Source organism: Podarcis bocagei (genome assembly GCF_964188305.1).
Source record: "Podarcis bocagei genome assembly, chromosome: 1".
NCBI classification, from domain to species: Eukaryota; Metazoa; Chordata; class Lepidosauria; order Squamata; family Lacertidae; genus Podarcis; species Podarcis bocagei.
The window spans coordinates 96,695,271-96,750,669 of NC_138125.1; the positions used below are offsets into that span (position 1 = coordinate 96,695,271).

Genomic DNA, 55,399 nt, shown 5'->3' on the forward strand with positions numbered 1-55,399 from the left:
TGAGACTGCAGTAATGCCAACATTTAACAAAAGCTAACTATAACATCTGGAAATAGGGTTAAGTCAAAACAGCAATGTTTTGTGAGCTGTCTCATACCTGCAAAACCCATATGTTCTTTTTTTTAAAAAAAAAAATCTCCCAACCCTTTTGCAAAAGGTGTAAACTATTTGCAAGGGGGTGGAAAGAGGTACGTGCATTGCCCAAGTCACCATGCCAAAGCACTCTCTCTCCCCAACTCAGCTGCACAGAATGGACTAGCTGAGGCAGGGCATGTGTTCACATTCTGCTGCAGCTGGTTGTGTACAGCTATGCACAAATAAGAGCTAGGCCAGGGAGGAAAAATGTCTTGCCCTACAGCAAGGAATGGAATCACGACTGCAGCATACCAAGAAGACACGGTGCATTTCCCTGCTGACCTGGACAACTAGAGATCCTGTTCCTCTATCCCTTCCTCAGAGTGAGGGCAATGGGAGTCTTTGCTTGCCCTAAGTGACGTCATCACATAACCACACCTGATTACAGAGTCCTATGTAATTCCCATATTCATCACGTGTTCCCTAATTGGTTGAGATCAGGCAGTGAAGAAGCCTTTCAAAGATAGGGAAAAAAATGGCACCAAAGCAGCAAGTTGCAGAAAGAACTGTTGTGGGGAACAACATGGCAAAATGTGGTAGGTCCTCATTTCTCCTCAATCTTGACTATTTTCCTTCCCCCCAAAACAGCAATTTCACATTGAAAAGCAAACCTCGCAAGACTTCAGCATAGAGCTAGAACTTCCCAACCACCAACACTTTGATAGGAAGGAATTCTTCTCCACGTTTAACCTGCTTAGCTTTATTGCAGGTCCCATTTAAACTCGCTGAAAGTTGTGGAGCATTTGTCACATTACAGGTGTAAACAGAGAATTCCAGCTGCTCCCACTTTTTCTGACAGCTGCTCCCAGTTCACAAGGCAAGGCAACATTCTCCAAGGTGCCCAACTGGATGAGCCGGTTTTTCTGTCCACTTGGATCCTCCCTCTGCTGCGACTCTTCCTTAGGTGACCTCAACACAGCATCCTCTCTGAGTCATAAGGAGGACTGCGGATACCAGCCAAGCAAGACTGGCCTATTTGTAATGGAAAGCTACCTGCATGTCCAAGCCCTATCTGAGAGGACACCCACAAATCATTTTCACAATGATATGCCCTACCCCAGAGGGCACATAGTTGTGTCTAGGACACTGTTCCATTAAAACAACAACGACAACCCAAATGCATTCCCCACTAAAGCAACTCAACAGCACGTCTTATAAAGAACTGGCTTGAACAAGCCAGCACCACACAGTACTTTGCCCAAAGTAGCTCCTTGGAATCTGCAGTTTTATGGGGTTTTGGGGACTAATGTAGGCTAGGGTAGCTCAGCTGGTAGAGCATGAGAGTCTTAATCTCAGGGTTGTGGGTTCAGGTCCCAAGTTGGGCAAAATATTATTGCATTCCAAGATGTTGGACTAGATGACACTTGTGGTCCCTTCCAACTCTACAATTCATGATAAATCATTTTACTTTGCCCTTGGAGAGCAAGGGGACATCCAAAGTAGTATTTTTGCCACTCCTTTCAGCACACTCTTTAAAGTCTATTTTCATAGCTATAGACTAAGATGGCAGGAGGATTCAGCATCATAACAAATATAAAATCACATGGCTTTTCTGTAGTTTTGTAGAATATGTGTAACACTCCGCTGGTGAACTTTCACAGGCACCATCCACAAACCTTCAAGTGTTTCTCGTTTCTCAAAACCACACCAGTTTTGAGGCTCCTGTTTTTAAAATTTGCCATGTTCTAAATGCAGCCACATCAGAGAGACAGTCACCTGCAGCATCATGAATAAATAGAAGAGTTTGGATTTGATACCCCGCTTTATCACTACCCGAAGGAGTCTCAAAGCGGCTAACATTCTCCTTTCCCTTCCTCCCCCACCACAAACACTCTGTGAGGTGAGTGGGGCTGAGAGACTTCAGAGAAGTGTGACTAGCCCAAGGTCACCCAGCAGCTGCATGTGGAGGAGCGGAGACACGAACCCGGTTCACCAGATTACGAGTCCACCGCTCTTAATCACTACACCACACTGGCTGCAGCTTGTGGTTAGTTAGGAGAGAGCTTAACCACAATCCTGGATTTGGATGACAGGCTAAGCCAAACCTTGCCTTGCCATGGTATGGGAGTAAAAAAATAAAAAGGCTGCAAGCAACTGCAAGTGGGAGGCCACACATTCCCGTAGTCCTCCTGCGAAGCCATAGCTTGGTTTCTCATGATCTGACATGCGAACCAGGCTGCAGAGACCCTTGTAACTGCCCATTGCACTTTTTCTCTTTTAGCAACGTAGGAACAGGACTATATGCAAGCGCAGAAATAGCAACAGACAGCACAGGCTCTGCATTCATTAAATACTAATAAAGGTACTTTCCTTAATGGGCTCAGAATTTTCCCCAAACTATTTTCAAACATCTCTCAGTGCTGCAACATATGTCCTTCTCTTTGAGGCCCCGGAGGAGGAGGATAGAAAACATAATTGATTGATATAATTGATTCATGGAAAGCAATTCTATCAAGGTGCCCAAATCAGCTCATTGACTTTCCTTGACCACTGCACTGTAAGATCGGAGAATTCTCAGTGACAAGCTATAGGGTGGTGGTGGCGGCGGCGGGGGTGGGGAGCAATACTGTCCTACCATATTTGCAAGTCCAGGATCACTTGTCTTCTATCGACTTCTTTGGTATAGGCCTTTACTCCTTTGATTTTAGGGCACTGAAAGCAGAGAAGACACACAACAGTGTTATTTGCCACTGTGATGAGCAACATACTGAAAAAAGGTCCAATTGCTTTCGAAAACAAGAATGTTCAAATATCAGACTAGACCCATTTAAATCCCAGAGGAAACAGAACTTCGAACTTGGTTATAGCAGACAACTTGCCTTCTAAATCCTGTCCTGCTAACTTCTAAATCAGAATGGAACAAGGCATCCTAAACTGAACATCCCTCCCAGAGAAGAGGAATTCTGGTATTTAACAATGCTGCTAAAGAAAATTAAAGGCAGAGCCAAATATTTTGGTTAGACTGACACTAAGTTGTTACAGTCCTAACAAGGGCTGGCTATTTACACTTCTTGATATTTTTTAAAGCGCTAAAGAGCAGAAACTAAGCAGTTCACACACTTAGTATAAATGGAGGTGCAGGAAGAGAGGAGGAAATCTCTCACAAAGAGGTATATAGAAGTTACTTTGCTTTTAAGCACTATTCCTCCCCTTGCCCGAGCCACATATCCCAAAATCAATTAGCTTAGGTTTTCACAGCCAGTGCCGTCACCTTACCTTGTCTCCAAACTGGATTTTAGTGAATGTACATGTTTTCAAGTGCACGTTTTTAGCTCTGATTTTTGGTTCAAGGACTTCCTTAAATGTTTTTTCCATGATGCTCCCAAAGAATGGCCAGGCCTGTTCAAGAACCTAAATACCACACAAAGCAGAAAAAAAGAATAGAAGCTTTGCATCATACAATGGAGTCTGTACTGTGGTTCTGAGTATCTAAAGATAGCAAGCAGAGAGAGAGAGTTTGCTAGTTTCCTTTTTTAAAAATAAAATAAAATATCAGATTACAGCAGGAGCACTCAGTGAGGAGTGGAGTCCACTGCCATTTACTGCGAAGGAGAGAGGGAATGGCGAGGTGGTGAAGAGGCTGGCGGTGTGCAAATACATCATCACCACCACCACCATTTTCACCAACCGTTCCTGGATTCTAGAACAGAAGCAGGAAACGCATTCAGCACCAAGGATTGCACTGAAAACACATGAGGAGGACAGAGGGTCTCAAGTAAATGCAGTCCAAAACTTGAATAGCCCAGTGGCCAGTGATCATTCTTATGTAAACCTTATATAAACTGCCTGAAAAGTGGTATGCCCAACATGAGAATTTAACCCACCCACTCACTAGAGCAAATATATTTATTCACTGGACATTTATGTGCTGTGTTTTAGATCTAGCTTTAAAGAGAGTATATAAAGTCTATCCAGATCAAACTTGTCTTGATGTTGGTTCAGTGCCTCACCTTGTTCAGCCATTCCACCCGTTCAACATCAGGGAAGTGAACCTGGCAAGCAAGAATGAACAAAAAAGCAAGATGTGAGCTCATTTTTTGCAAAAATGAATTATAGACAGGGTGCAAGTAAGGACAACGGGATTATGAAAGACATTGATGAGAAACTATGGTGCACAGAACAACTTGTGAGGTTCTTTTCAATGTGAGATAGTCCACTGATGTGTGTGCGTTGGCAAACTTAGTAACGGGTTTCCAAGGAAGCTTGTTGCTTATTGCTACGCATTCAAGAGTACTGTTTTGGGCTCCCCTTTCCCAAAAGGGAAATTTAATTTCATTGAGTCAGTGGCCTTCAGAAGGCCTTCAGAAGACAGAGCAGTCAGCATTTAAGGCATTCTTGACAATACAGTCAAAAGAAGCAAGCACACAAGCAGGATCAAATTCTCAGTAACAGGAGGCCAGTCCTCCAGAGTCCAAATCCTAAACGGCTGCTTTTTTCCTTGCCATACATTTCAAGCACATCAGTTTCCTGCAAACTGTAACTTACTCCTCAAAGAGCTATAATCTCCAGCTCCTTTAACAAACTACAGTTCCCATGATTCCTTGGGGGAAGCCACGTGTTTTAATTATATAGCATGGATGTCTGTCTCTCTCACACCCATCCAGTTATGCTCTGCCTTGACTAATTTGAGCTCCCTTAGGGATGAAAGCAGTGCCTATTTTAGCTGCTTGACAAGCCAATTATTCTCCATCATGACCAGGGCAGTTTTTCTATGCTGCAGTAAGAGGACACGGCTCAAAACAAGACCAACGAAAGGATGCCTACAAACAATGGGAAGTTAGAGCATCACTTAAACTGCAGACCCCCTCATACACCAGAAGCTTTGGGGTTTTCACAAGATTATTTGTTCCACAAAAACTCCAACCTATGTAGAATTTACATAACTTTCCTGACTATGGTGCTTCAGGTTCTGTTCTGGGCTTCACTTGCTTTTGCACCATTCAGTTCATAGAGCTCAGCCAACTCAAACATTCATTGTGTGCCTGTGGAATAGACAGGACCTCTTCAGACTCAAGCTGGGACAATTCTGTTTTGAATACACCTCAGGGTAAAAAGATACCCTGATTGTGGAAGGCTAATATGTCAAGAACAAGAAGGGTTTAATCCTTGCATTATTATTGCTGTTTAAGCTGGTAGAGCATTCAAATACAGTGGAACCTTGGTTCTCAAACGCTTTGGCTCCCGAATGCCGAAAATCCGGAAATAAGTGTTCCGGTTTTTGAATGTTTTTTGGAAGCCGAATGTCCACTGCGGCTGTCGGCTATTGTTTCCGGGGTGCCTGCACCAATCAGAAGTTGTGCCTTGGTTTTTTAATGTTTCGGAAGTTTAACGGACTTCCGGAATGGATTATGTTCGAGAACCAAGGTACCACTGTACCTGAACGTTCAGTCTGACTATGCTATAGCCTGCTATTTATTAACATTTGAACTGGCTCCAAGAATGACAAATTCTCCATTTGAAGATCATCTCAGACACCGAATCTCTTGACTCCACGTTCCTCCCACTACTGTAAACTTTGCTTCTGTAGCACTGTCTGAACCAGCCACTAGTGACATGTAAAATTTGGTAGATACACACTGTTCATGGCCCAGATAGATGTGAATCTGAGACGATTACTGCTGTCCCAAAATATTCACAGCAAAAACTTAACCCTGTCTACTGAGAGGTAAGACCTATTGATGTCAACGGGGCTTAGGTAAAGGTAAAGGGACCCCTGACCATTAGGTTCAGTCATGACCGACTCTGGGGTTGCAGTACTCATGTCACCTTATTGGCCGAGGGAGCCAGCGTACAGCTTCTGGGTCATGTGGCCAGCATGACAAAGCCGCTTCTAGTGAACCAGAGCAGCGCACGGAAACACCGTTTACCTTCCCGCCGGAGCGGTCCCTATTTATCTACTTGCACTTTGATGCGCTTCCGAACTGCTAGGTTGGCAGGAGCTGGGACCGAGCAACGGGAGCTCACCCCATCATGGGGATTCAAACCGCTGACCTTCTGATTGGCAAATCCTAGGCTCTGTGGTTTAACCCACAGCGCCACCCACGTCCCTTTCCCTAGCACATTGGATTGCAGCCTCAGCAATCTGCTTCCACAGGTGCACTTGGGAAAAGTCTCACCTTAATTCAAATACAGTTTTATTAGAAAGGTAGAGCACATGCCATGCATGCCCAAAGTCCAAAGTTCAAGCCCAGCATTTTATTTTTTTTAGTTGAATAGTTGAAATGATCACGTCATGGGCAATAACTCTAGCTAAGCCTAGGGAACACTGCCATCTCTTAGAGTAGACAATACTGAGCTTGATAGACAGATCTGACATGATATAAAGGAGCTTCATTCTTATGAATTAATTTGCATCTTTTCTTTTAAGAGTGGAGGTTTCAAGCTAAGTCTAGTTCTTGCCATCTACAAATTAAAACATAAAAGCCCTCCGGCATGCTTTTCTACACATAAGCAGTTTGTTGTTGTTGTTGTTGTTTAGTCATTTAGTCATGTCCGACTCTTCGTGACCCCATGGACCAGAGCACGCCAGGCACTCCTGTCTTCCACTGCCTCTCGCAGTTTGGTCAAACTCATGCTGGTAGCTTCAAGAACACTGTCCAACCATCTCATCCTCTGTCGTCCCCTTCTCCTTGTGCCCTCAATCTTTCTCAACATCAGGGTCTTTTCCAAGGAGTCTTCTCTTCTCATGAGGTAGCCAAAGTATTGGAGCCTCAGCTTCACGATCTGTCCTTCCAGTGAGCACTCAGGGCTGATTTCCTTAAGAATGGATACGTTTGATCTTCTTGCAGTCCATGGGACTCTCAAGAGTCTCCTCCAGCACCACAGTTCAAAAGCATCAATTCTTCGGCGATCAGCCTTCTTTATGGTCCAGCTCTCACTTCCATACACCACTACTGGGAAAACCATAGCTCTAACTATACGGACCTTTGTTGGCAAGGTGATGTCTCTGCTTTTTAAGATGCTGTCTAGGTTTGTCATTGCTTTTCTCCCAAGAAGCAGGCATCTTTTAATTTCATGACTGCTGTCACCATCTGCAGTGATCATGGAGCCCAAGAAAGTAAAATCTCTCACTGCCTCCATTTCTTCCCCTTCTATTTGCCAGGTGGTGATGGGCCCAGTGGCCATGATCTTCGTTTTTTTGATGTTGAGGTTCAGACCATATTTTGCGCTCTCTTCTTTCACCCTCATTAAAAGGTTTTTCTAGAGGTCAACACACACAGGATTTTAAAATCACCTCATCTTCTACAGTAAATGGTATTAACACATTGGTGCTACTCTTATATGATAAAATGTGCAGCCTCACAGGTGCTAGAGATCAAACACTGCTGGCATTTTAGTAATAAAGGAGACCAATGCCACAGGAGCCAAGTGGCGTTGACCTCAACTGTCAAGCCTTTCTGCAGGAGTTAGCACTCTGATTCACCATGAATTGCAATTTTCATACTAATCAAAACTGCTCTTCTTCTCTATAAAATACCAGTTTATTACAGCTTTAATACACAACTGAGCTACATCTTACTTCAATGTTCTAAGAGAATAATGTCTACCTAGATTATTTGTGATAAAATATCAGTTTCTCTAAGGGAATAATGTTCTGAATGTGGATCCAATTTTATGATGTTTTAATTATTTGGTTGTATACTTCCATGGTGTTATTTTTTAAAAAATGAATTGGTAGTTTAAAAAAACTCTTATAAAATAGTTTGCCCTATATACCAGTGTCAGTGGAAATGTTTTATGAGAGCAAATAGTATTCCAACCTCTGGAAACAGCTTTTGTGAAGAGCCTGGATGCGTATCAGTAATCTGCAAAAATGAAGTCACCCCACCTTGTGCAAAGTCACCACTGAATACAACCTAAAGTTCTTCCTTGCCTATGATATGAATGTTATAGCCGACCTTCAGTTTTACAGGTGTAAATAGAAAGTGGAGCATTGCTGTCCAGTAAAAACAAAATGTTTTTCACCTTGACAGCTTCCTCTTTGTTACACAAGAGCAAATGCCACAATATGCAAATAACAGGGCTGGAACAATTGCAGGAAGCAAGATCAAATGGTACTGTCTGTATTGTATGTTGTATGCAATATTAATGCTTTATATTGGGTATACAATGTATTTATGTATGTCTGTTCCAACTGTAAGTTTGGAGACCTTTTAACTTCAAGCAACTAATGACTCTATAATAAAATAATAATAATAATAATAATAATAATAATAATAATAATAATAATAATAATAATAATAATAGTTGTTATTATTTCTCCCCCTGAGATATTGCCCTTCCCCCTCAAAGTGAGACACGTCTAATACTTACTTTGGTGTAAGTACCACACTGAATACTGCAGGTCCTACTTCTGAGTAAACATGCATAAGTTTGTATTACTGTATTAGGTAGGCTGTTGATACCTCCAAATGCAGTATCTTCTGGCGGATCAGGGTGAAACTTCCTGCAGAATCAGTACAGTACTGGGAATTATAAACCCAATAATTTAACAGTACAGTGGTACCTCGGGTTACATACGCTTCAGGTTACAGACTCTGCTAACCCAGAAATAGTACCTCGGTTTAAGAACTTTGCTTCAGGATGAGAACAGAAATCGAGCGGTGGCGGCACTGCGGCAGCAGGAGGCCCCATTAGCTAAAGTGGTCTTCAGGCTAAGAACAGTTTCAGGTTAAGAACGGACCTCCGGAACGAATTAACTACTTAACCTGAGGTAACACTGTAGAAAGTTATCGGGCAGAATAAAAAAATACATGCAATGCCATTTATTTTACTCTCAGCCTTAGCGTTCATAACCTGCCAAGCTGGTATATTAGTTGGATGCCTTTGACCAGGTCTTTATTCAGCCCTGTTGCAGTTAGGATTTGTAAAACTTGAATATTTGATTTGCACTTGTATATGCATGGCTCATGGCAGGGCAAGTCAAAAATAGGAAAGAACAAAAACCCCCAACACCAAATCCATGTACTGAAGCAAACCAGAAGTGGCAGCTGAATCCTGCTTTAACACTGGCAATGGGACAATGCCCCACACTGCACCCGAGAGTAGGAAGCTAGCTTGATTGGTGCAGGATACATAACATGGCAGACAAACAACTGTCCATTCCCTGTACCACTGCATCTGCTTCACTCTGCCTTGTGGCAGGGCTGACCCTGACTTGTGGGGCGCAGAAGATGGTCCACTTCTAGATTGTTTCACCTATTGACTCATTTGCTAGAGCATCACATAGGCATTCCATTCAGGTTGAGGATTTGACAGTATATTATATACAAAGTAATGGGAGCATCAAAAATAAGAGTTTCCTGAGAATTCCATCCCAATGACTGAAGCTAGCTAAACAACCAGCAGGTTCAAGAGTTTGATGTCAAGAATGAGGGCCCCTCCCATTGCAAGAAAGCAGTAAAAACTTAAAAACATGCATAATAAAACCTCACACACAGGGAAAGCCCGTTTGTTGTTGGCAAACCCAGCTCTAAACAGGCCCGACTGATGCAACCTTCTGCTGTTTACACCACCCAGACCAACACTTTCATCACAGTGACCTTGTGGTGGTGAATGTATCCTATGTCACTCCAAGCAGAAATGATCACACAGAGGCTATCTACCTATAAAGCACTTCCTTCTGAAAGTCTAATAATGTTCTCAATTATTTATAACTGCCAACACCTTTACCTCGAGTTACATACGCTTCAGGTTACATATGCTTCAGGCTACAGACTCTGCTAACCCAGAAATATTACCTCAGGTTAAGAACTTTGCTTCAGGATGAGAACAGAAATCGTGCTCCGGCGGTGCGGCGGCAGCAGGAGGCCCCATTAGCTAAAGTGGTGCTTCAGGTTAAGAACAGTTTCAGGTTAAGTACAGACCTCCGGAACGAATTAAGTACTTAACCCGAGGTACCACTGTACTACGTAAAATATTTTTTTCCGGTGAAGGAGGAAAAGCTGCTCTTGACCTTCTGCACATTATGTTGTACAGAAGTAAAAGAGAAACCTATGAAGCAATAGAAACTGGACAAGCAACATTCAAGGATGGGAAAATATTTCAGATACTTTAGGCATCCATCATGATAATACATTGGAAATTCCAGAGTACAATACCAAGGCCCGCTTCTGCTGGAGTGTGTGTGTGTGTGTGTTATTGACTGCAACATTGACACAGCTGCAGCAAATAGGGAGGTGGAGTAGATCCTTGTGGGGGAGTCAAGGATTAGTGATATTCCCAGGGTGGAAGAGGCTGAAACACAGACGAAGGCTAGGTTCACATTCTCATTTACTGTGCACTCCCAGAGTTGCCAGTGCTGGGTTTTTCATTCATGTTCACTCTCCAAAATGCATATGTATCCTTTGTTATAGGATACATCAAACAGTGTTTCACACAGATTAGAGTCCTTCAGTCATTCCTAATTCATCTCCAGCCAAGGTGTGAACACCTTTGCATAGGGTAAAAACATCCCTGTTCATCAATGTGCTGCCCCCCAGTCTATGTATAAGAACATAAGAAGAGACTGCTGGATCAGACCAATGTCTCTCCTAGTCCAGCATCCTGTTTTCACAGTGGCCAACCAGGTGCCTGTGGGAAGACCATATGCAGGATCTGAGCACTTTCCCCTCCTGTGGATTCCAGCAACTCGTATTCATAAGTATTGCTGCCTCCAACTGAAGAGGCAGAGCAATAGCCATCTGTCTACACCAGAGGTGCACAACCTGCAGCCATCTAGATGTTTCTGCACTACAACTCCCATCAGCCCCAACCAGCATAGCCAGTGATCAGGGATGTAGTCCAACAAACATCTGGAGGGCTGCAGGCTGTGTACCCCTGGTGTACACAAACAGAAATTAGTCAAAGCCATACTGATGTGAACAGCTGGGGGGGGGGGAGAGAAGAGCTGTGAAATGCGGGGAGGGGGACAACTTCACTGCTCTCTCAGGTGGTAATGTGAACACACCTTAAGCTGTTTGGAGAAAAGGCGGGATGCAAAAATGATGCAATGCATAAATAAATAAGCTGCCAGTGCTACAATACCACTCAAGGATTAAAGAAGGATACACTAATATAATATTTAGGAGTCACAAGGGCGCCCTGAAGACAGATTTTCTTGTGATCCAAGGTTCTCCAAGAATGTGGCTCAAAACAAACAAACAAATGTGGCTTCTGGTGGTTTCTGAGTGCCTTGAAGACAGTATTGAAAGAGATGTTTGGTGGAGAGAGGTGAACAATATCAAAGCTATGAGTGCAGATGGGACTTAAAGGAGGAGCAGCAATATCTACCTCCCTAGGTAAAAGATTGGGGGGAAATTGAGAGGAGACCCAGGGGTGAGAGCTGGAAGAGAAGCCTGCAACAAGGGAATGGTGTGGCTACATTTAATGCATGCAAGTTGAGCTTCTGTAGAATAGTATTTGGAAATAGCCCCCCACTCCTGTTTTGCATGCTGCCATTCTTTCTCTTGCTTAATTTTAAACTGTTGGATTAATTAGGTTAGCATATTTACACTGTTTTATACAATGCTCTTTGGGCTGATTTTTAAATATTTATTTACTGAGATCATGTTGATTTCAAGTTGCTCCTCCTCCTTTTTTATTGTTATACTTGCTCTTGTTCATCCTGCGAATGACTTTAGGCACAGTTTTGTGAGGAAGCAGCACAGAAACAAACAGATGATCAAAACTTATGATCAAATTGCCTCAGGGTCAAGTGTAGCAAATTGCACTTTTCCCTCTGCGTGTTACTGCTCTTGTAGAGCCAATTGCATTTCAAGCAGAGAACACTATATGAGTTTGACAGTGCAATCCTATTCCTCACAATGCAAACACTTGCTTCAGAGTAGGGGTTTCCCTCAGTACCTCAGCAAGAGAGGCGAGGTTTAAGTCCCCCCTCTGATCTCCTTCACTGTCAGTCCCAGCTGATGCAACTCTACATTTAAAACAGCAGCAGCAGGTTCAGAAACAAAAAATGGCACCCAGCTAAGTTTTAACCAGAATAGGCCCACTGAAGTTAATAGGCCCAACTTAATCATGTTCATCTGTTTCAATGGGTTTACTCTGAGTAAAGCTTAGCTATCACACAAATACCTATTAACCTCACATGAGAGCACAATAAATCTGAACTCCAAACTCTCCATCATCTCAGTTCACTGAACAGATGAACCACCACAGTTATTTTAGCCATCACTGTTACATCTAATGGCATATTAATGTCAGTGGCCTCACAAGCACATACATTTCAAGATACTGCCTGTTATCCAAGTGTTGGGCTGGGACTATTCAGATGCTGTACAAAACCTTTACCTTAATATAAAAGTGGGGGTGAGGCTGGGGGGCGGGAGGCAGAGGTCAGCTGTGTCCCCTTGTCAATAAACATCTTCTCTCTCACTGCTGTGATAAAACTAACACTGTCAAGCTCAGTTACATCTTTAGAGAACCTCTACAAATCATCAGAAGATGGGGAATCTGCACCTTCCAAATGCACTCCTGACCATTGGTCATGGTAGCTGAGACAGATTGGAAATGGGGAAACCAACAACATATTACCTTTTCACTATCAGGACAGCCAATCAGAAAAAGAAACAAGCACAGGGGAAACAACCGCAAACAACTTCAAGTGGCAGCCATGAGTTTTAAGTTTTCTTTCCTGATAACAGTTTTTGTTTTAACCGTTTCATAAGCTGCCTGGAGCCTGAAAAAGGCGGCACAGAAGTATATGAGGCTGCAATCCTACAAACAATTAACCAGAAGTATGTCCCACTGAATTCAATAGGGATTACTTCCCAGAAGAAGTTTACAGGATTGCATTATAAGTGACCTACAACATTTCAGAAGCATGCTTTTAAACATCAACCAGTGTGACCACAAAAGATTATCAAAAACCATTCAAAAACATTTAAAGGCTATTAACAGCAATTAAATATACATTACAAAACCAGATACTGAAAGCTAGACACCTATTTGGCTTTTAAGGCCTCATGGGGAAAGGATCTGTAAAGTTGTGATCCTAGTGACAAGAACATTCCACTCCAATCTTCGATTTCTACTGAGTATGGACCACAGCAGCACTCAATGCAGTAGCTTAGGGATATTAAAAAGTCACATTAATTACCAACATATTTTTAAAATTTATTTAACTACTGACAATAAGCTGGGGTGGCATCTCTTGGCTTAGTTACCACTTACCTCCAAAGTTTCAGACCAATCTTTCAACATGACACCACCAGAATGGAGAATTACCATTCAGAAAAAGTGATAAATTACAAGGGCGATTACTGCTTCTCCGTTTCAAAAACAGACAACCTGAAAGGGAATCTGCTTTGGCTCAAATATTGTTCCAGTTTCCCTCTGAAAAGCTCCTCACCGGTTTGGAAACTGAATATGAAGCAGTCTATAAATGCGTAAGACAAACCTCAGCGCAAACAAATAAACCTCAGCGCTGATAAATAAGGAGACGGGCACGATTTTTCCAGATTGCCATACGGGATCCAAAGCGGTCCCCCACAAGCGCCCCCAGGGCGCTCCTTCCCCCGCTCGCCCGCTTACCCAGGCCGGCAGCTGCTGCAAGGCGATGCCCTGGCTGATGGCTTGCTTCTCATCTTCGACGAGCCCGAAGGCTGCCAGCAGCCGGGAGCGCTTCTCGCGCCGGTTCCTCCGCCACCACATCCACAGCAGCAAGCCGATGAGCACCCAGCTCGAGCTGAGCCCCACGTAGCCGGCCAGGTACACGGGCGCCAGGCACAGCAGCGCGCGCGCCGCGAACGAGCCCAGGTGCCGGAGGACGGGCGACACAGACTTCGGCTCCCCCGACGCCGGCGCTCCGGCGCTCGGCTCAACGTCCGGCGGAGCCGGCATGGCAAGGAAGAAGAAGACGCAGAAGGAAAAGAAGAAGCGGAGCTGCTCCCAAGCGAAGGACCGGCGACGGCGTCGCTTTTCCCCGCCCGTCCAGCCAGGCGCTTCGACGGAGCTGCCGCTTCTCTAGCGCGCGGAGAGTTCCGAAGCGACGACCATCGCAGACGCCACTCAGCGGCTCCAAGGCTTCTCACAGCCCGAGCCACGCAGGTGTTGTTGTTGTGGCGCTTGGCCCCGCCCCCAGGCTTCTCTCAAGGGAGGGGATAGGGTGGGAGAGACCATGGGCGGAAGAGGCACCCACTGCTCTCTGCTGCCCTCTACAGTGCCTCTCGTTTCATGGCGAAGGAGGAAGCTACTATTGGTCCATCGAGCAAAAGGCCATCTACACCAGGGGTTGTCAACCTGGTCCCTACCGCCCACTAGTGGGCGTTTCAGGGCTCTAGGTTGGCGGTAGGGGGTTCTACCGCACAAGCTGAATCCTCCTTCCATCGAGCACAGGTGGGCGGTAAGGAAATATTACCATCAAGAAAGATGCATTAGTGGGCAGTAGGTATAAAAAGGTTGACTACCCCTGGTCTAGGGACGTGGGTGGCACTGTGGGTTAAACCACAGAGCCTAGGACTTGCCGATCAGAAGGTTGGCGGTTCGAATGCTCGTGACGGGGTGAGCTCCCGTTGCTCGGTCCCTGCTCCTGTCAACCTAGCAGTTCGAAAGCACGTCAAAGTGCAAGTAGATAAATAGGTACCACTCCGGCGGGAAGGTAAATGGCGTTTCTGTGCGCTGCTCTGGTTTGCCAGAAGCGGCTTAGTCATGCTGGCCACATGACCCGGAAGCTGTACACCGGCTCCCTCGGCCAATAAAGCGAGATGAGCGCCACAACCCCAGAGTCAGCCATGACTGGACCTAATGGTCAGGGGTCCCTTTACCTTTACCCCTGGTCTACACAGACTGGCAGTGGCTCTCCAGGAGTCTCAACCCAACCTAGGGATCAAGCCTGGGGTCTACCACTGAGCCAAGGCCGTTCCCTAAACGAACTTCGTCGTGGATTAAGCTTTGACATTTTTAAAATAAAGCCTGGTTCAGATTAGTGGTGTGTGTCCCCGCCCTGGTTATTCTGCGACATGTACTTGACATAACAGTGCATTAATAGTGGGTTTATGATGGACACACAGCTATCCTTTATTAGTTCTGTGATACTATTATGTAGATTATTGCCATCCTGAGAGGCACCGTAGTGTTAACAAAAGTGACATGCACACAGTGGTGCACAGCACAGTGACTCTGCAGGTGAGTCGCTGCTGCATGTGGGGCAGGAGAGTAGGAGGGGCAATATGGGTGGAGACTGGCGCTATGCAAATGCGCCACAGCACTCCTGCGACTGCATTTGCACAGCGCTGACCTCTCCTGTCCCTCCTTGGCCCTCCCAATCTCCCTGCTGCTAAGCAACATTGACTCCACAGCTGAGAGGTGAGCTAACTGCCACTGCACCATCCATCTGTCCACTACTTTATTTGTGGTATGGAAAGTTACAGAAGTTCAGCAAGAAGCTACGGGGCGTGTGCCAACTGGAAATGAAGCTGCATGTCCACCCTGGAACACATGCAGGTATTCACTAATGAAAGCAGAATCACATATAACTGCACCAATACCAAAAAGAGCACAAATAAGCATGAATGCACCAAAAACACACCCCACACACATGGGTGGGGGTGGAGTAATTTGCACTTTATGTATATATATAAAAAGGCATGAACCATTCTGTGAAGGGTGGGCTTCAGGTACAAATCATTCATAAGTAAATGCTTGAAGTGAAATAGAAGCATCGCCACCCGACCCCACTCTCACCCGTCTCCCCCCCTCCACCTCCTTCCCCCTTTTCTTCCTAATGTCTCAACAAATGAAAATGATTTGTAAAAATGTTACATGGGGAAAAAACACACAAGAGAGAGACATTGCACACTTTTGTAAATCAACAAAATCTTTAATAATAAAAAAACAATAAGTAAATGCTTAATTTAAGCATCCAGAGGGGGAGGAATTGAGGGAGGTCTATAAGATTTTATGTTAACTACTTAGAGATTGTAAGTCCCTCAGGTGGCGCAGTGGGTCAGTGCACCTGTCTGGTAACCAGAAGGTTGATGGTTCAAACCTATCCAGAGACAGCAGTGGACAGGATTCCTGCATTGCGGGGGGTTAGACTAGATGATTCTCAGGGTCCCTTCCAACTCTACAATTCCATGATTCCTATTATTAAGTGGTTTATAAGGGAGGTTTCGGCGGTGTGGGGGTGAGAAGGCACTTTCCTGTTCTAGTAAAATGAAATGCACAGCCCTGCCAGCACCTTACAACATGGGATACATTTGGGGTCCCCCCATTTGTTTTGCCCTTCATCTGTCAGGCTCTCCCCTTCTCTACAACTCTTGCCTTCTCCTCCCCACACCCCCACCTTGAGCCTTCTCTCTCTTCTCATTACAGTGGTACCTCAGGTTACATACGCTTCAGGTTACAGACTCCGCTAACCCAGAAATAGTGCTTCAGGTTAAGAACTTTGCTTCAGGATGAGAACAGAAATCATGCTCCGGTGGCACGGCGGCAATGGGAGGCCCCATTAGCTAAAGTGGTGCTTCAGGTTAAGAACAGTTTCCGGTTAAGAACGGACCTCCAGAACGAATTAAGTACTTAACCTGAGGTACCACTGTATCTTTAACAATAAGAAACACCGTCTTTTAAAAGAAAAAGAGGGATGGTGCAGCCCTGGAGGGTTGAGGTCACTATAAGAATGGTAGACCAATTACTGGCAATTACTAAATTCCACAGGCAGTTACTGAATTAATTAGTAAGGAGCTACCAGCTGAAGCAACTATGAAATGGCGTCTAGGGCATGAAAGATTGTGTCACAAATCTTTAAGTGGCAGGAGGTTCTTGGTCATGTCTTTTACAGACTAGCATGGGTAACCTCTCTGGAATTGTCAGCACACAAACTGGTGCTTCCAAGCTGTCTTCAGGGGCAGCCCCACGTAAAGTGCATTGCAACAATCAATCTGAGAGATTATGAGAGTTGCGATGACTGTAGCCAGCTTCCTGCCCTGCTGGGAATGCAACAACTAGTTTGCTGGATGAGACTTGACAGACATGGGGTAGTATTCAACTGAGTTTGTTATTATTTATGCTATGCATTTTTGTGTTTTATATTGTAAACTACCTTTGTGATCTTCAGATGAAGTATGTCGATAGGCTGATAGATATATAGATAATATTCTCTCACAAAGAAACCTGCCCAGCTAGTTCAGCAATGGAATCCTCCATTAGAGTTTAACCCTTGCTTCATCTAGGGCTCCAGGAATTAGAAGTGACTCAGGCATCACACAGATAATAGCCTAGGATGGCAGGGCTCACAACATGAACACTCCAGCATGTTTCGCCTCCTCTTTTTATTTCCTGGGCAACCCACAAGCCATAGCTCTGGGTTCAGTGCAGAACAAGATAAGCCGCCCAGAATCAGCCAAAAACTCACACAACCCCACTTCTGCCCCTATTTTATTTTACTGTACTTTTCTGCATTTGATTAACTTGTTGTTGCTGCCATCTAGTGCATAAAACAAATATTGAAAGGGAAGCTAGGTGAGCAGAAAATTCTGAGCCAAATCAGAATAGGAATGTACAGGAGTTACATGCAGCCAGCTCAGGGCAGATGAACTTGTAATCATGATTAAAATGTATTCACAGATTGAAATTGTGAGGGATGCATTTGTGCAGCAATCAAGTGTGCAGTGAACACACTTTTTAATGGAGCAGGTAAAAAGTTTCAATTATTTATGTTTTAATCTGCAAACCCCTTTATTGGATTAAATCTATCATAGATAGACATACAAAATCTGGACTTGTCATTACTTCAGAGGAGCCTTGCTGGATCAGACCACACAGATCCATCATCAAGTCCAACATTCTAGTCATTTCTTGTGCGCAGGATTCAACTATAATCATTGTGCTGTAAGTGTGCAAGCACCACAACCTCTGCTTCTGCAAGAGGGCATTCCCTACACACACCCTAAATCTGTTCTGGGGGTTAACCCAAACCTTTGGACCATGTTTGGGGGCAGCACACATGTGGGGGAGGAGGAATGGCTTTTTGTATATGTAGAAGTTGTTCCACTAACACAATATTTTAGTTGAGTGCTAGCCTTTAAATACTTACAGCAGGAATGGCCACACCTGGCCCTCCAGTTCTTTTGGGACTACAATTCCCATCATCCCTGACCACTGGTCCTGTTAGCTAGGGATGATGGGAGTTGTAGTTCCAAAACAGCTGGAGGGCCAAGTTTGGCCATGCCTGACTTACAGGCTGCCTTTCTGGACAAAGTCCTCTCAAGGTGGTGAACATAATCTAATTACCCTTCTGGAATTTGGGTTCAAGTGCATTACAATAATTATATAGTTTTAAAAAATGCGCTGTAGGTGTAACAGCAACCGTCCATTAAAACTGTGTACGCACTTTACTTACAGCAGGTGTGGCTGTTCTTCACTAATGTTCCCAGTCTAAATGCCAGCCAAAGGTCCTTTAATTTTCCCTCCTTTGTCTTTTGATTGGCTTACATCAGGAGAACTTGTCTGGGCTGGAGTTGCTAACATGTGGTTTGCAGTTATGTTGGAGTGCTATTTCAAGCTCCTTGCAAGAATGAAAAGGAGAGAAGAGGTCCAGTGATCTTATGATGGCGTATAGTAATGATGCTGAAACACCTACTGTTCTGGTTCACCATATGAAATCCTCTAGCTCATAATGTGTAGCTGTTTTCTGAATCAAGTCAGTGCTTAGATTATAGGAGAAAAGGAGGGAGAACTTTACTGAAATCCCCAAACCTGGCACCTCACCTGTGACTCCCCTCCACCAATTTTAGCCATTCACGACCCTCCCCATAGCTTTCTGAAAAAAGCTTTAGTGTGGCAGCATCTGTTTCTTGGAACTCGGCCTTTCACAGCATTGTTTTTCTGCATGCTAAAAAGCAGTTTGCTCACACAAGCCTACCTAGACATGTGATTTTATTATGTACATTTGCTTTTGAAACTGCGTTGACTTTAACTTTTCCTCAGAGTATCATTAATAAAAACTAATAATGATAAAAAAACTTTTGCTCAGTAGACCCATTGAAATGGTCTCAACTTAGTCATCATAACCATTAATCTCAATGGGTCTCAAAGACTGGGTGTGCAAACAGCCCCTCTTTCTACTCTTGACTGTTCCAGGAGTTCCTGATCTGCTAGCAGTGCAGAGGACCCTTCAAGGGGAGGCTCTGCACTGAATTCAGGGACCTCCTGTCTGCTTCTTCTCAACCTTTGGGGTTCCTGGTTCATCCTCAGTGTCCTCAGTGTCTGGTACGAGGTCAAGGCTAGGAGTGACTGATACTTAGATGTTTCAACAGAAAATGGTCAATAATTTTGGGGCTAAGAAATGTCTACACAGGTGTATGGGGTGTTAGGGGACGGGTAGTACCTCAGGTGGGGGACACCTTCTGGGGTAGTTTGTCCACCTTTGGTCCCCACCCAGCTCTCACCTGTGGCTCCTAGGTCTCAGCATATGACAACAGCCACACCCCGGGAAACGGCTTTGACTAGCCAGCTAAACCAGGTGAAGGTAGCCAATGGGTCTCAAACCCTCAGTGAGTTAGGGACTTCTCCTGCATGTGAAGACAGGCTCTGGCAGATTGAGCAGACGAGGCCAATAGTGAGTCCAAAGATCAAGTCACATGCTGTAGAGGGAAGTGAGGGGGCAAATGGAGCTCGTCAACCTAGGCAGCCATGTAGAAGGAAAACTCTGATCCTAATTCTCCACTGCCTTGCGGGATATCTTCAGGAGAAGAAAAGGCCAAGGAGGAAACCCTACATAAATCCAGAGTGGAGTCTCTTAAGATGGTTCTGGAAACTCCTGCAGGCAAGCTGGTGCCAAACGTGTTGCTCTGCTTTCCTTTGGACCACATCAGCAAGACCAAGAGAGGGGTCTTACCAGCTGGGCAGCCCAGGACCTCCATACACACTGCCCAGGCTTGCACCCCAGGGAGGTCACTTTGGGGCTGCTAAAACAATGGCTTGACTTTACCCCTGGAGGCACACTCCATTGTCTCTTGAGAAGGAAGGATGCCAACACACGCAAAGCTGAAAATATGTAATGATAATGATGGTTTGTAAAATTGATATACTTTTGGTTTCTTTTAATATATTTTTTAAAGAAACCTCTTAGTGTGTAATGTAGCAGTTTCCCCCAATTGTCGCCAGCTCTGAATATCCAGCTTCTTATGGTCACCCTGGTGACTGTATCTGTATCCCCAATATGACCACATATTGCAACAAGGCAGCACCCCATAGCATAAAACTGTGCAGGAAATTAAAAATGCAACTCCAGCATGAAATAATGGAAATTAAACCTTTGCACCCTCATTCAGCTGACTGGGAAATTTAATCAAGTGGCACATGGGGCCAATAGCAAATGTTGTTATTTGTACAGCCATGTTAGGTGGGTTATCTAGCAAAACCTGATTTTGTAGCGCTGGCTTCAGAAACTTCAAACACACTTTAACAAATAATCACGCTATATAAACAATAACACTTTCGCAGCAGGGGACACCAAATATCCTCTATCCACACAGGTAAACTGGGAAGATTGCCCAGCAGTGGAGAAAGCCTGAGACTTTTTTAAAAACAAGAAAAAAAGCTATTGCTTTAAAGGTGCTGGCAATGGCTGAGGGTGATGATTGTGACTTAACATATCCGTCTAGTGGTGGAGCACAAATTTTGCATTAAAAGGTTCCAATTTCAATCCTGTGTTTCCAAGTAGGGTTGGGAAAGACCTGTTTGAAATCCTGGAGAGCTAATTGCCCGTCAGTGTAAACAATACTGAGTTAGATGGACCAATGCTTTGACTTCATAAAAAGCAACAGGTCTGGAACCAACGGGTGGCAGGGCTGGGCACTGGCCAAGTACCCCAGGGGCTTGGAAAAGCCACTCACCTGGGGCTCCAGATGCTTTTCAGAAGCAAGGCCAGGCTCTAGGCTGGTTGGGATGTGTGTGTATGGAAAGCCCACTAACAGCACAGCCCTCCAAAGTCTGGTGATGTTAAGAGAGCTTCCTTAAGTTCCATTGGTCCACCCATAATTCTCTGCCACTCTTGTCTAGTCTGCCTGGCATCATCTCAAGAGCTGCTGGGTCTAAACCAGGAACATTTTCCAACTTTAGTGGATGTACCCTGTATATTAACTGTTTTTTTTGTTTTGTTATTATAGTTGAATGTTGCTCTCTCTCAGATTTTCAATCTATTTTCAGAAGGCGCGTCAGTTACTCCCCACAATCCCATAAAGCCTAATTACCGTAATTTAAGAGGCTGGAAATATATATTGCACTGAACAAGGATACTGATGTTAAGGAACATTGCGTTTCCCCACAGACATCAGCTTATGAAAATCTTAAGCATTTTTCCAATTTTCCAATTAATAAAGCCCATTAGTCACCGCTTCTTACGTAACTGGGGGTGTCAGTGATAAAACATGACTTGGAATTTTATTTATTTTACACTAGGTGATAAAATGTCTATGTGAAACTGGACCGGACCAGAGAACAATGCAGAGAAAAACAACTGCTTGGCAAATTAATCCAATTAAAAACTAGGGGGAAATGAAGCAAATTTGTTTTGTTGTATTTAATACTAGAAAACTTATTTACAGTCATTAGTTTACATGACATTTCCTCAGGCTAAGTTCCCGTTTCCAATCAAACTTCACATTTAACGCTGTCTGTCACTGAGACAGCTCCTGAACATGCAACCGGTCGGCTCCTTGATAGGCCCATGACAGGGCCGATGTGATAATTCACATTCAATCCCCTTCACTTTGCTGTCTCATTATGCCTAATCTACCTGCCTGCCTACCTACCTGAGGGGAAACAGTGACCCTTTGAATCCAGAAAGTCAAAGAGTCCAGGCTAGAGTCTGAGGTACAGTTCATAATTGTTGTAATTCCACAATTAAACAGAAGGCAATGAACTCAAATAGAGAGCGTATCAGTTTTTTCTACCTTTTATCAGAAAGCAATTAATGCTGTCACACAAGATACACAACACTGTGCTCTTTCTCTCTGTGTATGCACAGGTGGGTAAGCTATGGACCAAACATCTATATAAGAAAATATATATACATAGCAACATGGTTGTCAAAGAATCTAGACACAGGGTTTCTCAGAAGCAGCTTTGTATAAAATAATAAAGATGGGAGGGCATCCCACCACCGATATTAACTGTTCACCTGATGTTTTCCCCTCAACCTTTCTCTCTGTTAGTGTGTGAAGCTGCTCTTGCAAGCCAGCTTATACGCAATAAGGCCCATTTTCTGAAGCAACCGATGTATAGGTATGGAGGGGAAATGAAACATATTATACTTCCAATTCACGTGGCATATAATTTGCAATGTTCAGGGTCCTCACATGAAAATATAAGTGTGTAGAGCTTTTATTTTCACAAGAAGCTATGCTACATTAAAAAAATGTAGAAAGTTTGGCTGATGCATGAAATTATCTCAAGCACAGTATTTAGTTGAGGATTAGGTGCTTCTGAATGGCCTTTTCTTTCAGTTTCTCCATAGATTCACCTATCCTTTGTCCAAAAATGTTGTTCTGAGTTTGAATATACCAGTCCACAATGTCTCTTATATCTCTGAAAAAGGATAGAGGAAAAAGTTCAGGACATGGAACAAAGCAAACTAGACTGTTCCTGGAGCAGCCGGAACTAGCACTAACCAGAAGTAGCCAACATTTGGCAGAGCACATTCAAATGATTGGGAAGAGAGGAACCTGTTCGGAAGTTAAATGTTTGGCCTGCCATACTCAGAGGTCTATCATATATAATGGCCCATATTCTGAGTGCGTCCAAAAGTGCATCACACAAGCCAAACATATCCAAATTTTGGTATACACACAGAAAATCCAAGGGCTACTGAAACCGATGGACTATATTCTACCAACACCACTTCATTTTTCATTTATTGAATTTATATACACCGCCCTATACCCGGAGGTCTCAGGGTAGTTCACACATTATATATTTGCTTATATTGTTAGAAACAATGTCTTGTATTTATAACTCCTCTCACATATAATATATACATATCCAGTACATGTGGACATGTATACTGACTATAATCTTACATATAATTCATGAAATTGTAAATCCTGTTGTTTCTTCTTATGATAATAATATTTCATATTGTGGCTTAAAAACCAAGAGCCAGATTGCATAAAACAAATACAGTGGACAAAATTGTATCATACCAACTGCAAGAAATGCTGTGTAATGTTATATAATTTCCTAATTTATTTCCCCCAATAAAACATACATATATATGAATTCCACCATGCTCCATCTTGCCCATAAATCTTCAATCTAATCTCCTTTAAAGTAGGCAGCAGTGGGGCTTGGTTCCTATACTGAGTCCACAGAATAATGGCCATTTAGTAGCCTTTTTGTATCCATCAATAAGGATCATTACAGTTTCTACTTAACTATACCAGCAAAGCAATACAATGTCTATTCATATTCACATTGGTCACTTACCTGGATACAGGTGCAGAAGTACTCACAGATGTGCATGAGGCAGCTTTAAGCTCTATATTTATTTCACTAGGAAGAGAAAGTAATTCTTAACTGCTGCAAGGATCATAACAGCCTTCAGAAGCGAACCTCAGTTGCGTACAATAGGAGTAAGAGCAAATGGTATGTTTAATGCATAAATGCATTTAGCATGCCTGTTTTTTCTTAGTAGTAGTTGTAAGGTATAGGGACGCGGGTGGCGCTGTGGGTAAAACCTCAGCGCCTAGGACTTGCCGATCAGAAGGTCGGCGGTTCGAATCCCTGCAACGGGGTGAGCGCCCGTTCCTTGATCCCTGCTCCTGCCCACCTAGCAGTTTGAAAGCACCCCTAAGTGCAAGTAGATAAATAGGTACCGCTTTATAGCGGGAAGGTAAACGGCGTTTCCGTGTGCGGCGCTGGTGCTGGCTTGCCAGCTGCAGCTTTGTCACGCTGGCCACATGACCCGGACCCGGAAGTGTCTTCGGACGGCGCCGGCTCCCGGCCTCTTGAGCGAGATGAGCGGTCATGCCTGGCCCGGACGGGCAGGGGTACCTTTACCTTTACTAGCTGTAAGGTAAAGGACCCTTGGTTGGTTAAGTCCAGTCAAACTTGACTATGGGGTGCGGCACTCAACTTGCTTTTCAGGCCGAGGAAGCCAGCATTTGTCCACAGACAACTTTCTGGCCAGCACTGACTAAACCGCTTCTGGTGCAATGGGACACTGTGACGAGTGCCAGAGTGCATGGAAATGCCATTTAGTAGCAGTGGGGTGTGTATGTGTGTCAGAGGGTCTGGACCATGGCATGCAAGCAGGGAAGGGGTTAACCTCCCCCCATCCTGTGTTCCCAGTGAAAATCCTCCTGCTTCTAAGCTGCCATTTTCCCTGGGAGGGAAAGTGTTACTGCTACTGATGGCTATGATAACTTATTCCAGTATAAACGACAGCATACGGTGGGAGCGCTTTTTGTCTCATGCTATGGTTCTGATCCTCCCCCAGCTGGTTTTATTTAAACATACAAGTTAAATGTATGGTCCCAATGCTGATCTTCCATGGTTTCTTTTTTTTAAAGGACATTAAATGCTTTCATGCATTTAACACACTTTATGCCTACTCTAGCCCTTATCCTTAAATAGGATTGCAGACTACATCTTCATACACTAACTCAGATTAATAAAGCTAATTAGATGGATACACAGTCCAAGGGCCATTCTCACCACCATCTTTGCTTCTCTATATGCTTTGACTTAAGAACATATCAGCTTAATTAGGGCTTACATGCTATAAATAGGTTTGGTCAATATTATGACATTTATTGCTTCACTACAGAAATCCAAGCAAGCTTGAACCGAACTCAGGCGAAGTAACAGGCTTCCAAAGTACAAAGGATTATTTTTTAGCAGAACAGTTCTGCACAACCTGAATGCTTGCCTTCCCCACCAACTGTCAGTACAATTAAATCTCAGTTTCGATCTCATCTGTTATTTCTTTACAAGGAATGGCAAAAACATAAAACAAATCAAAATAATTGTGCATTAGGAACTGTGCTGTATTATTAATTCAGGAGTGGCTAAAGATGACCACCAATGATATTCATCTACTTATAGAGGGAAACAATATCTGGAGGTTATTGTTGCCATATTTCAAAAAATCCAGACACAGATTGGGGGAGGGGGGGCAAGTTGCTGGTTGTTGAACTTTTTTTTTTGCAAAATCTAAAAGAATAATGTGCCCTTTTGAACTATTTTTAATGAATTTCACCAAAATCTACACTACCGACATGGGCTGCCATACGTTCTTAACTGCTGTGTGACATTTTGTCGTAGGGTTGTGTGGGACCCCTAGTTCCCATCAGCCCCACCTAGTATGACCCATGGCCAGCAATAGTGGGAGTCATGGTCCAATATCATCTTAGGCCAGGTGGTTCACTCCCCAGCCCTCTAATGGGAAAAGGCTTACCTTCCATACTTTTGTGATCTGTTCTCATCAGAAGAGAGGTCAATCTGTGGAAATTCAGCTTTTACCATCTCTGGTATAAGCAATACTGGAGACTCCACGTCAGCCACTCTGAAGATGAAGTTGACAGCTATTTTATTGTTAAAGTTGTTTGAGGGCATGTCTACACAAAAGCAGATTCTATTTAATTCAGTGACGCCATGAAGGCAGGATGGCGTTGCAACCTTGGCTTCCCAATGATGTCGCTTTTGCTTACCAAGAGGGAGAGGGGTGAGGCTTGGGGAGCTGAGTGGGGTGTGTGGGAACAGCAGCATTGGATTGACTCTGCCACCATCCGCACCCTCTAAATGGCAGAGATGCTCACCCTTGGGAAGCAAGGTGCGCAACACTGCCCTGCCATCACCACTCCACTGATCCTGCTGCTCCCAGGTTTAAGTGGGCTTAGGACTGTAGCCTAACTTGTCATTTAGGAACCCAAGCATCATGCATACAAGAGCAACCTTGTACACCTTTAATCATACACATACACGTTTGCAATCAAGTCCCAGCGCTTGAAACACAACAAAATTGTTTCAAAAGAACAGCGCAGAGGAAACTTACTCGTCGATTACACTTTCCTTATCATGCTCTGGCAAGTCATTCAGTATTGGAGGTACAGCTTTTGGAATCATGACTTCATTGTAGGGATCAATGCTGCGGAAGACAGAACCACAGTGATGCAGGTAGGAGAGAATGGGAGACACACAATCTACACCCTCTCCATAATGTTATCTTTTCATAGATAACTATATCAATGCCTTTCAAACGAAAAATAAGGAATATGTAGTGTGTGTGTGTGTTGTCTACATTCACTGTTGGGTCTTTTAAGTTGTTTTTATTAGTAACTATTGTTATTCTTGAAAATGTTATAAAAGAAACAAGAGCGAACACAATGCTATGACCCTCCCTACCTCCATCATAACCTTTAAACACATAAAACAGGGTATGACCTTACAGGTCACAGAAAACTTTGAGGGGATGGACAAAAACGCTCTGCCAATGGTGTGGGTGGAAAGTGGTGGAACAGCAGGAATCCATGACTGAAAAAAACAGAAATGTGTGGAATGTGCCCGATGCGTAGACAGAAAAATCCGATCAAAATGAGCCATTTGCATTGTAAGAGTGTTGCTTAGAAAGAGACCCTTTGTTCCTTCAAACCCAAGTGGTTTGGGGCCACCTAAGCAGTCGACAAAACAGTGGCCACAATCTGCCGAGCTAAGTTCTTCCTTTGAACAAATCTAGCAGCCAACTTCCCCTTCCCTCAACTCCTCACTGAGGAGTAACTTAGGCTTAGCCTGACCTCTACTGACCACATGCAATGCCGTATGCACAAATCAAGCATTTCACTTTGATATTAATAAGCCTAGGACAAATAAATAAATAAATGGCTAGCTGCCAGATGAGCACTCATCGTTGGCTCATCTGATCTGACCAAAGTACAGAGCAATGGTCCGGAACCATCTGGCTGTTGTTCTTAGCACCGTTTTTCATCTGAAGAATGGGATACGAATGCTTTGAAATAAGTTAATAGTACAGTGGTACCTCGGGCTAAGAACTTAATTCGTTCTGGAGGTCCGTTCTTAACCTGAAACTGTTCTTAACCTGAGGTACCACTGTAAACTATAAACGAACTAGCCTATCAGTAGCCTGTCAGGAAGCCCACATTTTCAGTCTTGCAACATTCCCTGGGTTGTTTCGGGTATACACAACTGAGGTGCAATTAACCTAATTAGGTGCTTCAACAAAAGCACTCGTTCTTACTTACCAGAATGGCATTGCTATGTTGTTCAGAGCAGGTACATTAGGTAAAGTTGAATGGATAACTGATGGGAATTTTCTCCAGCCGGTTAGGCCGTGAATCACCTCCTGAAAAGACCACACATCAGAAAATTCTGCTAGCAATCTTAGCCAGTAAAAGAAGACAAGCTCCCATGTCTTGGATCCCCAGTGACTTCAACAGCCCTTACCCTGTGATGAAGGAACTTCTTCTGTGTCATCGGTATGCAGGATTTTGCTGGGAATTGCTTGGTAAGTTCGTATTTCGGAATGGGGCAAATATGATATTCAATGCTGCTTTCTGCGTAGGGAAATGGCTGCTTGAACTCACACAGTCCTGGGCTAGGATTCTGAAAAGGAAACGAAGGGTGACACTGAAACAAGAGCCACAGACCACCACCCCCCCCCCAATTCTTGCTTCTTTTGAAGACAGCCAACCAATAAGGAGTTAAAAGATGGTGTTTCTTATTGTTAAAGATACAGTGGTACCTCGGGTTAATAACGTAATTCGTTCCGGAGGTCCGTTCTTAACCTGAAACTGTTCTTAACCTGAGGCACCACTTTAGCTAATGGGGCCTCCCGCTGCTGCCAGAGCACAATTTCTGTTCTCATCCTGAAGCAAAGTTCTTTACCCGAGGTACTATTTCTGGGTTAGCAGAGTATGTAACCTGAAGTGTCTGTAACCTGAAGTGTCTGTAACCCGAGGTACCACTGTAGTTAAGCCATTCAGGATGTGGCCCTGAGGCCTGCCCTTTTTTACTTACGAAAATCTGAAGTGGATGATCGGTTGGAGGATGAAGCAAAGCTTCAGGAGCTCTGAGGTTTAGCAGGGTGGTGTCCAGTTCGTCTTCTTGTGCCTGGAGTTTTTCCTCTGAAGCCGGTATTACTGGGATCAACTCTTCCTGATAAAAAGGCAGAAAGTAAATGTTTTGGAAAGGTGTCTTTCTGTTAGTTAGGTTTTTAAAAAAGTATTTATTGAACCACCAAATGCTAAGATTAACACGAGAAAGGGGGGGGGATACTGGAGAAGTTTTGTGTTTTTTTAAAAAAAATTTTTATTGGTTTTACAAAATTTTAGAGAACAAACAAACACTTAAAAAGACAAACATACACGTATAATTTCATAACATATTTTCATAAACCTCTTTTCTGGGACTTCCCCATACCCCCCCTTTCTGCATCCCAATGTCCATAATTTTATAGCAACTCCCAATTGTTACTTTCCAACCTCTGTCATCTTAGTCATCTCTGTATTCTGACCTTATATCACTGTATCCCTTTGTTCCTGAAAACCACAACACTCTAACATTCATTAAGTTTATAATAGTCCTTAAGATAACTTTTGAATTTTCTCCATTCTTCTGCCGCCGTCTCTTTTCCTTGGTCACGGATTCTGCCTGTCATCTCGGCCAATGTCATATAGTCCATCACTTTCATCTGCCATTCTTCCAGAGTGGGTAGATCTTGTGTCTTCCAATACTTTGCGATGAGTATTCTTGCTGCTGTTGTAGCGTACATAAAAAAAGTTCTATCCCTCTTTGACACCAATTGGCCGACAATGCCCAAGAGAAAGGCCTCTGGTTTTTTAGGAAAAGTACATTTAAGTACCTTTTTCATTTCATTATAGATCATTTCCCAGAAAGCCTTAATCTTCGGGCATGTCCACCAAAGGTGGTAGAAGGTACCTTCAGTCTCTTTACATTTCCAACACTTGTTATCGGGCATATGATAAATTTTTGCCAGCTTGACTGGGGTCATGTACCACCTATAGACCATTTTCATAATGTTTTCCTTTAAGGCATTACATGCCGTGAATTTAATACCGGTGTTCCATAACCATTCCCAGTCAGCTGACATAATGTTATGACCAACATCCTGTGCCCACTTAATCATAGCCGATTTGACTGTTTCGTCCTGTGTATTCCATTTCAGCAACAAGTTATACATTCTGGATAAATTCTTAGTATTGGGTTCTAACAATTCAGTCTCTAGTTTTGATTTTTCCACCTGAAAGCCAATTTTCCTGTCCTGTTTGAAAAACTCCATTATTTGATGATATTGAAACCAATTTTGTACTTTATGTTTCAATTTCTCATGACTTTGTAATTTCAACTTATCTCCATCCTGTTCCAAAATTTCCCAATACTTCGGCCATCCGACCTCCATATTGAGTTTCTTCACTGCCTTGGCCTCCACTGGTGACACCCATCTAGGGGTTTTGTTTTCCAACAGATCTTTATATCTTATCCAAACATTGAACAATGCTTTTCTAACAATGTGATTTTTAAAGGCACTATGCAGCTTGATTTTGTCATACCATAGATATGCATGCCAACCGAAAGCATTGTTAAAACCTTCCAGATCCAAAATGTCTGTGTTCTCGAGGAGCATCCATTCTTTCAGCCAGCAAAAAGCTGCTGCCTCATAGTACAATTTTAAGTCCGGCAGGGCAAAACCCCCTCTTTCTTTAGCATCTGTCAATATTTTAAATTTGATTCTGGGCTTTTTGCCCTGCCAGACAAATTTCGAAATATCTTTCTGCCACCTCTTTTAAAAAAGTATTTATTGAACCACCAAATGCTAAGATTAACACGAGAAAGGGGGGGGGGAATACTGGAGAAGTTTTGTTACCTCTGCACCGGTCCTCAGAATTTGGGAATATTTTGGAACTTTGTAACTGGTTGCCGCATGGTGCACACAGAATGGCTGATATGCCATGAGGGTGAAATGCTGAGGGACCTTTGGACAAAGGGAAAAGGAATTGAAATACGGTAGAAAACTCTAATAAACCAATGACAACTACCTAAAATGAATTAACAAGGGAATATCATATTCATCGTAATTCACATGCCTTCCCACAACACTGTGTGGAGGAAACACTTCACATGGCAGGCATTTCAGGATCAATATCCCTCTCTCTTGACCTAGTTATACAATTTTAAAAAATAATAACTGGAAAACTTAGAAATCTGCCACCTGTTCCCTCTTGATCATGCCTTGCCCAACATCTAGTAAAGGTAAAGGGACCCCTGACCATTAGGTCCAGTCGTGACCGACTCTGGGGTTGCGGCGCTCATCTCGCTTTATTGGCCGAGGGAGCCGGCGTACAGCTTCCGGGTCATGTGGCCAGAATGACTAAGCCACTTCTGGTGAACCAGAGCAGCGCACGGAAACGCCGTTTACCTTCCCGCCGGAGTGGTACCTATTTATCTACTTGCACTTTGAAGTGCTTTCAAACTGCTAGGTTGGCAGGAGCTGGGACCGAGCAACAGGAGCTCACCCAGTTGCGGGGATTCGAACCGCCGAGCTTCTGATCAGCAAGTCCTAGGCTCTGTGGTTTAACCCACAGCGCCACCCGCGTCCCGCCCAACATCTAGCATAAAGTAAAAAACGACTTAGCAGCCATCTAACCTTTAATTCATAGAAGTGGTGAAGTTGTTTAATCTTAACATTTGCAGACCTGACAGGAACTATACCAAGAGCTTCAGGTGCCTGGGGAAAAAATCAAAACAGTATGTAAGATGGTATCACATTTCCAATAGGGCTATCTGCCATTTTTTAATTATACTAGAAACCCAGAGTTCTTAAATTAATGTCTTCCAGCATTCCACCATGTGGCCTGAGCCTCCACTAAGAAGTGAGTGACTCGTTCTTGATTCTTATTGTTGTGATCCTCAGCTAAGAAGAAAATTAATAATGCTATCTGTGGAAACAATGGGATTGGCTGAGCAGTAGTAAAGGCAATTTAGGCAAAGTCCCGTAACGTGAAATTATAAACCTCAGGCAGTCCCACTAGACAGGTCAGTAGGTGCCTACAACTTGGCATCCCTTCCAAGAACAGCAGACACATCCCTTGGGGCAACACAAGACAGATGCCTTGGCGTTAAATACGAACCATGGGCCAACTTCAAATGCAGCTCCCAAAGGTTTAAATGGAACCTTAGACCAGGGCTTCCTCCAGATTTTTTCAATTGAAATTTCCAAATTCTGGTCCCACCAGACTTTCTGAGGCAGATTATTGTGAAAAGTAACTTCAAGTACTGAATTGTACCTTCCACTATCAATCTTTCAAACAGGAAAATTTGTCTTTTCTTCTCTTTTTATTAAAAAAAAACAAATAAATATTGTTATTAGTTTTCAATTTATGTAACAACAATCTTTTCTAATGGTTGGACTGAGGAGGAAATATCATAACTGGCATCCAGGTAACCACAGGATGCTTTTTAATTGGGATTGATGGGCTTGAGAACGCCAGTTTTGTAGCCACAGGAAGCGGCTGCCCAACCGAATGAAAGGAGTGTGACACTCTCTTTTAACCCATCAACCATTGCTAACGTCACAGAGGCACCTACCAGCTCATCAGCCCGAGACGAACTGTAAGTGGGGAATTCAGAAGGCAGCAGGCGATCTTCCGTGAGGACACAAGGCACTCTTCCATCATCACTTATCGCTAGTGTGCTGGTCGTTTCGGAACTGCTTTCTGTTGAACCAGGACAGAAATGTACAAATGCTAAGACTGAGTGAAGAGTGGGTATGCATTTTGATCAACAGAAACGGTGGGATACTTTTGTCCCTTCGTTGCTCATTTTGACCCTGGGACCTGGAAGATGATGGCAGAAGGTGTCTCCACTTCCCAAAATATTCCTCATGCTTTCCTCTGCTGTTCTGCCTAAATGGTAGCTGTCACGGGACTGCCATCAGAACAGGGGAGGGAGGCAGGGGAACACAGAGAGTCTCCAAGGCTTCTGAGGAGCAGATCTTGGGAAAAGCCACACCTCCAGTGGAGCAGAGAGGGAAGGGACCAGCCAAGCGAGGAGAGGGCTCAAAGATCCTGCTGAGAGCCCAAGCGCCTCACCTAGCCCGGCTGGCCAGGAGGCAGAGGGGTGAAACGCAAGGAGGGGAGGCAGAGATTTGGGGTGTCTAAGTTCTTATGTTGGGGGAGAAGCTGGAAGGGGCCACTCCCAGATTCTGCAAGTGACTAAGACGGACATGAACTTTGTGGTTCTGCACTGTAAATAGTTTGCACCAAATAAAACCTGTAAAAGACAGGTCGGAGTCCTGCCTGGTTACTCACAAGCAACCACCACCTGCATCTGACAGTAGCCGCTGCCATTTATGGCACAAAGCAAATGGTATGACATTCCTGTTTCTTGTTTTTACAGTAATTGTGATGTGTGGCCCACCCACAGAGGACAAGAGGAAAGGCATAGTGGAAGCATTGCAGGGCTGTGCTACAAAACCCACCTTGGTACGGAAGGATGTTTCTAGCTGTTCCTTTATTCATTCATTTATAGCACACGAGGGTGCGCATCACAGCAGTGTGTCATGGCATCCTTTCTAATCATTTTTCACACCGTGACACGAAAACAAATATTAAAAAACAGGTTTCCAAATTGGAGGGCTTACCTGATGGGAATGCTTCTTCCCAGTCTTGGGTTTTCATATTTTTAAATACTCGACGCCACGAACTTAGCACACGATTGAGCCGGCCGTGAACCAAGATCTAGGAGAATCATTTAGGATATTGTTCAATCCATTTTCTATGTGGCATGTGTCTTCCAAAACTTTTCTGGAATCTCTGTGTACATAAGTCTGGAAACTGCCAAATTGTTTTGTTTCATTTTTAAGCCCCAGGGTTTTCTAGTGAAACAAACTTGGAAAATATATGCACAAAGAGTGCATGTGGCCCTTTAAAAACTAATTTGAATTCGTAAAAGAAGGCACAAAAAATTATAACGCCTTTAAAGCTGCCTACAGCTACCTATCTGAAGTCAACATACTTATGGAACCTTAAAGTGTAGGAATGTTTGTTGTTCTTGTGAAGCTGGAAGGCGAGGCATCCAACGACCTGGTATAATTGCTGCAGTGCATCTACCTGTGACTTCCACTTTCTCCTACCCATGCAGAATTAGGCTTGGCAGCTGTACGGAATGGTGGGATTATCAAACAGCTGACATACTGTTTCCTTTTAATGCAAACACTTTAGGCAGTGAAGCCATCATACCCGCAATATAGATTCAATCATAGTTTCACAGCAAAACTGTAACTTTAAAAAAATGTTATAAAACACACTTGCAAATTCAGGAAGGATTTATGAATGAGCAGCATTCCTGAAGCTGGCAGGTAGCACACCAGTATTTAACTGAGACAATTTGTTTCAGTACCTTTCGTGCAGCTTGTTGGAACCGTCGCAGATTCCAGTGCCTGTGACACCAAGGGTTGTTTAGCAGGAGATCAAACGTGGGATAGAATTTTGGGGGCTGCACGGCACACAAAAAGGGAACAGTTTCAGTCTTAAAGGGTTACAGTTAGGAATAAACACTTTCAAGCTCTTTATTTAACAGCAACCTATTTATACTGGTGAAAGTATCTGAAATTACACAGAAGTATGACCCATTGACTTCTGTAGAACTAAGGGCTCTTCTGGATCGCCTGTTTCTTGAGCATTCATCCCAATTTGCTTACATGGAGGTTTGACAGTGACCGGTCTTTATGGAACATTTGTTCTGACGTTTGCAGGCAAGTTCTACATCTATGAACATTCATCTTGATTTGCTTGTGCAGTGGTGATACTCGTTCCCATTACAGCAGGGTCACAACTTGTGCACATTTAACTTGTGCAATCAAAGCTTTATGTGCTTGGCGGCAGGCCAACTGATATCGCACAAATTAAACACATGCAACGCGGAGAGCTTAAAAGTTTCTTTACCGGCTGAGTTTTCCAGGCACAGCAAGAGCTTTTAAGCTCTCAGACTTGCTTCCCAGGCTTTCGGAAGGTTTTGCACAGGCTCCAGAGGGCTTCGCAAGATCTTGGATGGCCCTGTAAGATCCTGCGCCTGTTCTGGCAGGTAAGTTTCAACTATGCACGATTCCAGCTTTACACGCCACCCCTCAGAATGTAACCCCATGCGCAGGACATGATCTTACTGTAATCAATGGTTTACACTTTTCAATAAATTTTCCCATCACTGTCCTAACCACAAAGAGATTGATTTAACTTTAAAAGTGGATTCGTTACAACAGTGCACTTTAATCCACGTTAATTGTGTAAACCTAAATTTCCAGCATGTGAGTGAATCCCTCCAGCAAAATACAAACGGCCTGGAGGCAAACTTATTTCCAAGAAGCGCAAGAAGATTACAATAATCAGAACTTCATGGTGACAACTTGTTTCATTTCTTCCTCTCTAAGTACATGCCAATCAACTCTTGGATGTATCTGGCTGAGATTTCTTTTTAAATCAACAAATTTCAGGTGGCTATGACATCCCCACACTACTGCTGCAATCTTAGGCTACCCCCACACAACTGTTCTCCCTGATAAATCTCCAAGTGCTCACCAGACTCTTTCCCCTGTTGTTTCCTATTGGCGAGAGACACCAACGAAAGGAAGTTTCCCAGTTATATTCACAAGGATTTCTTAATGCAAAGGCAAGTTTCCCTGCTGCATTCCCATCCATCCATTTGACTCTGACACAAAGACCTACCTCGCCAATGTCTCGGATGACACGGTTGACTGAGACTTCAACATTCTTCCTTTGAAACTCCTTCTCCATAATAGGCTCTCCCCTTTTAATCTGCCTCAGCACCATAAACAAAGATATATAAATACCCACATTAGTACATTGATGGATCCTTAAGCAAAGTCTTGCATTTAGGGCTCAATAAAATTGTAGTCTTCCAAGGGACTTGCAAAATGTAAGCAGAACTCATCAGTGAGGCGAGTTCTGGGTTTGATTCATAGGTTGCCACTGAAGGGGTGGGATGAGATCGTTCTCCAGCTGAGATGAAGTTGTCTGGAACTCTAAGGGACAAGGTGTTACATTTCTGGATATTACGGACTGTGGTGCATTGCTTGTTGTCATACTTTGCTGTGAACTGTGAACCACTTTGAGCATAACGTATACAGAAAAGGAGTATGCAAATAAAGTGGACCGTAGCTCAGTGGCAGATCATCTGCCTTGCACGCAGAAGTTCCCAGGTCCAGTCCCCAGCATCTCCAGAGAGATCCCCTTCAGAAACCCTTAAGAGCTGCTGCCAGTTAGTGTAGACAATACTGAACTGGATGGACAATGGGTCTGACTCAGTACAAGGCAGATTCCTGTGTCCCTTTGACTATTTGTCTACGTTGAATAGGCATGTAAGACTATGGCATGCTCCAAAAGGAGCACTGGTATATTGATGCCACAGGACCACTGCCCAACCTACAGGGTACATGAAGATATCCCCTAAGAGCCTGTATAGTAGGTGCCCCCCCTTCTGTTTCTCCCCCACTTTCCTTTTTCTTCCTGCTATACATTGCACGTGAACTCTGAAGACAGGAAACGGGACTGCACATATTATCCCAAAAAATTAGTGGCAGCAAGGTGCATGCTTGTACTCTAACAAGATGGATCTATCTGACTGAGTACAAGCATCCCAGCTGTCGCCTGCAATGTACAAACCCACACAGTTCTTTTAAAACAAAAATATGCCCTACCTTGTATAGTTCTACTTCTCTACATCGGTCTTCAGAAAATTGCCTTTGAAAAGTTGGAGAAATTGGATCTTTGCCTAAATGAACCTGCCTGCATTCAAATCAGAGAGGAGAGAACAGTTTTCACTTTAAAGTTCAGCTCAGACAACTATTTACAGTGGTACCTTGGTTTACAAACTTAATCTGATCCGGAAGTCTGTTCTTAAACCTAAACTGTTCTAATGAGGCCTCCTGTTGCCAGTGCCCTTCCACCATTCGGCTTCCATTCTTAGACCGAGATAAAGTTCCCAAACCGGGACACTACTTCCGGTTTTGCGTAGTTCTTAAACCGAATAGTTTGCAAACAGGGCTGTTCTTAAACCGAGGTACCACTGTACTAACAAGGCTTTTGCAAAGAGTAAATCAATCCAATGCAAACATTGTGCAGATTTTTTAGATCGCCTGCCTATTGACTTGACATGGGCAAGACACAATTAAACTTAAGCACTTTTAAGACCCAGTAATTTCAACAGAATTTCTACTGTTGAAATCCACCTAATTTCAAAATGCTTAATTTTGGCTGAATCACTCCCTTCTGTTTTCAAGTATTCTTCTGGTTATAGCCCTGTGCTTCTTTTTTGTTTCAACCCAAAGACTGCATTTGTATTGGCACATGAATGATTTACAAACCAAGATTCAACGACGAGGTGATTCACAGAAAGTGCTTCTGCTTATGCTCAACGCCTATCTTTTTCCAGTTCCTCTACCTATTGCAGCCCCCTGTGTCATAACCCTTACTGTTCCAGAAGGCCTCCCAATATCAGGGGGGGGGGGACGGACGGACTGCACATTGCAAAAGCGGAATTGCTTTCCACTAGTGCAAAACCATCACTGGTTATGTCCCAGTAAGTTTTTTGTTCAGTTATTGACCAAGATAAATCACAATCATATAATTTTTCACCAGCTACAAACTGGGAAGCAAAAAATAAAATCACTTTATCCACTTTTTGCAAAAGATACACTAAGCGGCGTATTCAGTTAGTGCTAAATACAACGAGCCGTTATATTTGTTTATTTCTGCTTGCATAATATGTGAGCGCCACTCACCATTTAAGTTGGTTGGTTAGCTCTGCTTGTATGTCCTGCTTGACTTTCAGTTCAAAAACAGCTTCTTTCACCTGCCTTGTTATAGCTCCTCCATCACCTTGCCCTCCTAGGACTGTAGGGCACAAATACAAACAGGATGCTCAGGAGACAGAGTAAAATAGCCCTTCCACCACTGGCTGCAGTTACAAATGGTGAAATATTCCATTTAGTATGGCGTCAAAGAGACTGCAGAATGTTGAAAAAGTGTGGATTATATTGCTACCAAGATCTGTTTTACAGGAGTTTATGATGAAGCTTCAGGTGTTATGGGAATAAGACCTCGGCTCTATGAATATTTTCAAATGAGACGTTTCTTGTTTACAGAACATAATTCAAGATATACAACAAACCCTCATCAAGTGGTACACATGTGAAGAAGTGATCATATGATGACCAGGGTGGCACAGCGGCAGTATCAGTACAGAGAAGGTCCGAGGCCAAAACCATGCAGGGAGGTTAATAAGCGTGGTCCTCACAAACACAAAGTTATACTGTGTCGAAGGGACCTTCAGTGCTCAGAATTGCAAGGCCATGAGAGTTGGAAGTGATTTATTGCAACTGGGGGAAGATCCTTCAGATTCAGATGGAATGGTTCAGTTTGTTTGTTTATTGTCCAAAATTAATTATAACCACCTGTCCATCTACAGTATAGACATACCAGGGCAGTATCCATCCATCTATCTATCTATGTACCATATATCATATAGACTAATCATACAATAAAATTATGAAATTATTCATACTATGCATATTATGTAAGAACTACAATGAGACATTATTAGTACCTGTAAGTCACAGAATCAAATTAGTAAATGTACAGAGATGCCAAATTTAGTCAAACTAAGCTGTGTTTTATGGTGGGAACAAGTTCCTCCAACTTCAAATCACTTTCCTAGGGCTGACTAGCCAATCTGCCTGAGGTGGGTTGGGGGAAAATATGGAAAGTGATAAAATGAAAGCAAAGTTCCCTACCACAAAGAGCATACAATTTAGAAAACATCACAAGGGACACAACAGAGGAAGAGGAGGGAATAGAATGCAAATGCAAATAGGTGAAATAGTTTGTGACCACTGCACTTACACACTTAGATTGAGTGTGTTTGCTGCCATTTCCATGTATTCTAGTCAGGCCCAGAAATTCCAGCCCTGTAGTACCACACATTACACAAACATGTAATACTCAAAGTTATTACCTTCTTTTAAGTATTTAATCTTTATTTTGCCTGGTTCCTGAACCAAAACAGTTGCCACAGCATAAGGATTTGACAAATCAGCTGGGAATCTCAAGTTTTTATATTCAATGGCCTACGAAATAAAATGTGACACATCAAAACAAATAATGGGCCCAATTTCGTTCTAACAAATTTTGCCGCCGTTATTGTTTTCCTTAAATCCCCCACCTGTGGTTTTTGTAGAGGACTGCTCCGTTCTTGCTTTGGCAATGCTGTCTTCTGCAGTAGCCGTGCCACTGCTTTTTGTGGAGACTTTGGTATTCTTGCCAAAACTGCTTCTTGCTTCTCAAAGTCTGCTCTCCTAGATTTCATAAGAGACACATAATTTTAACTGTGATAGATGGATGTACAGCTATAGTTCTGCAAAGGACTGCAGATGTGGTTCAAAAAACGTTGGCTTTTAAGTGGGAGTCTAAAACTTTGGATACTGTGAGACTTGAATCATTGTGTATGCTTTAGCAATGGCAGAAGCCCTTGAGACAGTTATATCTTCCACATGTGCTCAGAGCCCAGGCACCCTTTTATGTGCACAATGTTAAAATGGAGAAGGGGGAGAACAAGCAAATACCCAACCTCTCTTCTCCTTCCTTGCCTCTGCTGTTATGCTTGCCAAGTGAGTTCCAAGGTAAGAAGAAGGAAAGAGTGAGCACAATTGGGGTGGTGATGGCTGAGGAGCTCTCAAAAATTGTTCTCTGCTTCAGATTATAATCTGAGCCCGGTCAGAATTTGTAGGTTTATAAAGTTAGCCTCTTGAGACCTAGCCAAGAGACTATGAAAGCTGCCTACATTATTGTGAAAACACTTTAGATTCTATTTTTTCCTAAATTCTAAAAAATTATTTGGAGGATGTAAAGTCCTCATTTATATGACTCCAATATGAAAATACTCATCTCTGCTAGGGAATCATATTTCTGTGACTTCTGAAGTGCATTTTGTGACACAGTTCTCAACTCCATATTAGTTACCAAAAATGCTTATTTTAGGATAAAATATGTTGAGAAATGCATACCCTGAGAAAAAATGTCAACTCTTAAAAATACATATTTAACTATAGTTCCAGTTACAGATAGGTAGCCGTGTTGGTCTGCCATAGTCAAAATAAAAAAAAATTCCTTCCTGTAGCACCTTAAAGACCAACTAAGTTAGTTCTTGGTATAAGCTTTCGTGTGCATGCACGAAAGTATCTGAAGAAGTGTGCATGCACACGAAAGCTTATACCAAGAACTAACTTAGTTGGTCTTTAAGGTGCTACAGGAAGGAATTTTTTTTATATTTAACTATACATTTTCATCCCGATTTTTATTTAAATACACATTAATGCAGAAATGGGACAGAATGGAACTAGGAATGAGCACATGAAACTGACATGGCCTGGAAACTAAGACAGCTCTTTCCCTCCCTAATTATAAACATATGATGCTGAAATTCAGTCTGGTGTAAAAAAATGGCATTACTGTTCTCAAAGCATTATTAAAAAGTATCTTTACTGAAGCTTTTTCCAAACAAAACAATGGGCTGGATCCAAAGTTAGAGGAACTTACCTCCCACTTAAATCTACAGGACTTTGTAGCTAACCATTTCCTCTGATTTCAATGTCGCCTAACACCACATTTACTTACTCATTTACTCTGGATTCAGCCTGATGTATTTATATCATCTTGGCTCATTTGTTTCTAACACACACACACTGTATGGTACACCCCTCCCCAGGAAATATTATTTTATAAAGGTTTCTCAGTGAAACACACAATGATTTTTTAAAAAAATGTTCAAAGCAAGTACCGGCCACACATACGTTAATGTAGGGCGTGGCGATGATGTTCCTGTGAACGCACATATATAAGGTTTTGAGTTAAATTGTGAAATCCACAACTCCATTTTCATATGGGCTGTTCCATATTTAAATGGTGCAAATGTTACCATAATTTCTGCTTTCCCGTTGGCAGGAATTATTCCTGTAGTGAATGAGTGAATTAAAACAAAAACAAAAAAATAGTTAGTGCATTCACCTTGAAATCACAGCACTTTTATGACTGAAAGAAATTGTACAGAACAATCAGGGATTTTTGGAAGCTTAGTTTGAGAGGCATTAAAGGTAATGCGAATTTGGCAAGGTGATTGGAAAAGCGAATTACTAGTATAGTTCAGCAGCTGGTGTGCTTCTTGGTAAAAACAAACAAACAAACAAACAAACAAACAAACAAACAAACAAACATGATTATCCCCAAAGTTCAACCTTTTGGAAGCATCTTGGTGCAGATAAGCTATGCCATCAGCTCAAGGCAACATGGCCCAATTTCCAGGGATGGTGGGCATTGTAGTCTAGCAGCAGTTCGATGCTCATAGGCTTCCTTTTCTTCAACTGGGGAGGTTGTAGCAATAAAATCTCTGTTCTTAATTTGTGGAGTAGGGGGCAATCCTAACATCCTCCCTACCACCGATGGGCCTTTATCTACAGCCCTGCCACGCATGGCAGCCACAGTGGGACTTTGGAGTGGGTGGACAGGACAGTGAGATTGGCTTGAGATCCAGAGAATTATGGGCCAGCTTGGGTCGGCCCTTCCCACTGAACCCCACATTTTGGGGCTTTCCATTGGCTCCTGCCAACCCACAAATTCAGCAGCTGCTGGAAAGTTGTCTTAGCTGGGTGAAGGGACACTTTTCCTCATTCCACCCACCCACCCATCTACCTACCTACCCAGGCCAGCATGAGGGGTGGTGGCAGATTGCACTATAATATGTTTATATATACAGTACATGCTATTTAAGATACTAGCATCCACACATTAATGAAGTAATGCTCCCCCTCCCAAGATTTTACCAGATGTTGGATGAACCGTAAAGGCTTTGTGAGGCTGAAGATAGTCTATGTGGAACTCAAAATCTATGGGACAGCTGCAATCCAGGGGAATCACATATTCTTTACTGGAAAAGGTGATACAGGACAAAAGAATCAGAAATAATTACATTAATGTTCATTAGCACATCTGCCCACTCCTGGGCAGCATGACAGATAGAAATGTACTGAGCAGGTAAGTACAAATCCCTCCTTAGCCCTGCAAAGTGACCTTAATCCAACTGCTAAACGCAAAAAGTTGGCTCTTTTCCTGCTGGTAGCAGCTTGAGATGGCTATTGCTCAGCAATGGAAGTCTTCTATAAAGATATCCAGAGAGACCTAGATCAGTAATGTTTGGGATTGATCACGGGATCCCAAACATATTTAGTTGTATGTTGTGATGCCCTATCTTTTCTAAACTGGTTGCTGTTCTTTCTGCAATTATTTTTAGTCTGACTCTGCACTAAGTGATGTAGGGCCTTTCTATATAACTGGATTTGATTTTGTGTAGTTACACAAGCCGTTCTTTCCTGATGTATTGAAATAATAAAAAAATTGTCGGAAACGTAAGTACAAAGAGACACGAATATGAAACCCTTGTCAAATTAATGCAATATATGAACCAGAGACAGGTGACAATAAAGTAGTATTTTTATTAAAATTAGCAATTCCTGGAAGAGAAAAAACACAATAATCTGCAAAACAAACATGTATTTAATTTGCTCTGATGCTGTATTTTTTCATTACCATATTATCTTGAATGAAAATTTATATTATTTTATGAAAATAATAAGAAAGAAAAGGCAGCTGTAATGTTTTCATGGGTAAAAAGCAGTCATCACTACAGTGTTTTTAATTTTATGAGGCTTGGGCAGAAGGTAAATCTTTGGGTAGTTTGCTCTAGATCAACAAAGATTTCTGACGCCAAATTGTTTAATAACAGAGGAAACAGGATAACCTGCCTAGCCCAGCAAATTCTACTGCTGAAACGACAGAAGCTTGAGATAACCAGTAGTGGGTCCTTGCATGGAAACACTGTGAGGTTCCTGGACTGATAATTCTTTAATTCCAAGCATGTGTCTTTTGCACCAGGTTTTGCTCTGTGAATCTCAGGGTTCTAGCAAAAAACAAATGAGATCGTGCGAGCCTGGGGTCCCACTGGACTCAATGGGGCTTACTTCCGAGTAGATGTGTACAGAATTGCACTGCACCTCCTGAATTAAAAATGGTGTGACCTCATAGATCAGGTGTTTTACAATTTAGTTTTCAACAAACTCCTCTGACAGTCACTCAGGTTGTAGGTCACAGTTTTGACTACTCCACCCCATAAAGATCCCCACCCCACTTGCACACTGCATGTATAAATAGATCAACAGAGAGAAACTACATCCATTTTTCTAGACTGAGCAGCATTCATCATCATCATCATAATTTATTTCTACCCCGTCCATCTGGCTGGATTTCCCCAGCCACTCTTGGTGGCTTTCAACAGAACATTAAAAGCAGAATAAAACTTCAGACATTAAAAACTTCCCTAAACAGGGCTGCCTTCAGAAACTTGACTTCTCCATCTGTGGTTTTAAGAGGTAGCATCCAGGACGGATAACATGAAACTATTGGAACCGTTATGCAGCTCTTGCTTAGTTACATCTACTGATATCAATAAGGCTTATTCACAGGTTATTGGGATTAGGCTCATCTTCTCAGCCAATGATTAGACCTGTATCCTAAGGTAAAAAAGCAGCTTTGGATTCCTAGCTGGCTGACACCCGCCTGTTGGATGCCCTATGCATTTTCCAAAATCCAAGCCTATCTGTAAGGATTTTTGCATGTCTGGTTTTAACTAGTCAAAACAAAATGACTTAGAAAAACCACAGCATATTCTTCACTTTGTTAAAAGAAAAAAATTATTATTTTTTACTCAAACTCCTCCAACATTCTATAAACTGTTGACTAAAATCCTGTCTAGCTGATTAATAAGGAATGTAGTTTATATGCAGTATTGCCTTGAAACTTTTTTTTTTAAAGTTTGGATGAAGAAGAGATTTCCTGCTTGATAGGTTTTTAACATTTCCAATTTGGGTAGCATTTGTGGCCTTCCTAAGAAGGAAGCCATGGGTGGACAGGGTGAGATGGGTGTATGTGAAGAATGGAATTGATCATGGGACTCAGGAGAGAATTTTTTTAAGAATAAACTTACTTTCACTTAACGAGCAGGATTTGTAAGTATGTATGTGTGTATATATATATATAGAGAGAGAGAGAGTTAAAAGCAAAATGGTTCCAATGTGACCTGTGAGTAGATGCCACACACACACTATACCTTTAAATCACATTCAAAGCGCTTCCTCTCCCTCACTTGAATGCATTCAGGAGAATGTTTCTGGGTCCACAACCAGGGACTTTCATGCATCGGGAAGTCATAGCTCAAGGGTTTAGCATCATAGAATTGCAGAACTGGATGACCCAAGGTTCATCTAGTCCATGGGTAGGCAAACTAAGGCTCGGGGGGCAGATCCGGCCCAATCGCCTTCTAAATCCGTCCTGTGAACGGTCCGGGAATCAGCATGTTTTTACATGAGTAGAATGTGTTCTTTTCTTTAAAATGCACCTCTGGGTTATTTGTGGGGCATAGGAATTGGTTCATTTTTTCCCTTCAAAATATAGTCCTGCCCCTCACAAGTTCTGAGGGACAGTGGACCGGCCCCCTGCTAAAAAGTTTGCTGACCGCTGATCTAATCCAAACCCCAGCAATGTAGGAATCTCAACTAAAACATCTATGACTGATGGCCGTCTTTCCTCTGCTTTAAAACCCAAAATGAAGGAGAGTCCACCGCCTCCCGAGGGAGACAGTTTCAACTGTCCAACAGCTTTCACTGCCAGAAAGTTCTTCATGATGTTTAGTTGGACTCTCCTTTCTTGTAACTTGAAGCCATTGGTTTGAGTCCTACCCTCTGGAGGAGGAGAAAACAAACTTGCTCCATCTTCCATGTGACACCCCTTGAGATATTTGAAGATGGCTATCTCATCTCCTCTCAGTCTCCTCTTTTCCAGGCTAAACTTCCTCAATTCCCTCGACTACTCCTCATAAGACTTGGTTTCCAGACCCTTGATCATTTCGATCGCCCTTCTCTATACACGTTTCAGCTTGTCAATATAGAGCATCTGTTTTGCATACAGGAGGTCCTATGTTAAATCTCTGGCATCTCCACGTATGACTGGGAAAGACTCCCTTCTGGAACCCTGGAGAGTCTCTGTTAATTTATGTAAGTAATACTGAAACAGGTGGATCAATGGTCTGATTTATTATAAGTCAGCTTCATTTGTTTCTAGAATACATCATCTCTGTACTATAACTCTGTAGTAAGACCACGGTGCTAATGAAAAGCATTTATACAACCAAGGCTACCGTAGTGGCAGAATACTGCTGGAATATAAACACTGTCTCTCAGAAATCTCATCAGCCTTGGAGAAATACAGCATTACAGTCACAGATAATCTTTCAGAATAATCAAATATATTTTACAATGCCTGCCCACTGAAAGCACACTGCTATGGTAAAACCAGATGCAACTGTATTTCCTGATTGAGTTAATATCATATGAAAAGGTGCTCTGTTTCGTTCGGCCCTCTCGCCAACCCGTCACATTAAGCTAATTATTTTAGCAACACATGAGAAACAGTTTAATTTTTAAAAAATCATAACAGCTTACCATTGTCCTAGAGAAACATCAGAAAAATTAATGAAGGATGGAAATTCTACAGTGTTCGTCACAGGATAGGCATGTAGAGGAACCAGCAACGTGTCATCTCCCTGGAGGGAAAACCAAGAAGGAAATTACACAGACTGTTACAAGAGATAAATATTAATTGACATGCACTGGGGTGGTTACTAACTGGCTCATCTTGTACTACTGAGTTACAAGAACCAAGGTTACATGGACTGCAGGAATTTTGTGAAAAATGACTGGCTTTCAATAGAGAATAATGGAGATGCCTCCCCTATCATTACAAGAACATACACAATGTAGGGGAAAGATCTTCAGTCTGATTTTATACATGTCTACCAAGATGCAAGACTTACTTATCATCAGAACAATTGTTTATTATTTATAAAAAGTGCCAAATGTATATTAGGCACTGTGCAGCAACAGACAAGAGAGGTCCCTGACTACAGGTTCTCTCTCTCTCTCTCTCTCTCTCTCTCTCTCTCTCTGTGTGTGTGTGTGTGCGCGCGCAGGATTACGGCCTTATTCCATTCTCAGATATGAGAACCTGGAAACAGATTTAGACAGCCATATGGCCAAATCAGTGTGCTTTCAGCCTAAATCAGGGATGGGAACTTTTTTCAGCCCGAAACCAGAGAAATCATCATCATCATCAAACCTTTTATTGGCATCACATACAAACATCCAAAGCAAATCAATACAGAATTACCACTTCCCCAGTGGCACAAAACATTTGCTAAAAGAAAGGAGGCAGAGCAGTCTAAACCAGAGAAATGGATGTGGCTTTTAAAATTGTACAGTGGGCTACATTCCAGCCACACATGCCAGTGGTTTTTATAAACAACCTTGCAGTTTGAAAGCATGCCAGTACAAGTAGATAAATAGATACCGCTGCAACGGGAAGGTAAACGGTGTTTCCATGTGTTCTGGCACTTGCCATGGTCCTCCAAGCGCCAGTAGCAGTTTAGTCATGCTGGCCACATGACCCAGAAAACTGTCTGTGGACAAATACCTGCTCCCTCGGCCTGAAGCAAGTTGAGCGCCCCACCTCAAAGTCACCTTTGACTGGACCTAACCATCCATGGGTCCTTTACCTTTTTGCCTTATACAGAGATATATCTCTCCATCCAATGGCGATAAATGACATTTTTTCGCCTTTAAAGGCATGTTTCTAGTCCTCTTGGGGATGAGGAAAAATTGAAAAACATAGAAGCTTTCCTGAAAATGTTCAGCATTCTAAGAAGCTTCATTTTTATTTTTCTGCAGCACTGAGTTGAATTTCCCATGCCAATTTCACAAGTGTATTTCCTATAAGGAGACTGCAGTAAGGATTGTGCCTGAAAATACTGTGTAGATAATCCATTCCAACAAAAAATTGCTGCATTTGACTGAAAAAATGACCAGTTTCGAGGATTTTTAAAAACCTGGAACCATTGTTCTTCTGAACACTTCTATTTTGTATTTCAAACCAAACCAGACACTCCTAGTATTTCCCCATTAGGTTCACATTAGACCTCTGTTTGCTCCTCCCTCCCCCTTCCCCCAAATTCAGTGTGTTATCTCTTCACTGAGGACAGAACAAAATAACACAAAGGAAAGGGATGAGTAATACAGACTGACAATACAGTGAATAAAATTGAGTAATATTAATCTGTAAGATCAATCCATTATTTTTATATATCATGGAGTACAACAACATATTTATTTCACTCATACAAAGTGAGGAGGAGGCCACATATACATTCCCCCCCCCCTTTGTGGTGTCTTACCTGAGAATGGATTCTAAGGCAGTCATAATAGTATCGCCATTCATCAGCACAGAAATCAACCATAATTGTGAAGGACAATCCAGGGACAAGCCGTTGCTGTAAAACAGAGAACGGTAATTTCCCAAGAAGTGCCCAACTGCCATTTATATTGCAATGTGAAAATGGAAAGTGGAGAATTAAATGCAAATGATGAGAAGGTTACTACTGACACTTACTATTTTGCTGTATTTGATCTGAAAGTACTTTGTCTCCGGTGGAATAACATGGAAATTTATAACTTCGCTTGAAATATTCAGAAGTTTCTACAGAACAAAATAAGCAGGGTTTTTTCTGCCTTTCATTTTAAGAACAAACATCTATGTTTTAACATCTTAAAGTGACAGTCTAACTGTAATGAATTTGAAGTGCTATCTAGTGAGCTTTGGAAAATAGGTCCTTGACCGATCATTTCCTTCAGTATTGTTCTTACGGGTTTTCTCCCCCTTTGCGTTTGCAAATGAAAAGATATTCAGAAAGTGATCAAAAGACAGTGGCCGCATTTCTATATTATGCTTACACTACGGTTTACAGACACATTCATGAGCAGGAAGGAGCTACAGCAAGTTTAGAGCTGGCACACCACTTGCTGCCCTGGTCCAAGGAGAAGCTCTGGCAGCATTTTCACTTCCCCTGAATCTTGCTTTGTGTCTAAGGATGGGGGAGAAATCTATTTTTAAATGGATTTAGGCATAGATTTTCATGGTTCTGACCAATCGAGTTCAATTCCTAATGAATCACCTCTTGCATCAAATGCTGGCTTACGTCCCAGCCACTTTTACACTATCATATATTTTTTTAGTTATACATAAAAAATACACATATTTATTCATTTTAAAGTGTCAAGCCCCATCCTGTACTATATTTCTGCAACATAATTGTAAATGGACATTAATACACATGTATTTTACACATTGTTATATGCATGCGCTAGTTAATTTAGGAAACATGGGAGTGTATGCATATAATATTACGTGTATAATAATGTGTTTAATAATACATAAAATATGCAAGAATTGTTTGAAACTTCAGAGGAACCAGGGTGGAGAATACACTTCCTGCCAAAATTAAGGAGCAAGACGGGAATTAGAAAAAAATAAATCTGTGTGGATAGGCTTCACATAGAGATTTTTCCCTAGCTGTGTTGTCTAACCCAAGGAATTGTAGTTTACCACCAACTGCAACTAGTTTAAACAAGCCAGCTTCATAAACCATGGTTTTGAATCTGACAATGGCTTGCTCTAAACCATGGTCCCTTCTATGGATGGCATGACAATTTGAGATCCAGTGAAACAAAAAGCAGATGCTACCAAAGTCATTTTTCTAACTGTACAGGAGGGGGAGGGGGGAGGATAAGAATGTCCAAGTCCAGGATGCTCTGTGGCTCCGTCCTGCTCATGCACATCTTGAGACTACACCATGGTTTAGCGTGATGAGCATAGGTGGCCAGTGGGCAATTCCAGGTGTAATTATTTCATTTCAGCCCGCTACCTAACAACACCATTATTACTTACCAGTACTTGCTGGTGATGTTGTTCCATTATATACCCTCCAAAGTGCATGATGGCAGGTTTAGCCTGTATGACATCATTTCTTACAAGCTTTCTAAATATCTCTGAAAAGAAAAGAAAAAAAGAATGAAAGAAGTCAGAATCAATAATTGGTATACTGAGTCAGATCAGCTGGATCAGAACTCAATTAAAATTAGCGGTGACTAATGTGTTCCATTTGTTTTAATGAGGCTTAGCTGTGATTAGCTTAGGTAGATCGGTGCCACAGTCTAATCAGTCTACCTTCTTTGTCGAAAAAGCTATCAGGGACCCGCTCCCAACCTCCCCATTGCTATCAGCCTCACCACACTAACCCAGATGTTGTCTTTTTGTAGGTCTCCTCGCTTCCTGCTTGGGCTAAGTGGGCAAAGGATTTAGCAGCCATTCTGCCTGCACAGCAGCAGTGTATCTCTGGATTGCTTGGCCAACCAGTCAACTTCATTAGGAGCAAGACTAAAGGTCTTTCAGATGACCTATTTGTTGAGCATTCAGGGAGATTAGATAACCTTGGTTTATTTAATAAGTGTTTCCTCTTATTTGTTCGCAAGGAAATGGCATTGTATCAAAGCAAGTATTACCCCGCCCCCCTCCACTATCCAATGCATTGCCCCATCTCTTAGCTTCTTCCAATAAGTCTAAACTTTTAGAAGATAGTTTTTTTGTGCAAGACCTCCCAATCAACTATAACAGCACAACCTGGATTTCTTGGTAATGAACCTTGCACCCTACCGAAAACAGTTAACATTTGGAAGCACCCGAAGGCCTTCAAAAGCCTATAAATCAAGAAGTCCCGCCTGCATAAGAATATCCAATCACCTACTGGATTCCACAAGGCGATTGGGGACATCAGTTGCTTCCTTCGTAACATCCACCAGGCTGTCCAAAAGAAGAGATTGCAGTTTCTCAGGGGTTTCTTTGGTGTTGCTGAAGTTTTCGGAACAGGCTGATTTCACCACTTCCATTTTCTTGTGGTTAATACAACTTCCCAGGCATCAAAACGATCATTACCTGTAATCAAATGCAAAAATATAGTAGTACGTATGAAAATCCTGCATGCACAAAGACACTTGTTGTGCAAATTCCTAGTCGAAAGTTCAATTCCTGCTGCCATGGATGACACTGTTACACAGCTTGCTGAGTATTTCCAAGGAATCCGCCCCCCTGAAAACCAACAAATACTTTATAAATAGGATATTAGATTCATTCATAATGGCCATAACAACATGCAAATAACTCCACTAATTATACAAACCTACCTGCCCACATATATCTATGTAATTATTTTATGGCAGGAGAAAAACCCAACAACAATTTTTAATGACACTTCCTTGTTTAGTTGCCTGAAGGTGATTCTCACGTGGCATACACAACAAGCAGGGGGCTTTTTACAAATCTGTTCTATAATCCTTCCTTCCCCAAACTCACTCATCTGGAAACAGGGTAGACACGGAAGGGTATGTCTCAGTTCCCTCAGCAACAGGTTTGTCGAACAAAGTTTAGTGGGGGGCGGGGAAAGCTTAAACCTTAATAGGAGGCTGAAATCTAGACGCTGTCAGATTACTACATCTCTGCTCAGAGATCTGCAACGGCTACTGGTTTGTTACCAGGCCAAATTCAAGGTGCTGCTATTAGTAAAAAAATCCCTTAACAACCTGGAGCCAGTTTACTTGGAGGACTGCCTCACCAGTGCTATTGTCCGAAAATGAGAGAGGGATGGTGGTGCTGGAACTCACCATGAACACCTCCCACATTTTCTCAGAATGGCAATGGCACCCACCTGAGAAGTGCCAGAACTGAGTTCTGGCAAGTTTTGGCTGGAAAAAAGCCCTGCCCCCCCTCCCTGTATGTGCCTGCTTCAGTCTATGGAACTGGCATTTTTACAAGTGCCATATGACATGACAATAGGCACCTTTGCTGTTATTAATTCCTACTAAATACATCTCTGTTTAGGGAAGCCTACCCAGAAACGTAAACTTGATGTTTATTTAAATATGTAATTCTGGGAGGAATTCAACGTAGCACTAACCAGACTGCTGTCAACGCAAGCATTTCTGCTTGCCTGATGGAACAAACGGCCCTCTCTTTCCCTGCTGTGCTGTTATTGGGGTTCTCCCAACCCCCCCCCCCCCCAGCCAACTTGGGGCGCACAGGGGGAGGAAAGCGAGGAAAGCCCTACTGAGTCAACAAAGTCCTTGTGCAGGCTTCTGCTAGCAGGACTTGTTAGCTGAATCCAGCCCCTTGTTTTAGAATGCATTTTTTTTAAAAAAAACCTGATGATTTCTTCCTATACATACATAATAAATAAAATGTTGAGCTGCCATTGTGCAGCTCCCATTGGAGTACTGGTAGCACCTCACCACAATCCTGGATTTGCATGAAGTCAGGAAAGGGGATGTGGGGAAAAGAGAAGGCAGTTTACCAAATTAACAGACCTAATAAGAAATCACTCAAAAGAAAGATTAAGGATAGGATGTCTTTATAAATTGCATGGAAAAAGAAGGCTTCCAGAGCATCACTTGGCTTAGTGTAGACTAAACCCTACTGGCAATCAGAACGTTTCTCCAAGACTTACCATCTAAATACAGTTATCTGTAAAAAAAAAATTGATTTACTAAGTACGTTCATGGATAGCAGGAAGTCATGATTCGAATTAAGGAGTCAAGCCAAAGCTGTGTAAAGGCTTGTACTCCCTATGTAGAAGTTAATTTGAAAATATTTGTTTTTTGAAGTTAGTTATCTATTTTTTTTATTCTTTTTCTGTTTCTTTTCATTTTATTTATGTATAATGGATGTATCTATGAGTGTTTGGAATAAAGAAATAAAAGAGAGAGAGAGAGAGAGAGAGAGAGAGAGGGAGAGAGAGAGAGAGAGAGAAGGCAGTTTGCACCACAGCAGTGGCCCTAGGACAGGAGAAGGGAGGTAACACTGAGAGGGGGAAAGTGGTGGTTTAAAACAATGACAGAAGTTTGAGTAAAGCAGGGATAGATGGAAATTGTGGTTTTAAACAACAACAGTTTTGAGTGAAGTACTATGGAATATTTGAAGGGGTTGCAAAAGGAGGGAGCAAGAGGCATGGGAATGAGGTTGAAGATGAAAGCAGGGGCATGAAAGGGTCTGAAGAATAGGAGACGGTGGGTGCTTCATAGCTGGGGAAAATGTAGAAAGGGTGCTTAGGACTTGGGATGAGAGGGAGGAAGAAGATTCAGGAGGTTCTCATGGTATAGGCATGAAAACAGGAGTGCAAAGCAGGGCTGCAGAACAGAAGGGAGAAGTTGCTTCAGAAATGGGTGAAAAGAAAGTTTAGTAGTTGCATGGGGAGGAATCTCTGGTGGGTTAAATGTGGTGGACTGGCAAGGGGAGCACAGCCCCTAGTTATTTATATTTAGGAAAAACAATTAGGCCAATTTATTTTTAATCTCTGATTTTATCAGTATTCTTAAATGTTTGTTTGTTTTCATGTGGACCACTTAGAGGTTTTCAAGTTTAAGCAGTATATAAATCCGGTTAAATAAAAAATAAATAAATCAGTATCACAAGGGGGATACCAATATTCTCTCACTAATTGTTTCGGAGTAACTGCTGCTCACACTAATCTTCTCCATACTCAGTGATACCAAAGCAGACTGCCCTTGAACTCTCCTTATAAGTAAGTAAGTGCTTAGCCCTTTCTATGGTTTAGGTTAAAATCCTTTTGACAGGATTTTGACAGGATCAAGTCCCATTGATCAAAGCTAGACTTACTTCTGAGTAAATGTAGTACTGTACTTAGAATCCCAAGGAAAACAAATGCCCTTTCTGACAGATTTGTTTATTTATTTTGTTTTAATATTGAAAAGCCAGAACTGAAAACGAAAACTGTGTTTGTCTTCCAAATAGAGCAAAGCCCATTTCTCAGCAAACAATCTGACACATCAGACACACAAATTAAGGCTTCATCACAGAAATCCAGACAGTAATGTTAATTATAATTGCCAAACTTCATTAACTTTAAGAACCTCATAATGGCTCAAATGCTTTAGAGAAAGTCAACAATCCATAATTCTGCCACATAAAAGGATCACATTTCAGATATACTCTTATGCTTAAGAAACAGGTCCTGACCAAACAAATGTAATGTACAGAAAGTTTATTTCCATCCATCTCAGAATGTTCCAGGAAAGGAACATGAGCTGCTCTCAAGGTCCATCTGATTATTTTTTTAGAGTATGATAAATTAATCTCCTCGGGCAATCTTTTAAAAATATCTTAATTTTTCCAACTTCCTCTTCATTTGTTAGACATTAATATGTGGAGTTATAGTAACAGCATTTCAATTCCCTGCTTTAAATAACTTTAGAATGAGTTGTTTACTTCATGAAGACAATTACAAAAGGCAGCAGCAGCAGCTAAGAGGAATTGCAGGTCCAGTTGAAGTAAGCAGAGATATCTAAATGTAAATAGAACCTAGAGCTTGCCACAGAAATTAAGCAATAAACCATCCGTTGTGCTCACAATACTTCATCTGCTGGACGTCTGTCTCAGCCACCCCTTCATGACATCGCAAAACCAGGTGAAGCCTTGGAACAGAAAGGGAGAGAAGAGGAGCAAATTTTTTGGGTGGAATTACATGTTATACTGAGGACTTTTTTCCCAGCCGAAACTTGCCAGAACTCAGTTCTGGCACCTCTCAGGTGGGCGCCATTGCTATTATAAGAGAACAAGGGAGGCATTTGTGGTGAGTTCTGGCACCTCTTTTTCTAGAAAAATAGCACTGGTAATACTTGACATAAAGTGGACACTGAAACAGCATCCCACTTTCAAATTGGCCCACCCCGCCCCATAATGCTTACCCCGTCTCTTGATGATACTGTCACACATTCCTGAGCCGAACTACATAAATGATGGCTGCAGCCAGATGGAGAATGAGGCCAGCAATACTACCCAAACTGAGGGAGAGGGGAGATGAACTGCTGCTTTTGGTACCAACCCTGTGCTATGTGTTTCTTGCACAACTCACCTATCTATTCTAAAATAGGTTGTATGTGCCATATTGGAACATACTGTTTATGGTGGGAAATAAATAGAGAACAATGTACCTTAAAAAATAAAATGTGTGAGAACTTGTGCCTAGGACTTGGAAGACCTGGGTTCAAATTCCCAACCAGCCATGAAGGTCTCTGGATGAGTTTAGGCCAGACACTCCAGCTAAGCTCAACCTCCCTTTGTATAGTGGGATTTCAAGAGAACATGGACTCTTAAAAAAATACAAGGATGGGACAAACTTCCACAGGTATTTCTAGAAGAGTGATAGCCAAACATTTGGGCAAGCACACCAAGTCCACACTATGTAGTATTACAACTCCTGTCCACACTACCTCAGTGCATATAAAATTCTCATTGTATCCAGAGGCAGGTGTATCTTTAGCTAGTAGCAGGGCAGCACTGAAGAGAAAGGAACAATAGCAGGCCATTATCTAAGGCCACAGGACCTCTTTCTCAAGCACCCTTGTTGAAGTGCACCACCAACACCCCTGGCCCCTTATGGCATCCATGCCACAGGTTGGTCACCTGTACTCGACAATCTGCTGCCTGAAGCAGTAGACATGTATGACCCTCAAACTAACATTTGCGCCATGTTAGCAACACCTGGGTGTTGTCTGCAGTTGCTCATGTAGAAACTCACTACAAGCCGAGTTAGTGGTTAAGGAGGCCGATGAGGCCTAAGCCTGCATAGAGAAGCAACCCAATTCTCCAGGAGCTAAAAAGGACCACATGCCAAATATTTAGTCTATAATGCAATGGGCAGTAGGATACCAAGGGTCGTTTATGGGGGTGGCTTTAGGTTCCTTAAAAGCAAAACATCTAAGGGGGTGTCAGGGTGGCACTGGAGGCATAAATGACTACCAGGCTGTGGGAAACTGGTGTCATCAGTGGATCAAATCCCTCAGTTATGTTGAATTAAACTAAAAAGTTTTAATTGGATTCTGAAGAAACACGCAATTAATAGTTCCTGTTCTAAATTTTATGATGCGGCTTATGCAAACCGTTATTTTGAATAATGCCTTTTAAGAGGACACTATGAATGAGTTTGTGGAACTAAAGGGGGTGGGAAGCAGCCTGAAAAAAGTTTGGGAACCATTGCATTGCACCCTGGAATAGACAACACTGGGACAGATGGGGAAATAGTTGCAATGATAATAATAACAACAACAATAATAACAAACCTACACCCTCGTCCGCTGCCTCACGCAGGGGAGTTTCTGCTCTGACAATGAATCCCCGGGCAAACAACAGCCTGCTGCGCTTGAAACCTGCCGGGCCCCCAGTGTAAACCTACCAGCCCTTCCCTGGCTCTTCTGGGCTCAAGGAGGGACCTACCGTGCGTGCGGGTCACTCCACGCAGCCCAGGGCCAGCCGGGGGAGCCGGGTGGGCAGTGGGGGGCTGCGCGGGGAAGGGGCATGGGGAAGGCGAGGGGAGCAAAAAGAAGGCGGCGGCACCCGCCCTTCCCCTCCGCACGGAGCTTGTCCCTCCACCTCCGTTGCTAAGCCGGTCGCCAAGCCGCCGTTCCGAGGCACTCAGCACGCTGCGGACCGTGCCATTCTCGGCCGGGGGGGGGGGAGCGAGGAAGAGAAGCCCGCCAGGCAGCAGGAGGCTTTTCTGTCTTCCCCACAGGTTTATGCGTCAAGCTGTGGCTTTAGGTTCCTTAAAAGCAAAAACAAAACAAACAAACAAAAAAACCTCGTGCTTGCTACCTCGGAAAGGGTTTTCAAAACAGAGGGGGCTATACCATTAGTTTGAGCAGGTTAGTGAAGTGAGTTTGGAAGGGAGGATGAGAAAGACATGGGTTTCTCCTCCGGCGCTTGTACTGTACTTTTGGAAGCTGCTTTTAACGAAAGGGCTGGTGTCGTGCGTTGCTTTAATTATTGGTATGGTTTCAATAGATTAATTCTTTCCATGGCTAATTGCTTTTAATGTTGTTGTTTTTTTGGTATGTTTTTAGCAGTACACTTATTGTTATCTGTAAATTGCCTTCCAGCATGTTAGTGGCTTTATTTACCGGGCTTAATTTGAACTGACTAGCAGCCGCTCTCTGGGGTTTGGGGCAGAAGTCTTTTCCCTGTCCGACCTGGAGGTGCTGGGGATTGAACCTGCGTCTTTCTGCGTGCAAAGCAGATGCTGTCCCAATGGGCTGTGGCCCTTCTTCCGTCAGAGGTGAAAGGCCAGGTCCATGCTCAGCCGCAGCAGTAATAGTAGTATTCATTCCTTATATTCCAGGGTTGCCTCTGCGATTCAAAACCAATTCCAGAATCTAACTCTTGGACAG

At 42.7% G+C, this 55,399-nt stretch overlaps 2 protein-coding genes across 3 annotated transcripts in view; both read right to left on the reverse strand.

The window, feature by feature from the left end:
- The window catches only part of ESYT3 (extended synaptotagmin 3), a 44,767-nt gene extending 30,613 nt beyond the window's left edge, over window positions 1-14,154 (reverse strand). The window contains exons 1-4 of the mRNA XM_081188457.1: window positions 13,666-14,154; window positions 4,086-4,127; window positions 3,352-3,486; window positions 2,711-2,787 (exon numbers count right to left, since the gene is read on the reverse strand). Of these exons, the coding sequence (XP_081044583.1) occupies window positions 2,711-2,787; window positions 3,352-3,486; window positions 4,086-4,127; window positions 13,666-13,974 (563 nt within the window). The 5' untranslated portion in view covers window positions 13,975-14,154. The remainder of the gene's footprint in view (window positions 1-2,710; window positions 2,788-3,351; window positions 3,487-4,085; window positions 4,128-13,665) is intronic.
- Window positions 14,155-22,444: 8,290 nt separating this feature from the next.
- On the reverse strand, window positions 22,445-54,632 carry CFAP221 (cilia and flagella associated protein 221). 2 transcript variants are annotated; one of them, XM_081199347.1, is made up of 25 exons: window positions 54,453-54,632; window positions 48,916-49,103; window positions 48,060-48,160; window positions 46,725-46,811; window positions 46,510-46,605; window positions 44,726-44,826; window positions 40,997-41,100; window positions 39,971-40,130; window positions 38,344-38,476; window positions 38,137-38,248; window positions 36,905-37,016; window positions 35,822-35,909; window positions 34,830-34,919; window positions 33,508-33,603; window positions 32,750-32,846; window positions 31,696-31,823; window positions 30,755-30,835; window positions 29,975-30,082; window positions 28,108-28,245; window positions 27,535-27,693; window positions 27,333-27,433; window positions 26,129-26,221; window positions 25,532-25,639; window positions 23,560-23,625; window positions 22,445-22,662 (listed from the first exon to the last, which is right to left on the reverse strand). In XM_081199347.1, the coding sequence occupies exons 2-25, from the start codon at window positions 49,055-49,057 to the stop codon at window positions 22,539-22,541; spliced, it is 2,625 nt and encodes an 874-aa protein (XP_081055473.1). In that variant the 5' UTR covers window positions 49,058-49,103; window positions 54,453-54,632; the 3' UTR covers window positions 22,445-22,538. The 2 variants fall into 2 exon arrangements, with proteins under 2 accessions (XP_081055473.1, XP_081055474.1); XM_081199348.1 differs by having other exon boundaries at window positions 54,412-54,632.
- Between the last annotated feature and the right edge of the window lie 767 nt (window positions 54,633-55,399).

Coding starts and splice junctions, on each gene's coding strand:
- CFAP221 (XM_081199347.1), bottom strand. CDS start 49,057: ATGGAAGTGGTGAAATCAGCCTGTTCCGAAAACTTCAGCAACACCAAA. Junction 38,249..38,343: donor GTCCTCTACAAAAACCACAG/GTGGGGGATTTA, acceptor TTTATTTCGTAG/GCCATTGAATATAAAAACTT. Junction 26,222..27,332: donor AACATAGCAATGCCATTCTG/GTAAGTAAGAAC, acceptor TGTCTTCCGCAG/CATTGATCCCTACAATGAAG.